Raw genomic sequence first — 72,089 nt, 5'->3', positions numbered from 1 at the left:
ATGGATCAAGGCAAATGATAAAGCTCGTTCTTATATCTTTACCAACATCTGATGTTTTGGCGAAGAAACATGAGGATATAGGCACTGCCAAAGAGATTATGGAATCTCTACGAGGGATGTTCGGGCAAGCATCCTTCTCCCTAAGGCATGATGCTATAAAGTACGTTTAAAATTGCCGCATGAAAGAGGGGGCCTCTGTTCGGGAACATGTCCTGGACATGATGGTCCACTTTAATGTGGCAGAAGTAAACAACGTTGTTGTTGATGAGAGAAAGTTGGTTTTATTCTAGAATCTCTTCCGAAGAGTTTTCTGCAGTTTTGCACGAATGCATTCATGAATAAAATTGAATACAACTTGACTGCTTTGCTGAATGAGCTACATGCTTTCCAGACTATGTTGAGAACTAAAGGTCTGGAATCAGAAGTAAACGTTACTACCGCTGAGAAGTGCGAAATGTCCTCTAAAAAAGCCTGATGTTGCTTCTTCTTCACAGAGTAAGAGTATTCCTGTTAAGAAGAACAAAGGGAAAAGGAAGAAGAAACCCGCTGGAAAGAAAGGCAAGAACAACGTTGCAGACAAAGGAAAGTGTTTCGCTACAATGAAGAAGGACACTGGAAGAGAAACCGACCTCAATATCTTACTGAGAAGAGAGCAGAGAAAGCAAAACAGGAACACTAGGTCCTAAGGACCGCTTGCTCAGCTTAATCAATGGGAGATGCTGTTGTCTGATGATAATCTTACTAGCTTTTGTTATCTTGTAAATAACAATATATATATATTTGTTGTAAATTAAATGTTCATTTTCGAAAATTATGTTTGTTCTATCTCATAGCAACTTCTATTAAGAATTAAACTAGTAAAAGCCATTTGTAAATATTCAGATATTTAAAACTATTAGAAATCAATTAGATCAAAGTATAGAAAGTTTAAAGATTTCTAAATCTATTTAATAAAGAGTTATTGAATTAACATTGTTAACAAGAGTTCTTAAGATAGATCAGATGCATTTTACTCAAAGAGTTGAGAGTACCTAAATATCGTGGGAGAAAAGTATGACTTCCTGGTCATCATTGAGAATAAGATGCATTCCCTATGCAATTTAATAAGAAGTATATTTTACATTAACATGTTTACCGTGATTCTCTTGGCTAAAGTGTTTGAGAATCACCTAGTAAGACTAGGAATACTAGGTAAATAACCTAGGGCAAGTGGGAGAAATATTGGGTATGGGATATCGAATGTAAACCATGGGTATGAGATGCCCTAGTTTATTGTATTTCTCTATAAAACTCAGAAACTCAGTCTTATATATTCATATATATAGGTTACCACTGGAGTTTTAGTCCAAGTGGGAGTTTGTTGGATTTTATGTCCTAAAACTCGTGGTTTGTAAACAAATAAAACTTATTCTGAAAATTCAATATGTTGTTATTGGATATATGCATTGCTTATTAGAAATCCAATAAACCTAAAAGACTTATGACTATTACATGAGTACTTAAACTTTATATGGAGACATAAAAGTGGATCAGGTTTGAGTAAATAGTCAAAATGATCTATAGTATATAGATTGAGTGCCTTATTCTGGTAACACTATTGGATGCAGTCCACTCTGTAGTTGTTACAAAGAGTTGTAAAGTGCTACAAACGAAGTGAACCTAATTCGTACATGTTATGACATGAGGAGTGGGGGCGTCTTGTGCAAATGGTTTTGTACAAGATCAGACCACGAAATCAGTCACTCTTACTTTATAACATTATTTACTGTTTAAGACTGATTATTTTAAAGCGATGACCTAGGTAACTTGACCTTAATTCTGAGCTAACTATGAATTCCTGATTATTCGGGATTATCCTTAGATTTTCATAGGTCAGGGTTGGCTAAAAATACGCCGACTTAATAAACCTCCATTTTAGGGGTAAGACCAAGTAGATAGCTGAAGACATAATATGCAAGAAGGAATTCACTCCTACCCGCTTTTAGGGATAGTAGAGAGGTTGTTCCCTTAAGTGCTGACTCTAGATCTTGAACAAGGGGCCCCACTCTCTCATTGGCTCGAGAGGAACTCGGTTTATTGATTGGATCACAAATCAATTATTCATTAGAGGATCAGTGAGACTTAAGGAATAAAAGGTAATCTCGAGGGTAAAACAAGCATTTGACCCAGCCGTTATTACGAACAACCTGTGAAGGGTTAACTTACTAATCATGGTTATATCGAGTGGACATAATATATCTATAGTGAGGGGAGTTCAACTGGGCTTTAGTGGAGTGACCCATTAGTTAACGAATGGGGGTTAGTTCGGTGTAATGAGTTTAGCCAATTAATCTCGGATCATTGGAGCCCGTGATCTGTAGGTCTGCGAGGTGCCCCTACTAGCTCGTAAATAGATTAGCTTTAGAGTAGCATGATAAGTTGATTTAAAACGAACAAAATAGAATTAAAGGAATTAGTAATTATATGAGATATAATTACATGTTTAATTTTAAAAATTAAATGGAATAGAAGAATTAATATTTAAATATGATTTAAATATATGAAGGTGAATTTGTATAAAATTAATTTAATATTTGATATTAAATTAATTAGAATTATTAAAATTGTTTAAATAATTATTTATTAATTTTATTAAGAAAATTAATTTTGTAAAATTAATAATATTTTCAATTATAGAAATCGAATTGATTTTTGAAATCAATTGAAAAATTGAAAAACACAAAAATGGAATAGTGGATTTTTCCATTATCACCTTCAAGTTGCTCACACAAAACCTACCTTTTTTGGCTTCAATAACTCCATGCATGAGCTGCATCTCATGCAACCATCTTCTTTGCATGATAGTCTGCAATATATTGAGAAGATTGAAGTGGAATTGAGGCATGCAATATATAGAATTTTTGCTGAAAAATTCGGGTTAAAGAAGGTGTTCTTCAAGTGGGTTGCTCCTGTGAGTTATTCTCCAAGTTCCCTTAATTCAAGCTTATTTTGAGTCCCACAACTCAATCTAAAGTTCCAAGAGAATAGCGGGGAAGCTCTTGAGATGGTCTACAATAAGATTTAGAGAAGTTTGCAGCTGTGAATCGAGATTTGAAGAAGTTCTACAAAGGTATGACTTGAAACCCACTTGTTACTGTGTAAGCATGCTTTATTTACTGCCAAAACTAATGAATTAGAGTGCTTATTGTTCCTTGTTGCTTCCGTTGCTTGCTGATATACTCCAACAATAACTGATACAAATAACGACATTTGGGATGCATCACTTGCCTCGCCTTTTCTAGCCTTTCCTTCTTGCTTACCTAGCTCTTGTCTTAGTGACTAATCCAAAAACAGAGGAGACATGGTAGGCGATTGGTAAGTCGATGTTCTGACTTCCTCAGGACCCAACACAATCAACGTTATTCCTCGATATTTTCTTTAAAAGATGCCTTATTATTTCCCGATGCTAAGCTAAACTTCAGAAGATTGGAGTAGAAAAAAGTTAAAGTTTTCATCATTGATTATGTCAATCGGGAAGTTGGGACCAATAAATTGTAACAACATTTGATGTGTATATCAAACATATCCGAATCGATATTCAGTCATTGGTGCATAATACTCAGTAATTCCTATTATATCATTTCTGATTTTCAGACCTTTCATATGACCTCCAACAAATTTCTTTCAAACTCATCCCAATCCCCACCAAATCGTACAAAGATGCGAAGTAGTGTCATTGATCTGCAATGGGATAAGCAAATCTTAAGTAATGTCCCATAAAAGTTTAAGAAATCGCTCAGTAATCGATAAGTGATCACCTAACTATTTGTAAGTGTTTGCTTAGTATTGTATATGCAATCGTATATAAATTTCTGTATATGCAATTGTATATAAATTTCTAAACGACCATTTATACAATACTACACGACCGTTTATAAATTACTACACGATCGTTTATAAAGTACTACATGATCTTTTATAACTTACTACATGATCGTTTATAACTTACTATGCGATCATTTAGTAATTTATGAATGATCGTCTATATTGTAATGAACGATTGTATATATATTACTATAGGATCGTTCATTTAATGTTAAACGACAATTATTATGAAAGCGATATGGGATAAGGAATATTGTAAAATATCACTTACATTCTCTCTGTTTTTGAACCTGACGATGAAAGTGATTGACGAGAATGTTGGACTGAAACCCTGAGAGAACAATGAGAGAATTTCGTGGGTAGTTCGACAAAAAGTGAATACTGAGAATGACCTTCCACTTTGTTCATACCAATGTTATTCAATATTTTTTTAAAAAATAGGTGATATTATTATACAACAACAAAAGGGATCCACAACCCGGGATCAAGGCATCAAAGCAACAAAGCACAAGCAAAGACAGGGCAACAAAACCAAAACAAAGCCAATAGGACAAGACCAGAACAGAACCAACACATAAACGCAAACTCGCAAACCATCAAGGTGAAAGACAGAGAAAAGAACCCAAAACCCCACAAACTAGGGGCTACAACAAAACAGAGAACAACGTGAAGTTCAAAAAGAAAAAATATCCGTACACACACTAGATAACACCAAGAAGGTCAACCTACCAGGAAGAAGGACAAGCACGAACCGTAGAGACCATAAGGTGAACTAGAGCAGACACCAACCTCCGTCGACCTCCATGCTGTCGCCAATTACGCTCCTGCCAGATGTAGTATATGGAAGCACACCAGAAAACACGGAACAACTAACTACGCACCCCTTACCCGACCCCACTCGGCACAACCAACTCAACTCTACATCCCAACCAGCCACTCGATGCGTCGAACCCAACTGACGCAACACACTAGACCACACCTCTCTCCCAAATCCACACTAAAAAAGTAAATGATCCCGCGACTCCACACCTCCCCCACACAGAAGACACCCCCCCTGACAATACACCCCAACTCTTCAACCAATCCCGCGTACCCAACCTGTCCCTCATTGCTAACCACGCACAAAAGAAATGACGCGGAATACCACCCCCCGCCCACAAAATACCAGCCCACGACACCCTAGGACGACGAGGACATATACTCTCTCAAGCACTAGCGATAGAAAACTGATCACTAATATCTGACACCTAAACCCAATAATCCTCTCCCCTCACCCTAGGCCCCATTGCCTAGATAAAAACTCCATATCTCAAGCAGCTCCCAAGACACTATAGGCCACCTTCAACCTCCCTCACCATCCATGAACTCCGACAACCGCGCTTCCAAACTACTCCTTGCATCATGAATCACTGTAGACCCATATGAGTCCAAAATCGCGCACCCCGACAGCCAAGGATCCCACCAAACAAAACAAGACCGTCCATCGCCAATCATCAAACGAACTAGAGGTTTGAATCTATCTCTACTTCGTAAGATAGCCCTCAAACACCAAGACCTCCCAACCTCACTCCGAACAGCCCACAACGACCGTCCACGCAAAACATATGCCTCCACCCACGCCACCAAAAGTGACCCCAATTTAATTAAGATAAGCCGGAACAGCTTCATAATAGCAGCCTGATTCCAAGAGGCCATATGCTTTACAGCCAATCTCCCCCCCCCCCCAACGGCAAGCACACCTCATCCCATGCCACCCATGCACCGCCTCGACTCACCACACTACCCTTCCATAAATAACTACGTAACAGATGATCAACCTCATGAGTTACACATGCAGGCAACACGAAGATGCTACACCAAAAAACCTGAAAGGACTGTAAAACAGACCTAATAAGTTGCAACCTTCCAACAAAGGAGAGGGCTTCGCTGCCCAGCTTCTAATACGAACTGTAATCCTCTGTATCAAAGGCGTACAATCCACTGCCCTCAACCGACCCACCAATAAAGGTAAACCCAAATACTTTACAGGCAATGAACCATGAGAGATACCCATATATGCAGCTAGTTCCTCCGCCTCCCCCGACTCCACACCCACAACAAACATGGAACTCTTCCCAATATTTGTAACTAACCCAGACAGCTCTGCAAACTCCGTTAATACCTGCCTCATAAACTCCAAAGAATCTCTCTCAGCTACACATAAAATCATCAAATCGTCTGCAAAAACCAAATGAGTGAGGCCCAAACGCTCACACCGATCATGGAACCTAAACCACATAAGAGGTTTATTCAACAACCTAGACAAGACCTCCATCACTATCACAAACAAAAATGAAGACAACAGATCCCCCTGCCTCAACCCCTTCCTACTAGGAAAAAACCTTTAAGGGAACCATTAATCATCACAAAGAACTTAGGTGAAGTAACACAATCCCTCACCCAATTAACAAATTGAAAAGGCGTACTTATAGCCAACAACACACCAAACAGAAAATCCCAATTCACCGAATCATAAGCCTTCTGAAGGTCTACCTTTAGCACACAACGCGACTTCCCTCTGTCTTCCTTGTAGTTCCCCACGAGCTCCTGGCACAATAATATGTTATCGAAAATCGACCTACCCTGAACAAATGCAGACAGATTACCACCGATGAAATCAGATAACCACAACCGCAATCTCTCAGCTAAAATCCTTGAGATACACTTATACATAACATTGCAACATGAAATAGGACGAAACTTCTCCATACGTTCAGCTCCCCGCCTCTTAGGGATGAGAGTAATAGCAGTAGAATTAACTCCACCAGGCAGGTAACATGTCTAAAAAAAAATTCAGCACAGCATCACAGAAATCATCTCCAACCACACTTCAAGCAGCTCTATAAAAATCCACCGAAAACCCATTAGGCCTAGGAGCCTTCCCAGACTTCATCGAGAATAAAGCCTTCTGAATCTCCTCCCGACTCACTGGCCGACCAAGGGCCTCCATCCCCTCCTCGGGCCAGCTAAACTGCACAATATCCCCAATTTGGGCAGTAAGATCCCTATACCCCGCATGCTGAGTGTAACGGTCATGCTTGTCCAGGGCCTGTTGCCCATGGCCGCATGCCCAATCCAACCCCCTTCTAGCATATTTTCATGTCCTGTATTGTATTAGTTTAGTTAGCTTGCTTTCTTTACATTTTCATTGTAAGTGACCACTCGCCCTTTTGCATATGCAAGGGCGCCAGTTGGCTTTTTGTTCAGAATGCACTATATGGGGATAAGACTAACCATCATTTCCTCATACCCGGAGTAGTACTCTATAAAGCCGTTGTTGTTGCTTATTGCTTTCTAGTCTACTACAATCTTTCTTTCTTTATTCACACTCACAAATCTTCTTACGAAAACCTTTTCTCCAAACCCGTTTTCTAAAACCGTTTTCCCTAAAACGGGGGTGGAGGTTGCAAGAGGCACTCGGTGTGCCATCGGCAGTCCGTAATCGAGTTGGCTGGCTTGTTCGTGAGCGGGAACAAGTGCCGCACAATCGCTAAGAGAAGCTTCCGAAAGAGCGATTGTGACAGTTGGTATCAGAGCCAAGTTGGCTTATAGAGGGAAGATCAGTGATCATGTCGGCGACGAAGAACTTGAACAAGTCCCATGTGGACAGATTGGTAGAGATAGAAGAACAAATGCTCTACCTGAGAGAGGTCCCAGATAATGTTCGTTTCCTTGAGACTCGGCTACAAGAAGTTGCCGAGAAAGCCGATGGAATTGATGCGGTGGTAGGCCGCCTAGACGGATTACCCGTCAGAGAATTGATGATGAGGGTAGAGACCCTCGAGACCAAAACAGTACGGTCCGGCAACTTTGAACGAGGCGATAGCTCCTCGGGTTCTGTTGCCCACATAGAGAAGCGTGTCGAATAGCTGGACAGCTCCCAAAAAGCAATACTTCAGATGGTAACCGACCTATCTGAAGACTTTCGATCGGCCCTGGATGTCGTCAGAGCCGAGATAGCGGATGTGAGTGCGAGGGTGAATCTCACCATCCGAGCGGTAGGGAACCAAGCCCCACCTGGGGGCGCAGTGGCAGTAAGCCGAATAAAAATCCCAGAACCAAAACCCTTCTGTGGGGTGCGAGAAGCGAAAGCCCTGGAAAATTTTATCTTCGACCTTGAGCAATACTTCAAGGCGACGAACACAGTGACTGAAGAGTCGAAAGTCACAATAGCAACGATGCATCTAATTGAAGATGCAAAACTGTGGTGGAGATCACGATTTACAGACATACAGGAAGGACGTTGCACTATTGATACTTGGAATAGATTGAAACAAGAACTTCGTTCGCAGTTCTTCCCTGAAAATGTTGAGATCTTGGCTCGACGAAAACTCAGAGAGCTAAAGCAAACAAGTAACATCAGGGACTACGTAAAACAGTTTGCAGGACTCATGTTGGACATACGAGATATGTCCGAAAAAGACAAGGTCTTTTGCTTTGTGGAGGGGCTGAAACCGTGGGCAAAAGCAAAACTATATGAACAGAGAGTACAGAATCTCCCCTCTGCCTATGCGGCAGCTGAACGACTATACGACCTTAGCACTGACTCACAAGATGTGAGGAAGCAATCAACTTCCTCAAATGAGGAAAACAGAAACAGCCGTTCCAGCCCTCCCAGGCCTGGGGGAGGAGACAAGAACACAGGGGGGGACCGTAAATCATCCCAACCGAGATCAGGAAACAACTGGCGGGGGCCGCCACAACAGCATAACAATTACAATCGCCCCCTGTCTTGTTTCATATGTAGAGGGCCACACAGGGCGCGTGAATGTCCAAATCAAACCGCGTTCAGTGCTTTTCAAGCCACATTAGCCTCTACCTCCGGAGACGAGGCCGAACTAGAGGAGACGGTAACCGAGCCAGCGGCAGAAATTGAGAATCCCAGGATGGGGGCATTGAAATTTCTGTCTGCACTCCAGAAGAATATGGGAAAGGCGACGGAGCCACTAGAGAAAGGTCTCATGTATGTGGACGCTTGGGTCAACCAAAGATCGGCCAAAACCACTATGGTTGACTCTGGGGCTACCCATAACTTCATGGCGGAAACGGAAGCTCGCCGCCTGAACTTGAATTGGGAAAGAGATGCAGGAAAGATGAAAGCTGTGAATTCCGCAGCCCTACCGATTTCGGGGATAGCGAAGAGAACTCCGGTAAAGTTAGGAGACTGGAAGGGCCTCGTCGACTTCGTGATTGTCAAGATGGATGATTTTGATGTGGTACTGGGGATGGAATTCCTACTTGAACATAAAGTCATACCAGTGCCCCTCGCCAAATGCTTAGTCATTACCGGATCTACACCGACCGTAGTCCAAGCAAGTATCAAGCGGCCAAATGGAGTGAGAATGATCTCAGCCCTCCAATTGAAGAGGGGCCCGGCCCACGACGAACCCACGTTCATGACCATCCCAGTAGAATCGGTTGAGTCCACTGAGGAGGAGATCCCCCAAGACGATCTATTTGTCTTGGAAGAGTATCGGGACGTCAGGCCGAGAAGCTTGCCCAAGTCCCTACCCCCACGAAGGGGGATTGACCATGAGGTCGAGTTGTTGCCAGGGGCAAAGCCGCCTGCCAGGAAGGCATATCAGATGGCCCCGCCCGAATTGGCTGGGCGTCGAAAACAGTCAGACGAGTTGTTAGGTATGGCTCAGCTTAGCTTCAATATCCAGCAGAGTTCCGCGATCGGAAAGGCGGCCCTCGAAGTGTGCGACAGACAGCCACTCAGGCCACACTTGGTGGACCACCCTTATGCAGGCAAAAGTCCTCAGACACATAACTTCACTAAAGAGTGGAGCAAAACCCCTGAGATAGCTCGCGCCTACCTAGAAAGAGCATCAAGGAGAATGAAGAAATGGGCTGGTAAGAAGCAGAGGGCCCTTGAGTTTCAAGCTGGGGACAAGGTCCTGATCAAGCTACGACCGGGACAGTTTCAGTTCCGAGGCCAGAGAGACCAACGGCTAGTAAGGAAATACGAAGGTCCAGTGGAGGTAATTGAGAAGGTCGGGAGAACCTCATATAGGGTTCAGTTACCCTCATGGATGAAGATTCATTCTGTCATCGGTGTGAACCTCCTGAAGCCCTATCATCCCGAACCCGAGGATGGACAGCGGAACATGCTAAGGCGCCCATCAGTCACGATGAAGAGTTTTGCTGAGAAAGAAGTTGCACAAATCTTGGGTAAACGTACGCGCCGTAGTGGAAGACCCAGACGAGAACTGACAGAGTTCTTGGTGAAATGGAAGGATCTCCCCGATGAAGAGATCAGTTGGGAGCGGGCCGAAGACTTGAAGAATGCGGCTCCGGCCATCGCAGGTTTTGAACAAGGTCGGTTGACGGGGACGTCAACCAATTAAGTGGGGGAGAATGTAACGGTCATGCTTGTCCAGGGCCTGTTGCCCATGGCCGCATGCCCAATCCAACCCCCTTCTAGCATATTTTCATGTCCTGTATTGTATTAGTTTAGTTAGCTTGCTTTCTTTACATTTTCATTGTAAGTGACCACTCGCCCTTTTGCATATGCAAGGGCGCCAGTTGGCTTTTTGTTCAGAATGCACTATATGGGGATAAGACTAACCATCATTTCCTCATACCCGGAGTAGTACTCTATAAAGCCGTTGTTGTTGCTTATTGCTTTCTAGTCTACTACAATCTTTCTTTCTTTATTCACACTCACAAATCTTCTTACGAAAACCTTTTCTCCAAACCCGTTTTCTAAAACCGTTTTCCCTAAAACGGGGGTGGAGGTTGCAAAAGGCACTCGGTGTGCCATCGGCAGTCCGTAATCGAGTTGGCTGGCTTGTTCGTGAGCGGGAACAAGTGCCGCACAATCGCTAAGAGAAGCTTCCGAAAGAGCGATTGTGACACTGAGCTCCTAAGCAACCCCGAAAGAAATCTATCGCCACCCCTGCCACCCTGTCATACACCATCTGACGAGTTCCCCCAGTATCCACGACCGTAAACATGCCACTGCAGCTGCGACGAGAACGGATACAGCAATGGAAAAAAGCTGTGTTCATATCACCTAACTCCAGCCACCTGACTCTAGCCTTCTGTCGGAGCGACTCCTCCTCCAATCTCGCCATTGACTAAAACACCTCAGTGGCCTGAGCCGCCTTCGCACACACCGACTCTGAATCAGGATTCCTTTCTACTGCAACCTGAGCAGCCTCCATAACCTGCCTAGCCGCTCGTACCTCATCAGTTAACACAGAGATACGCCTACCAAACGAAGCACGAAAAACCCGCTTCACTACCTTCAAATTTCGCACAAAACTAACCATAGAAGACACATCCTCAGACCTTCTCTACACGGACCTGATAGTATCAAGAAAACCCTCTGCCTCCGCCCAATGAGAAAATAACGAAACGTAGTGGGCGATCTGCTCCTCGTCTCCCTTGTAGAAACCAGAAGAGGGCTATGATAAAAAATCTCCCACTGACCAACTCTAACCTCTGAATACGGAAAAACTACCTTCCCCGCCTCATTGGACAAGCATCGATCCAAAAGGCGCAAAATATTATAAAATGTTATTCAATATTATTGGTAGAATATTAGTTGGAAATAAATGCTTTGGTGGAATATTGGTGTTATATTGAATACATATCGAATGAATGCTTGAGAAATGGTTGAAAGAAGAAGATATTTGAAGACTTTTTAAAATTAGAGATAATTTTAAAATTTTGCATGAACAAAAAGTCAATGGGAGAAAAGTTTTTGGTTTTGGTGTCATTTTATAAAATTTCCCGATTACCCTTGTCTAGCTGAAAAGCAACTCCGGTTTCAATTTTTGTTCATAGTTATAGCCAAAAAAAAAAAAAAAAGAAAAAAAAAAAAGAAAAAGAAAACTTGGGTTTTTCCTTAATCCGAGGCGATTTCGACAAATTTAAGATTTTACGGTCCAAACGGCACTCGACCCAATTCTCCGTTTATCTCCGTCATTCGCGGCGGTCGGAAAACAATGCTTCTTCACCCTACATTCACAATCATACTCTCCGCCTGCTGACTACTAACCATGGACGCCGTCGTCTCCTCCGCCGTCGAAGAAATTTGTTCACAGGGCCAAAACGGACTCGCTCTCCGCAATCTATGGTCCAGACTCGAACCGTCTCTCTCAGCTTCCGGCCTCGACCTCTCCAATGGCGTCAAGGCCGCCGTCTGGACCCAACTCCTTCGCGTCCCATCTCTGCAATTCGAAGCTAGCAAGGGGTTCCATGATGCCAAGGACCCATCTATTCAGTCCTTCGAAGACGCTGAAAGGCTGAATTTGAAGGTTGTGGCCAAAGAGCATCTGAGGGATAGCTTTGTAGGGCTTTACAATGTGCGATCAGCTGGTTCTAACATGTCCGCCCATCAGAGACGCGTCCTTGAGCGACTCGCAATTGCTAGGTACGCTACCATGTTGGCTTCATTCTGTCTTCTGCATTTGATGTGCATGGATATATATGCTTTTGTATGTTAGTGATTTATGTAATGAGATGCTTTTCTATTTACGTTTATGGAGCTTTTTTATGGATACCTATGTTTAAACGTTCATCATCATCCACATATGGTGCAATGCGTAGTTTTTGTCACCCATTAGAAATTTTAGCATGATAGGCCAAGTTGTGTAATTTTTCCAAGATATGTATTGGAATGATCTCTATATCAGTTATTTTGCCCAATGGGAGATGAGAACATTGTTGGGTATGAATATAATAGATTCCCAAAAGGAGAGTTTGCCATTGAGGGGCAGTCCAAGACATGAACTAGGCCAAGAGACCTTTATACAACCGCTAATAAAGGCAAAAACAATGCATTAAAGAGTTGCAATTTAGCGTAGATTGCCATGATTTGATGTTAAGACCCGAAGCTTGTTTAAAGACTTTGATGATGTAGAGCTGAAGTTTCTGAGCATGAAATCAAAGCGATCCTTTATCCTTATTGATGGAGGAGAAAACTATTGTGTTATCCACCAATTAAAGGTGGTTAAGGCTAATGGCTTCATTTCCAATGGAGAACCATTTAATTAAGTCCATCGATGCTCATTTGGAGAGAAGTCTGCTTAAGCATTTGGCAATAATGACAAAGAGGACGAAGGTGATCCCATGGAGAAAATAGATCACTTTGATGAATGCACGTCATAGCTCTGATGCCTCCAGTCCACACACATAAACCCAAATCCTTTAGCCTTGAGAATAACATGCTGTTCTTTTTCTTTTTATTCATCAATGAGCTTGAATGCTATTTGTCAATCATCTAAGATTTATCTATGGGCCATAAAGTCAAAGTCAAAGGGAGTCCTCATTTTTGTGGGCTTGGTTTTTGTATGCTTGTGTATTCTTTCATTTTTCTCAATGAAAGCCGTTCATTCTCATAAAAAAAGTCAAAGATGGTTTTGGGTAGAATTTTTTTTTTAATGAAAACCACTTTCATTGAGAAAAAAATGAAAGAACACACGGGCAAACAAAATAACAAGCCCACAAAAAAGGGAGCTCCCTTTACAAGAAGGGACTCCAACTATGCAAAATAATGCCTATAGAAACCTTTTGAGCCTTTCAAAGAAAACCTCAACAATAATTTTTTATGAACATGGGAGGAGACTAATTCTTTTGTAATCACTCACCTTTTGGACTTCTAATCTCCGTGTGGTTATGTCATCCTTGTAGGGATTTCTACCCATTTTGAACTAGAAATAAGACTTTTCATTAATAATCATAAATTTAAAATGAGTATAGAAGTACAAGACTATGGAAAATAGTCAAAGAAATAAGGAAACAAAAATGAAAAGGAAAACAAAAGAATAAGAATATAGAAAAGCGCTTTAATTAGAGCAATTATCATCGAGTGAATAGCCATGAAGAACTTAGAGATTGAAATACCAACAAGAAAATTTGATCTTTATGAGTACAAAACAATCTTCTCAATCAAGAAACTCATCTTTGAAGATTCTTTGGTTTCATTCAAAGCAAATTTCTGAAAGAATTACTTTGGAAGGATTAATACATAAAATATTTGCTTTTGTTGAAAGAGATGGACCACAAACGAGATGTCAAATATTATAGTAGGATCGGTAGATTATTACTCCTAGTAAATTGGGTTGAAAGTCTTGGTAGTCCTACACAGACATTGAGTCTGAGTGTCACATCAGATTACGAACCATTGTCTTGACCTTGGGTACTCAATAGTGGGGTTTGAGAACATGTGGCTTGAGCATCCTTCCTTGAAGGGAAACTTTTCTTCTTGGTGGGATGTCACGGTTCCAATTTTCAATCAGGCCTTTATAGCCAATGAGGCCATTGAGAGCCAATAAGAAGTAATGAGTGATTTTCAAATTTCATTTTTGAGAAGACTTATGATCATGTGGATTGGGACTTCCTGGATAAGGTTTTGGAGAAGAAAGGTTTGAGTATAATGGAGGTTGTGGATATGGAGTTGAGTTAGAAATATGATTTACTCTATTTTGCTTAATGAGAGTTTGAAGGGTAAAATTAAGGCTTCAAGGGTCTTAGACAGGGGGACGCTCTATTCTCCCTCCCCGTTTTTGCTTGTTGTAGATGTGTTAAGAAGGCTCGTCTGTAGGGGTGTTGAAGGTAATATTATTGAACCCTTTGTGGTTGGGAGGGGAGGAATGGCTTTGTCTCACCTTTAGTTTGCTGACAATACTATATAATACATATATATTTTTGTTTAGAAAGGGAGGATTCTTTCTTGACTCTTAACTATATGGTGGGGTTCTTTGAAGCTATGTTTGAGCAAAATTAACATATCTAAATGTTAGACTTTTGGGATCAAATGTGATCAGGAGAAGCTTAGGTATTGGGTGGATTTGATTGGTTGTGATATTGGTTCCTTTCCCTCTTCCTACCTTGGTCTTCCTCTTTTGGAGGTAACTTGGAATCTATCTCTTTTTTTGGTATACAACAGCTGAAAAGGTCAAGAAACTCTTGGAAAAAGAGCTTTTTCTCCAAAGTTGGTAGGCTTACTCGAGTGTGGTCAGCAAGATTGCTATTTATTATCTCTCCCATTTTTTGGGCTCCATGCTCAATTTACGTAAGCATCGAGAAGTTTATGCGGGATTTTCTCCAAGGGGTGGATGAAGCAAAATGTTTGCATTTGGTTAGATGGGAGGTCCCTCGAGAAGCCTATGAGCCAGGGGTGGGGTTGGAGACTGGAAATTTAAGGACTCGTAACAAATCCTTGTAGGCTAAATGGTTAAATGGCTAACACGTTGAATAAGCTTCTTTGGAAGTTGCCTTTGCTTGTTGGGCCTTTTGTTGTATTCTTTGTCAGAAGGCGTAGGAAGACTTGGGCTATATTCTTTGGCGTTGTGACTTTGCGAGTGGTGTATGGGATTCCTTTTTCCAGATGTTTGATATGATGGGTGTTCGTCATAGAGATGCCAGTGCTATGATCGAAGAGTTCCTCCTCAATCTGCCTTTTAGGGAAAAAGGGTGGTTTCTTTGGCTTGCTGGAGTATGTGTGGTTTGATGGGTTTTGTGGGGTGAGTGGAACAATAGGGTGTTTAGGGGACTGGAGAGGGATTCTAGGGAGCTATAGTCCCTTGTTTGTTTTCATGTTTCCCATTGGGCTTCGATTTCGAAGACATTTTGTAATTATTCTGTAGGTATGATTTCACATAGTTGGAGTCCCTTCTTGTAAAGGAAGTCCCCTATTTTTTGTGGGCTTGGTTTTTTGTATGCTCATGTATTTTTTCATTTTTTCTCGATGAAAATTGTTATTTTCATTAAAAAAAAATGGTTATGGTGTTTTCTCCTTGAGCTTGAATCCTTATGGCATTAGATTATTGTTAGCAAGTATCACCCTCATCCCTTTGAATGGTCGTTGGGTGGGATTAAAGGCACTTTTTGGAACTTTTTGAAGGTTATTTCTATTGAGCTCCTTTGCTTTTTCCATTTTTTGTTGTGTGTTGGGGGAAAGTAAGGGAACATATTTTTTAAAAGATCAATGGGTGGGAGATAGACCTCTTTGCTCTACGTTTCCTCATTTATATCATTATTCTCCCCTTAAAAATTGTTTGGTTTATGATTTTTTGGTTTTGTAGAGGAGCTTAGTTTCTACGCTCCTTTTTCGTTAGGTTTTCGTTGTTCATTGACCAATAGGGATACGATGGAGGTTGTCTCTCTTCTATCTCTGGTAGGAGTGTTTGATTTAGACTTGAAGCAATGTTCTTGTTTGGAGTCTTGATCTTTTAGAAGGATTCTGTTGTAAGTTATTTTTTCAACATTTGTTGGATCCCTTTATCGTTTGGGAGTTTGTATTTGATATTTTGTGGAGGATTAAGATTTCGAAGAAAGTGAAGTCTTACACCTGGCAAGTTTTACTTTGTTGTATGAGCACTATGGATAGACTTTTAAGAAAGATGGCCTTGTTAGTAGGTCCATTATGTTGTATTCTTTGTTGGAAGGTTGAAGAATACTTGGATCACTTGCTTTGAAGTTGTGAGTTCGCGAGGTTTGTGTGGAACCGCTTCTTCCAGGAGTTTAGATTTACGCTGGCTTACTAGAGGGATGTCAGTAGTTCGATCGAGGAGTTCTTCTTCCATTTGCCTTTAAGAGAGAGAAAGGCCTTTTCTTGTGGTTTGCTGAGGTGTGTACTCTGTTATGAGAGCGAAAATTTTTAGAGTTGTCAAGAGGCACTTCGATTTCAAAGACTTTTTGAGTTATTCCTTAGGTTGTGTTTTTCTTAGTTGGTCCCCTTTAGTAGGATTTTTGTGGGCTTGGTTTTTTGTATGCCCTTGTATTCTTTCATTTTATCTCAATGAAAGCCGTTGTTTCATTAAAAAAAGTAGATGTTGAATGTTTGAGCATGAATCTATACGAACGCTGGCAACGAGACCACTAGTTAGAGACAAAAAGCTAAAGTGAAATGTGCCAAAGATAGGGATTACAACATTGTGTTTATCCATAGAGTGGCAAATGGGTGCAAAAGTAAAAATTTCATTGGGGCTTTGGAAAAAAGGAGAAGGTGCTCAAGGGAGACATTGAGATTAAGGGGGAAATTATTTCCTTTTTCTCGAACCTCAGTGTTTTGGTTGTTGGGCCCAAGGCCTCTATGGAAGGCACTGATTGGATTTCGATATCTTAAAGGGAGAAAGACACCTTGGATTCCCCCTTCTGCTTAGAGGAGGTTAGGAAGGTGGTTTTGAGTCAATAGGAACAAGGCCTATAGTTCTAATGGGTTCTCTATGGCCTTCTTGCAAGATAATTGGGAACGAATAAAAGATGACCTAAGGGATGTCAGTATTTTGATCGGGGAGTTCCTCTTCCATTTGCCTTTGGGAGAGAGAGGCTTTTTCTTGTGGTTTGCTGAGGTGTGTGCTCTGTTATGAGACCGGAAATTTTTAGAGTTGTCAAGAGGGACCTCGATTCCGAAGACTTTTTGAGTTATTCTTTAGGTTGCATTTTTCTTAGTTGGTCCCCTTTAGTGGCATTTTTGTGGCTTTGGTTTTTTGTATGCTCTTGTATTCATTCATTTTATCTCAATGAAAGTTGTTGTTTCATTAACAAAAGGTAGATGTTGAACGTTTGAGCGTGAACATATACGAATGCAGGCAATGAGACCACCGGTTAGAGACAAAAAGCTAAAGTGAAATGTGCCAAAGAGGGGGGATTACAACATCATGTTTATCCATAGAGTGGCAAATGGGTGAAAAAGTAAAAATTTCATTGGGTCTTTGGAAAATAACAAGAGGAGGTCCTCAAAGGAGATATTGAGATTGAGGGGAAATTATTTCCTTTTTCTCAAACCTCTATGTTTTGGTTGTTGGGCCCAAGGCCTTTGTGGAAGGAACCGATTGGATTTTGATATCTTTAAAGGGAGAAAGACACCTTTGATTCCCTCTTCTGCTTAGAGGAGATTAGGAAAGTGGTTTCGAGTAAATAGGAACAAGGCCTATAGTTCTAATGGGTTCTCTATGGGCTTCTTTCAAGATAATTGGGAAGGAATAAAAGATGACCTTGAGCGGGACTTTATTGAGTTGTATGAAAGAGGGATCTTGAATAGCACCCTGAATGAGACCTATGTTCGCCTCATAGCCAAAAGGGAAAGGCTAAATAAGTTTTTGTTTTGTTTTGTTCAAGAAAACAAAAGTTTCCATTGATATAATAAAAAGAGTCCAATGCTCAAATTACAAAGATACTTAATAATTTAAACAAACTATAAGACGAGACAAGACAAGGGGATCGACAGGTGTACCCGGACATCTCAACTAGGTTGACACATCCTTAGCGCCCTCATCACATTCCAGGCGAATAAGGTTGAAGACTTCATGCCCACTAGTCTCATTACAAGTTTGTGCAAAGCATTTCTAAGGTCTTAAGTAATAGACTAAAAAAAAGTTCACCCCTTGACCATATCAAAGGCCGAGGGGCAATTTTTACGAGGAGTTGACCAAGTTCTCATTGTTAATGAGGCTATTGAGGATTAACGAGAAGGGTTTATCTTGAAGATTGATTTTTAGAAGGCCTATAACCATGTGGATTGGAACTTCCTTGACAATGTCCTTTGATTGAAAAGGCTTTGGATATAAGTTGAGGTCGTGGATATGGAATTGTACTAGATCAATAAAGTACTCTATTCTTCTTAATGGAAGACCAAAGAGAGGATCCATGCCATAAGAGGTCTCAGACAAGGGATCCTCTATCCCCCTTTCCCTTCCTGCTTGCAATAGATACCCTCAGTAGGATCATATGTAGAGGAGTTGACAGCAACATCATTGAGGACTTGAGGTGGGCAAGGACAAGATGCCTCTATCTGATCTCTAATTCATCGACGATAATATCTTCTTATGTTCAGGCAAGGAAGAGTCATTTCTCATCCTGAACCACATCTTAGCATTCTTTGCAACCATGTTGGAGATTAGGATCAAAGGAGGTAAATGCCAAATTTTGGGTCAGAATTGTGATCTAGGAAAATTGGAGAGCTGGATGGCTCCTGTGGGTTGTGAGGTTGATTCTTTAGTTTTTTGTGCAGATGACCCAATTCTGATGTGCTAATGCAGAATGATCTGGATCTTGAAAACAAGAAAGACTAATCTTATGCTTATGTCACATAACATTGAATAGCGTGGAACTACACCTTAGAGTCATGGGCACTCACCCATCACGAATTATTGGGATCACTAATGCAATTTCAAAGTCCACCACAAATTTGTATGTAATCTCCCTTGTGCCCATTCGCAATTGCAGGTGCTCAACCATCACAAAATCATAATGGAGTCCGATCACGATTAAGACGAATCATGATTTCTGAAAATCCTTACATAGAGCCCTCTGTTATAATTTTGCAATGAGAGAGAACTTGCGACTGTTGGTTTAAATTTTCATTGGGAGCTATGACTTAAATTTAATAGAAACCCGAATGCCTTTTTTTTTTTTTTTTGTATTTACGGCCATGGAGGATGCGTTCTTCTTCCTTTTCATTGTGGATTCTCCTGTCCTCTTCACCTAATATCTTCTGTCAAGTTCTCTCTGACAACCATGTTTATTTTGATTTCGCAATCGTTTTGATTCCCTTTTCCTATTATCCAATCATATTTTTTTACCTTCGTTAGTTGTGGTGAGATCCTTTGTTTCATGAATAATGTATGTTTTGAGTTCTTATTATGCATGTTTGAATGTTGTGCGAAATCATGTACAAAAATGGTTATGGCTAGGTTATTTATATGGAATACGGTAGGGTTGACTAGTCATGGTCATTTTTTTATGATGAACCTTAAGTGTTGCATTGGAGAAGACCCTATCCTCATGATTGTTTCGGATTGACCCCAATCACCTTAGTATATCAAACGTGGTAAAGCAAATCTTTCCAAATATACTTCATGCTTTTTGCTCTTACCACATAACGAACAATCTCATAACACACTTACCTGGAGATAACTGATGTATTCTACAAGGCAGCTAGAGCATAGTGGAAACCAAATTCATTATATAATAGGAAAACCTACAACTTTTTGAGGTGGTGCTGCCAGTGTCACACGTTAACTGATATGTATTTTAAATACTTAGTTTATTTTTAATTCTCTTCCACAACTTTTGATCATAACAAAGATTCTTTGGCAGACTACTTGGTGAAAATTCTCCTCAATCTTTTAGGCTACACCAGATACTAATGATTAATACTCTAATCTGATTGACATTTAATAGTTATTTAAATTAATAAGTAATAACTGTTATTTTGTACTTGCATTAGCTAGGCAAAATAATATTAATTAACAACTTGCAGAAAAAATGGAGTGACACAGAACCAACTTGCTAAAGAATTTGGAGTTGAAGGAAGAAACTTCTTTTATGTAGTGAAGAGCCTTGAGTCTCAAGGGTTAATTGCAAGGCAATCTGCAGTGGTCCGAACTAAAGAAGCTTTAAGTACTGGGGAGTTGAGAAATAGTCCAATTGTGAGTACCAATTTGATGTACTTACATCGATATGCAAAGCATTTGGGCTGTCAACAGAAATTGGAGATTACGGTGGAAGAAAATAATATCGAGCAACTTGGAGATCCAGAGGAAAGTGCTGCTGTAGAAGAGGGCTTGCCAGGAAAATACATCAAAGAAGACGTGCTTGTGAAGGATTATTTACCAAAAATGAAAGATATCTGTGATAAACTTGAAGCAGCCAATGGAAAGGTGCATTTTCTTAATCTTTTGCAGATATCTCAATGACTTTGGTACAGTGAACGCATTTTATGATAGATATCCTAGTTACTCATAAGTCATATGACTCATATCTGATTATCCTAATTGCATCATCACTTTTTTGAAGGTTCTTGTTGTTTCTGATATTAAGAAGGATCTTGGTTACACTGGATCTTCTTCAGGGCATCGAGCTTGGAGAGAGGTTGAATTTAGTTGCACTTTTCTGCCTTAATGCTTTGATCTACCAGTTTTGCCGAGGTTCCAACTTCTTTGTTTTTTGTATGCACAAAATATGCTGCCAGGTCTGTAACAGATTGGAAAGGGCTCGCATTATTAAGGTGTTTGAGGCTAAAGTGAACAATAAGGTAACTTTGGTTTTCTTCAACACATCTTTCTAACATTACAACATCTTCCATTTTATTCTTTGAACATAATTTTTATTTATTTTTTTTACATTTTTTCTTCAACTATCTATGAAATAACGTGTCACTTTTCCAAGGATTTTATTCATGTTTATCTAATTCCCCCAGTCAACTTTTAAACATTATAGACTTTCTTCTTTGATTTCTAATTGGAGATTTCTTTTGTAATTCACCAAGTTCTCCTTTGTAATTCATGTTTTGGTTTAGGGAGCCCATCAAGCTCATGTTATATCATTCATCAATCAAATTTATTTCTCTTCTAAACAAGATCCTCCCAGTCAACTTTTGTACCTTTTCACATGTGTGTGTACATATAATTAAAAAGTTGCATAGAAAATTACAATTAAACCTCCATTAGAAGTATACCCAATTATGGAGAAAGAATAAAGCATGAAGTAACCAAACAAAACCAACAAAAATTCTTTCCTAGAAAGGTACCCAGTGAGGGGAAATTGCTCCTCCCCTATTTTCGAAGACCATTTGAGTTGATCAAGATCCAGAAAGGGTTAAGTTATTTCTTTGGGGGCTTTCCCTTGGATGAGCAACACCCAAGATATGCAGCGTTGGATGCCTTATTTGTCTACTTCATTTCTTTGCATGCAAGGCGGAGTCTCAGTTCTCCTAAAGCTAGTTGTCGATTGTACTGGTCTCATTCTTTGCATTAATGAAATCCTTCCCCTGGTTCACCCTTGGTCGTGGGATATTTCGAAGCAATTATTTAAAAAAAAAAAATCCAACAACAGCGTTTGGATGTTGTTTTATTTCGAGAGTTGAAGGAGGAAGTTGCCTTGTGTTCTTTCATTTTTTCCTCAATGAAAGTGATTAATTTCATTAAAAAAAGGAGGAAGTGGCTGTTGTCTTATTAATTCTTTATGATTTCCTAAAATTTTGGCTAAGCCTTTGATTTTTTTTTTTTTGAAAAAGAAACAAACCTCTTCTTCATTAAGATAATGGAAGATGTTACAATATAGATGAGAGGAAACAAAAACAAAAGAGACGGATCAACAAGTGCACTCGGACATCTCAACTAGGTTGACACCTCCTTAGCACTCTCATCATATCCGGAATAAAAAGTAAAGAAGTAAAGATAACATCTGAACAAAATACCTAATTAAAACCGTGCCTAGTACAAAGGCCTTACACAAGTGTAAAAATCTGAAAAATACAATCAACAAAAGAGCTAGAAACAATCAAGGGTTTTAGGTAAGGGGAAAAATGAAGGCGTTCCAATTGAGGCTGATGTCTTGAATGGAGAAATCTTCAAATTCTTTGGAAAGAGAGTACCAAGAAGAGGCATTGTTGATCCACTGGAAAATCAGGAGGTAGGTTATCCTAGTGAGTTGTGAGTAAGATGTCAGTCTTGGATGTTCTCAGTGGGGGATTCTTCCTGGAGATTCAAATATTTTAGCAAATGAAGAATTGTGGTTCGTTTTTCCTTGAGGCCTGGTTGGTGGTTGAAAAGTTTGCTTTTTATGGGCTTTGGCCGTTTTTGGTGTTTTTGCTTGAATCTTGAAGATTTCTTTGTCTTGAATGCTTCATCCGCAGTCGAAGCTATTTTTGAAAATGGATATGAGCATCTTTATTATAAATATATAAAAAGAGACTAATGCTCAAAGTACAAGAGAGTTATACAAAGAGCATGAAGAGGAACCAAAGGGGAACAACATGTGCCTACTAAATAAGAAAAAGATCAGGAAGCGCACCCGGGCATCTCAACTAGGTTGTCACCCCCTTAGCGCCTTCATCATGTCCTTACAAAAGTACAACTTCAATTAAAAAGCGGGAGAAGGAAATAACAAAAAGCCGGAGAAGAAGACTAAAAATCTTAACAAGCAGGAAAAATAAAAGCCTGCCAATTCAAAAATATGTCTTGTATTGAAAAGCCTTCAAAATCACTGTTCAAGGAGCACCAAGCTGAAGCATTCCTTTTAGCTGAATCAAAACGAGCCTCCCAACACGTTTCGACCTCATGGAAAATTCTTTGATTCCTTTCAAATCAAAGATCTGTTAGAATGGCCTTAACCATATTGATCCAAAGTAACCGTGGCTTCTTCGAGAAGGAGGGACCCAAAAGAAGATGAATTATATTGCCTCTGAAGCAATCTCCAAAAACCCCAACGAAGTTGAACGAGTGAAAAAAGGACCACCAGCACTTTTCTGCATAGGGACACTTGAAGAAAAGGTGCTGTAAGTCTTCACCTACCTTTTTACATAGAGGGAAAGCGGAAGGTAATAAGGTAGCCGAGTGTAGCTCTTTTTGCAATACCGTGGAGCAGTTTAGAAGACCAAAGAGCATAATCCAAATCTGAATGTTAACTCTCCTTGGGCTCTTAGATTTCCAAAGAGCTTTAAAAAGGAAGATGTCCATTGGGTGCTTCGAGGATAGGTGAGCTGTGAAGGACTTAACAGTGAAGGAGCCTGAAGCTTCCAAAGACCAAAAGCGGCTGTCCGGGTTTGTTGAAACTGATTTTTCTGAGATGGCAAGCATCAAGGCTTGAAAGTGTGTGCTCTCCTCATTTTTTAGCATACGACAAAAATAATGACCATGAGCTTAAGGAGTGGTCCCAGTGATTAGCTATGGAGCCCCTTGGCAGTAAGGTAATCCTAAACAACAAAGGAAAGAGTGTGGACAGCGGAGAAGAAAATAACCAAGGGTCTATCCAAAAACTGACTCGAGCTCCGTCTCCAACTATAAAAGGGGCTAAACCTTCCACTTTGGACCAGCTTTTAGAGATATTTATCCATGGACTTCGCAAACTATTCCTATATTTTCCGGATGAGTGCCAATCAAAAGGACCTTTGCCGTGTATGCTGGCAATAACCTGCCGCCAGAAAGAATTCTCCTCCTTCATGTAGCGCCAGCCCCATTTAGCAAGCAAGGCCGAATTTTTAACTTTGAGCCCTCCCAAACTGAGGCCTCCATTTAAAGGAGACCGAGAAGCAATGTTCCATTTAACCAGGTGGTTGATTTTGCTTCCTTTATGACCTTCCCAAAAGAAATTGCGGATTAGTCTTTCTAAGGCTGAAACCACTGAGTCCGGCATTGAAAAAATAGACATGTAGTACGTTGGGAGGTTGGAAAGAACTGAGGAACAGAGTGTTGCCCTGCCACCTCTTGAGAGGTTGAACCGTTTCCATTTGTCTAGTTTCCGGTGAACCTTTTCTAACACAGGCTGCCTGAAGGAGGATTGCTTTGGATAGCCTCCAAGTGGCAAACCAAGGTAGGTGAGAGGAAGAGATCCAATCTTACAGTTGAGAAGGCCAGCCATATGAGACAAATCCCTTTCTTCTATGTTAACACCACTGAGAGCTGATTTTTCCCAATTTACCTTCTGACCCGAGCACCATTCAAAGAGACTGATTGCTTCTTTTAGTTTTAAAAGCATTTTGTTATCATATTTGCAGAAAATGAGGGTGTCATCAGCAAATTGAAGCAGTGGAACATGAATCTTCTCCTTTCCAACCACAAAGCCCTCATAGAGACCATTAACATACAGCTTATCGATGATGGATCCTAACACTTCACTTATTAAGATGAAAAGGAAAGGGGACAAGGGATCGCCTTGTCTAATGCCTCTGGAAGCAAGAATGCGGCCTCGGGGCCTTCCATTGATGATGATAGAATATTTTGGGTCTTGAATGCAGCCCAAGATCCAAGAAATCCATCGGGAGTCAAAATTTTTTGCAATTAAGATCTTTTCTAAGAAGGACCAATCCACCCGGTCGAATGCTTTTTCCAAATCGAGTTTAAGGATCCAACCCTTTAGCTTTTTTGCTCGATACTCCACTTCGTTAGCAATCAAGAAAGCATCAAGAATTTGTCTTCCTTCGATAAAAGCATTATGGGATGGACCAATGATGTAATTCATCACTTTCTTTATTCTTTCAGCAAGTACTTTTGCCACTACTTTGTAAGTTAGAGTGGTAAGGCTGATTGGCCTAAAATCCTTGATGGAAACTGCATCTTCTTTCTTTTGGATGAAGCAGATGAAATTTTCTCTCACACAAGCATTCAATCTGCTACTAATATGAAAGTCTTCAAATAACTTGATGAACATATCCTTAACCAATGTCACCTCAAAAGAAACTCCGTTGTAAAACCATATAGCCCAGGAGCTTTATTTTTCCCCAGAGATTTAAGAGCCATTACAATTTCAGCTTCCGTAAACTTTGCAATGAGTGAAGCATTCTGATGGTGTGTAACTCGGGGCCAATTTAGGGAGGTTGGTAAGTACCTGATTCTTGAGGATTTTGTGTAGAAGGTGTCATAGAAACTTAGAATAATACCTTCCACTTCTTTAGAGGAGTTTGTAGGCACCCCTTGATCATTGAGAAGCTCATTAATCTGGTTCTTCCTTTTCCTTGCTGCCAAGAACCGATGAAAAAAGCTAGAGTTTTCTTCTTCCAATTTAATCCAATTCAACTTGCATTTCTGAATTAGATCCCTTTCTTTCAGCCTATAAATGCATATCAATTATGTTTTTAGAGTGGAAATGCGGCCTGCCACCTCAGAATCCCAACCTAATGATTCAATCTGGACTTCTTTTTCGGCTATTTCTTTCAACAAAGCCAATTCCTTTTGGGTTTGAGATTTTTGGTAGTCTCCTGACCAGACTTTTAGTGCTTCTTTGACCAGTCTTAAGTTTGCATTGATGACATAACCTGGCCACCCTTTATGTTGCTGTTCTTCCAAGAATTTTCAATGGAGATGACACACTCTTTGTTGGACAGCTAGCTGTTACAAAATCTGAAAGGAGAGGGGCTCCAACTAATTGTGCTTGCACTTAGGAACAATGGAAAACGGTCAGAAAGTAGACGTACCTAGCGGCTCACCCTTGAATTGGTGAAAATTTCGTCCCATTCTTTATTGATAAAAAATCTGTCCAGCAGAGATCTAGAAGTAGAGTTTTTTCCCCTGGACCATGTAAACTTTCCATTTGATAAGGGGATTTCTAGTAGGCTGGTTGAATCAATAAACTTGTTAAAAAGCTTCATTCCTTTGGTGTGTCTTCTAATAGGTGATCGTTCATGACTCCATCGAGTTATATTAAAGTCCCCTCCTAAGCACCACGCTTCAGGGCAATAGCCTGAAAGGGTAGTAAGTTCAGGCCAAATATATCTTCTCTCCTTGTAATCGACTGGTCCATAAACATTTGTGACCCAATAGATTTTCTTGCAAAGAGTACAGCATTTGACCGACAGGGAGTAGCCCCCTTTAAGAGATTCTATTGCTTCTAGTTTGCTTCTATCCCACATTGTTAAAAGGCCACTTGCCAAAAGATTCCACCGACTCCTAACCAATTTCCTTAGAACTCCAAATAGATTTGATGAAGGCAACATCGAAATCCTCCTTCTTTGATTCCTGTATTAGTACTAAGTCCGGATTCAGACTTTTGAGTAGTCTTTTGAGTACAATTCTTTTATTTATGTCTTTGAGGCCCTTTGTATTCCAAGAGAGTATCTTCATTGATGGATAGTTGGGAGAAGGCTGTCAGGAGAGGGGAAATTCAGGCCAAAATGAAACCACAATCTTTAACAATGGATGTTAAGTGGTCTGGGATTTCCGGTGTCTGCAGTGGCAGAAGGCAAGAAGGATAATGCTCCAATGGAGTTTCCTTATCTTCGAAGGAGAAGAGAGCCTACAGGTCCAGACCGAGGGCAGAGTCATGTTTACTTTGAACCTGAACAGAGGCTGGACTTAGGACTTCCAATTCTACACTGCTTGCACTGAAGGGTGATTCCAACTCCAATATTTCTAACTTTTTTGAATTATGTGGGGAGCAAGGTAATCCCCTTGTAAAGGTGTTACTCGAATCCGGGATGGTGAAGTTGGTGTACTTGAACTGCTTGGGTGGTGGAAGGGGGAAAGCTTTGCTTGAAGGAGGAGAGGGAAGTTGGATTTTCGTGCAATTAACATCTAGCAAGTCCGGATTGTTGTCAGTCAATGTTGAAAGGGCAAAGCCCGGAACCGCCAGGGGCTGCTCAACTGGAGTGGGGGTACTTACTTCCTTTGTGGTATTATCATTAAATCCTATCCATTTGTTGTTGAAGGAGGTTCTTTTTCTGATAAAGAATTTAGGAAAATGATCTCGAGCAATTAATTGATTTTGGCGAGAAGATGAGCAAGCAGGGGGCTTCCTTGAGTGACAGCTTGGATTTTCTTTTGCTAAATTAAAACAGAGGGCTTCCTGTGGGACCTTTTGATGACAGCTGTCCTGCCCTATCTCCTGAGACTCTTCGGTTTCTCCTGAGTTATTGGAGAGCAGCAAATCAATACCACCCCGCTCATTACCCTATGCCTCTTCGAGTGCTCCTTGTGTAATAACTTCTTTTTGGTAAGTCGAAAGGGCGGCTAAAGGGCTGATACATAACCGTGACCTTTCCCCTTCTTCTTTTTTTTTTCGAGAATATTGGAGGAGCCTTTAATAATTTCTAGATCGGCTGAGGACTTCTCTTTCTTCAATATATGCGACTCCTCGCTTTCCTCTGGGCCGTTTCTGCTCACTTTGCATAAGACTTTTGATGCCATTTCCCCTTCTTCTACTTTGTTTGACCGGAGGGTCTTCTCCGGTTGGTCTGCCGGTTGAAAAACATTTTCTAATGGGACTTTTAGATCCCTCGAGTAAATTGGAATTGACTGAGGGGAAGTAAAAAAGGACCATTTTGGATGTATAGCAAATGTATCGACACCTTCATCCTTCAAAACTTGATTTAAACGAAATAAATCTAAAGAATTTGAAAAATCTTCAATGGATAGTTCTCTAAAATTGGTATCAGGAAGCTCTAAACATTGAATATCACCAAAATTCAAAAAAACACTGCCAAGACTTTCGTGCTTAACTTTAATAGTCGCCTGTACGTAACCACACAAATTCCTTTCAACTTTGATTTTGGCTTCCTGACAGTTAGTGAGATTGAGAGTCTCTGCTGCTATACTTTCCAAACCGCCAAAGTAAGCTCTGATGGCTGCAAAAGTATTTTTTTTTTGTTTTTTTGAACAAGAAACAAACCACTTCATTAAGATAATGAAAGCTGATACAAGTGAAAGAAAGGAAACAAATGCTAAAGCAAAACACTAAAACATAACATAATAAGGATCAACAAGTGCACCAGGACATCTCAACTAGGTTGACACCTCCATAGCACTCTCATCATCTCCTAACTCTTAAAGCAACGAGGCTTAAACTTACAACTAAGCTGAAAGAAATCATGCCTGATACAAAGGCTTACCTCAGATGCGGAACTGAAAGATAAACTTAAAGCCAAAAACTAAGCTATTACAAAATCATGAAAGCGGGAAAGTGAAGGCATTCCAATTGAGATTGATGTCTTGAATGGAGAAATCTTTAAATTCTTTTGCAAGGGAGCACCAAGAAGAGGCGTTGAGATGAGCGATATCAAATTTGAGGGGGCTAAGAGATACTTTATCATGAAACACTCTTTGATTCCTTTCAAACCATAATTCTGATAACAAAGCTTTTATTGTGTTGACCTAAAGTAATCTTGGCTTCTTCTTCAGTTTTGGACTGATCTGGAGTTGAAGCACATTATCCTTAAAATTAAGTGTTTCTGCTCCAAAAGTCGAGGGGGAGATTTTTGATGGATATCCACCCCCCGAATCCTTTCATGACTGCTGGTCTACCATGCTTTTTCGAGTTCCATTTCTCAAATAATAAGTGAAAAGAATCAAATTGTTGCCACTTACCATGAAAATCGATCAAATTTGCTAAGTCCCCTTGTTCAACTCTGATTAGTACTGTGTCTGCATAAAGGGGATTTAAAGAGACGTTAGAATTGAAAGACCCTCTCAAGACTTATGCTATTTCCTTCCATTCATTGTGAACGAATAACCTTGACACTAGCCATAAGTTATGGAAGTCTTCTTGGAGGACATCGTAATCCTTTTGTACCCAGAACTCTGTTTCTCTTGCTTGGAGCAGAGGGCTGAGGTTGTGATCTCAAAGATTTTTGTACCGAAGGCTCTGGTAATGAAACGTTGGAGAACTTTTTGCCCTTCACCACTTCTGAGAAATTTCTTGCTATGGGTCCTTGCTTATTGATTGAAAGCTTACCGGTTGTTAGGGGATCTAAAATAGATGAACTCACCATTTCCTTGAAATCCTGCCAGCCTGTCTCACCATCACCATATGGTATATGAATGTTTTTCCTTCCTCCTGATGAGGGCTAGAAGGAACATTCAACGTACCACTGATCCTTGCTTCGAAACTTTGCTAACCGGATGAAGCCTTGGTCTACTCTTTCCTTTAGTAGAAAGAATTCGAAGGTTGGATCACTCAAAAGTCGACAGAGACTGTCGTGCAACCAGTGCGCTGAGGCCGAAGAGAGGAATGTTTTCTGACCTCGCTTCATGTCTTCCACCAAGAATCCATTCTTCACCTGCCACATACAAAAGAAATGGTCTGAAATGCGACAACTTTTTAGTTCCATCGTGATGGAGGCAAGGCTAGCGAGCTAAGGAGGCAGGAGAAAGGCTACAAGGGAAAGAAGAGGGGAAGAGGGATGGAGGGGAGTCGGCCGGGAAAGGGAGGACGGGGGCTATGTGTAGCTGGTCGGAGAGGGAAGGGGGGTGCCGGAGGGCTTGGTCAGGGAGGAAAGGGAGGAGAGAGGAGAGCATTTTTTCTTCTTAACCTAAGCGAATCTCTCTTAATTTTTTGATTATGATATGAACAACAATTAACTCTCCGCAGTCGAAGCTATTAAACAGTTGAGTTACAAGTTTTGCCCTTTGATGATGTCTTTTCGGTTGAAGGAATCTTTTGCCTCATGAGATTTTGAATCAATTAGTTTCGAAGGCTTGGGCTCTCTTTTTTACATTGTACTTGTTGCTCTCATTTTTTCCTATGTATTTTTTCTGCTCCTTATTTTTGTTTCATTGTATTTCGAGCATCAGTCTCTTTTCATTTTTCAATGAAAAGTATCGTATCATTGCAAAAAGAAAAAAAAAGCTGAGTCTTAGTCACATTCTTCGACATGCTCTTTTACCACGTGGTTCTGGATTGATATCCTCTCTAATTTTAACTGGACAGTGGCTCTACCTTTAAATGCCTGCTCTCTCTCTTTCTCTCTCTCTAGGATCACCCTTTTAAGAAGGAGAAGATTCTCCTTTCGATGCACATCATTAGAGCTTTTGTTTGGTTTATATGGATAGACAGAATCTGTTGGCCTTAGCCTCAATTTTATTTATCAACAATGGAGGGAAGGATTCAAGAGCTTCCCTATCTCTCCCAATTCTCCTAAGAGACCCAAATACAAGTTAACACCCCCCCCCAACTAACAATAATCCCGGGCCTGCATCTATAATGAGCTCTCATGTAATCACTCCTTTCTTGTGCTTACTTGTATATACCTTCACCGGGGAGCTATCAGAACCAGAGGCCTTTTGCTAAAAAAAGAACAATATTCTGAGAGGCTTTTCGAAAATCTTATCTTCCTAGCAACTCTTAGTGTAAATTGTCACCACCTTTTCATTCTTTTAGGCATGCTACTCTTTTGTCTAATTGAAGAAGTTTATTTTAGCATATTTGGCTTGGGGCTTCTCTCGGGAGGGGTTTCTTTCTTTTTTTTTCTTTTTTCTTTTTTTTTTTTTTTTTTAAAAAAAATTAAATTGTTCTGAATTTCGTGCATAAAAAAATAGTCTGAAAAGGTGAACATCTTGACTTGGGAATTTTTTATGGAAAGGTTAGATACTTTATACATTTCCTTAGAGGAATTGCCCAAATTGGGCCTTGGATTGAAATGCTCGTCTTTCATGCCTGAAAGATAGTGAAGGCATTGATCGTGTATTTTTTTAATGGTTCATACTGTGAGCACCACATTTGGAGGGTTCTCTTTTAGATCACTGATCACTGATCATATATTTTTTCCCTTTCCCACTCCTTTTGGAGTTTGTTTCTCGAACATTTTGTCATTTCATTAATTGATAAAAATTTTGTTTCTTATAAAAAAAAGATAACATATTTGTTTTTCTTTCCTGCCATTTGTTTTTTTTAACAAGAAACAACTCACTTCATTAAGATAATGAAAGATGTTACAAGTGTATGAAAGGAAACAAACCATAAACAACAAAACTAGTCAAAACTAAACAAAAAGGATTAGCAAATGTACCAGGATATCTCAACTAGGTTGACACCTCCATAGCATTCTCATCATCTCCTAGAAAGAAGAACAGAAATTCAATTGTTGAGTACAATACTGAGTAGACCTTGCCTATTTAAAGGCATACAACAAAAAGATAATCTGAAAATTAAAAGATGCCACAACTAAGCAGTTACAAGATCAAGAAAGCGGGAAGATGAAGGCGTTCCAATTGAGACTGATGTCTTGAATGGAGAAATCTTTAAAAGCTTTGGAGAGAGAGCACCAAGAGGAGGCATTGATAAGAGCGATATCGAATTTAAAGGAGCTAATAGATGCTTTGTCTTGAAACACTCTTTGATTCCTTTCGAACCATAGTTCTTAACGAAGCTTTAACTGCATTGACCCAAAGTAATCTTGGTTGCTTCTTCAAATTTGGACCGATCAAGAGTTGAAGCACATTTGTCTTAAAATCATTGTCAAGCTGACATTGAAACACTTAAATAAACGTATCCAACAATTTTCTGCAAAAACGCACTGGAAGAACAAGTGTAAGAGAGATTCTGAGTTTAACCAACAAAGAGAGCAAACCTGTGGGGAAATATAATGAGTAGACAACTTTCTTTGAAGAATATCTGCACTATTAAGTAAGCCATTCAACATGATCCATGTCAGTATATTCACCCTTCTAGGACTCTTGGATTTCCATAAGGTTGATTCTAGTAGCGGTCCAATTGGGGAGGAGTAGGATAGATGCTTTACAAGAGACTTGACTGAAAAAATCCCACTTAGTTTTAAAGACCACCTTCTTTTATTGAGAAGCGAATTAAGTTTAGAGTGGGAAAGCTTTTCAGTTAGGAGCTGGAAGTTTTCTGCCTCTTCATCCTTTAGCAGTCTTCTAAAATGGAAAGACCAAGAAGTTGACGTCTCATCCCAATAGTCTTGTAATGAGCCTTCGGGCTTGGTGGAGATGGAGAAAAGACTTTTAAAGGAACAATTTCCAACCAAGGGTCACACCAAAAATCTACCCTTTCACCATTACCAACTTTGAAGGCTGCCAAGGATTCAACTTTTAGCCAAGATCTTGAGATGTTGATCCAAGGGCTTCTGAGGCTGCTGGAAGTTTTACCATTGGTGTGCCAACCAAACTTACTTCTTCCATGGATGCTTATAATTATTTTCCTCCAAAGTGAATTTTCCTCAATGATGAACCTCCACCCCCATTTTGCTAGGAGGCTTTGGTTTCTGAGTTTCAAGCCACCAATACCAAGACCACCATCTTCTTGAGAACGGGAAACTAGGTCCCATTTTACTAAATGATTTATTTTGCTTCCGAAATGCCCTTCCCAAAAAAAATTTCTCAAAAATCTTTTTAAAATTCGAACCACCTTTTCTGGCATTAGGAAAAGTGACATATAGTAAGTTGGGATATGAGAAAGAACCGACTTACAAAGGGTAGAGCGACCTCTTCTTGAAAGATTTTATCTCTTCTATTTGTCCAATTTTCTTTGAATTTTATCGATCATTGTTGCCAAAAAGCTAATTGTTTAGGGTAGCCCCCTAATGGAAGACCAAAGTAGATGAATGGAAGAGAGACAGCCTTGCAGTTTAGAATGGCAGCTTCTGATTGTAGCTTAAAATGGTCAATATTGATGCCGCTTATAGCGGATTTTTCCTAATTAATTTTCAACCCAGAACACCACTCAAAGAGTTCAAGTATTTTCTTTAGATTTCTAAGCTTTTCCTTGTCATCTTGGCAGAAAATTAGAGTATCATATGCGAATTGCAAGAGAGGAACATGAATTCTATCTTTGCCAACTATAAAGCCTTCGAACTTGCTTTTCTCATGAAGCTGGGACAGCAATGTTTTTAGGACTTCATTGACTAATAGAAAAAGGAAAGGAGAAAGAGGGTCACCTTGCCTTATTCCTCTTGAAACTTGAATTCTACCGCGAGGTCTTCCATTTATGAAAATTGAGAATTTTGTGTTAGAAATACAGCCCATCATCCACATTATCCATCTTGAGTCGAAATTATTTTCAACAAGAATTTTTTCAAGAAACTCCCAATCAACACGATCAAAGGCTTTTTCTAGATCAAGTTTTAAAATCCACCATTTTTTTTTCTCTTGGATCGATAATCTTCAATCACTTTATTTGCTATGAGGATTGGGTCTAATATTTGCCTTCCTTCAATGAAAGCACTTTGTGAAGCCTCTATTATACTTGGCATTACCTTTTTCAGCCTCTCCGCTAGTACTTTAGCTATTATTTTGTAAGTCAAAGTAGTTAGACTTATTGGTCTGAAATCACATACCCAAACAACATCCTTTTTCTTTTGAATTAGGCTGATGAAGTTTTCCTTTATACATGAATTCAACTTCCCATTGTTATAAAAGTCTTCAAAGAATTCTAGGAATTTGTCCTTGAAAAAATCCCAGAATTTGAGGAGGAATTCAGCTGTAAAACCATCCGGTCCAGGGGCCTTATTTTTGCCCAACAAGTTTAAGGCAGATTTGATTTCAACTAAACAAAACCTTGCTATCAGCTTTGCGTTTTTGGCAGAAGAGACTTTGGACCATTTCAAGTTGAGAGGAACTGTTCTTTGGCTTGGAAACTTGGTGTACAACTTGGAGTAGAAGTCTAAAATTAGGTCTTCAATCTCCTTGAAAGAATTGGTTGCTACTCCATGGTCATTTATGAGCTCGGAGATAAGATTCCTTTTTTTTTTCTGCATCTAGAAATCTATGGAAAAATTTTATATTTTCATCCCTTAAGCTTAGCCAATTAAGCTTGCTTTTTTGCCTTAGATTTCTTTCATCAATTCTATAGAGGGAAAATAATTCAGTTATCAAAGAATTTCTCATACTTCTTTCTGATTCCGTTAACCCATGAGCTTCTACTTGTTGATCAATCTCCTCTAATTTTCTTAATAACACTTCCTCTCTTGATTTTTTTGTTGTCTCAAAATCTGAATGCCAAGCTTTAAGAGCTGTTTTGACTTTTCTTAGCTTAATAGAGATGACAAAGCCGGCCCAACCTTGCTGAACGCCCATTGATAAAGTGTCTTTGATAATTTTACAACTTTCTACTATGGATAACCAACTGTTACAAAATCTGAAAGGAGATGACCCCCATTCGAACGATCCGGCTTCAAGAAGAATTGGGAAATGATCTGAACATAACCGTGCCAATCTTACCAAGTAATTTGCAAAGGTATCATCCCAAATATTCGAGACCAAAAATCTGTCAAGAAGTGAAGAAGAATCTGGAAGACCTTCTCTTGACCAAGTAAATTGGCTATTACCAAGGGGAATTTCCATTAATTTTGCTGAATCAATGAATTTGTTAAACTTTTTCATCCCTTTTGTTGTTCTCCGTGTTGGAATCCTTTCTTGAATCCTTCTTGTGATGTTGAAATCTCCTCCAATATACCAAGACTCGCCACAATATCCTGAAAGTGAATATAATTCCGGTCAAATATGATTTCTTTCTTTGTAATCCGTGGGACCCTATACATTTGTGACCTAACTTGTTTTCTTGCATAATGTAATGCACTTAACTGATAATGAATGACCACCCTTAAGAACTTCTATCACTGAGATTTTGCTTTCATCCCACATGGTTAATAAGCCCCCTAATCTGCCTTGCGCTTCCACATACTCCCACCCTATGTCTTTGGAACTCCAAAGTTCTTTTATAATTCTGATATCAAAAGAATCCTTCTTGGTTTCTTGGATCATGACCAAATCCGGGTTGACTTTTCTGATGCATCTTCTTACTGCCAGTCTTTTGGTAGCATCACCCATGCCTTTTGTATTCCATGATATGATTTTCATGATGTATTCTTGGAATTATCCCAAGATCAAACCACAGTCTTCTACCAACGAGATCAAATTACTGGGAATATCTTTTTTGTCAATAGGCTTAATGGAAGATCTGATGATACTAACCGTTTTAAGTTTTTCTTCAAGTTGAAACAGGCAGTGCAAATCTTGATGTTGCTCATAATCAAGGTAATCCTCTTCTTGGAGGAATTCAGGGACTGTACTGCCACCCTCATCACTGCTAATGCTGAGCAGAGAGTCTTCATTGGAATCATAGGCTTTGATATCTATTGGTGGAGGGTCAGATAAGCCTCACATAAAAGCTACATGTGAGTCTCGGACTTTGAAGTTTTGGAATGAGAAAGTCTTGGAATGAGAAAGAGCAAGGATGAGGATGAGAGGGAGAAGGGACTGACCTGAAAATAGGGCCGGAGGGTAATTGCACCTTGATACAACAGTTCTCCAATATGTCTACATTTAACAAGGAAGTCCAACCATTTTGGAAAGAGGTTTTCTTTCTTATGAAATGCTTTCGAAAAGGTTTTAAAATGGAGGCCTTGCTTGTATTTTTTGGAATAATACTGGGTAAAGATGAGGGTGATATTTTGTCACCTAACGAGTCTTTTGGAAGTAATAGTTCGAGGATGTGGAGGGGGGGCTGAAGGTGACGCTCGGACTTCTTTATTAGCAGGAGAAGCATCTGACGCCTTGGGGGCCAAAAATTCATCACACGAAGGGGCTGCTATAGTCGGTTGAACTTCCTGACTATCCATTGTTAATAAATCTCCACTATTGAATGTTTTGGACTGTTGGACTTCCTCGGAATAAAAAGATTTTTTGGGCTGTAGGAGTTCCTCTAAATAATTGTTGTCAACTGGGTTTTCAAAAGAAGAAATTAAAGGAGCGGTTGGTGGGATAACCGAGGGCGAAACCGTTGGACTTCCTCTAGGGTGAGTTTGATTTTCTATAGGTTCTCTCCTCATTAAAGATACCTCCTTCTCTCTTCTTAATGACACCTCTACTTTCTCTTTCTTTTTGTTCCACCAAACCGGTTAGGGGCTTGAACGGTTTCTGATTGGTCTTCACAAGACTTTACTTCTGGCGGGCTGACTCCTATTCCATCCATCTGAAAAACCACCGGAGCCGCCTCTTCTGATGGAGAAGTCTCCCTGAATCTCCATTTCCAGTGGACTGGTAGTTTTATCCGCCGTTTGGGACAATGAAACCCTTGAAAACAGGGGATTTCTAGAGAAATTCAACATTAACTGCTGTCTTAAGAAAGGACCATTCTTCAAACTCATTTGAATTTATTAATCTTTCATCAATCAAAACTTGATTAAATCTAGCCTTGTCTACCGGATTTGAGAGGTTCTTTTCATTAAAAAACTATCGTGAATAGAGAAATTAGAACAATTGAGATTCTGAAAGTTTGAGTTGAGAGGGTAGAAGATAGGTGAAACGTGAGGAAGAAAATTACAAATGGGGCAGTGACACCTGAATGAGCACATGGATTGGATCACTATCCTGGAGATCAAAATCATGGCTCTAGCCTCTCACTAGAAAACCCCAAAAACATCAATCCCCTTGGTCTTTTGGTACATCTCTCGACAACATCCTTGTTCATTCCCGTTCATACTAACATTCCAAGGGCATTCCAAGGGCATTGAGAACCTCTGGGAAAAGAGAGGGGATAAGTGGTCTCCTGGCCTGAACTTACCATTAGCCAAAACACATGTACCAAGCGAAGACAATACCACACCCAAAATCTCCACGTAAACATGAAGCTCTCCCTCCACGAGACTTCATCCAAATAGCCCTATAGATTGGTGTTTTAGTCATGCGATTGTTGGTTGCAACTCTTTGGTCTTTTCTACTTGGAAGGGTTTATAATTAAAGAAAGTTAATAAGAAGGGTTGAAAATCAAAGAAAGTTAACATTTTTATTTGGATGCTGTTGGGATTGGGAGGCATTAATACTTAGAACAAAAATCCTAAGGAAGAACCAATCCCTCTACATTTCTTCTCAACGTCCGTTTTGTGTCAAGCAAATGAATAAAAGTTATGTTAAGCTCCTTTGGCTCAATTTCATCCTTATTGAAGTAGACCCAAATCTTGATTATATTCTAGCCTCACAAACAGCCTCGTACTTCTTCTTGATATATTTATTTTTTGTGGATATGTCATTTTTTGTGACTGTTACTTCTAACCCCCTGTTGGAAACCCCTGGATTTTCACGGATTTGAAGTTAGAAGGAATTCGAAATCATTTTTGGTGTTTGGATGTATAAAAAAGATAGAATTTACAATCCAGAATTATTTGAAATCTTGTTTTGATAAAAGAAAAAAAATCCATCTAAAATAGGTCAGATGGGCTAAACTTCAAATTAAAATTGTCTTAACTCGAAATTTGCCTTTTATTGAAACAAATACCCAAAAGAAAGAAGAAACCAAGATAAGAAAGAACTTTGATCTGGACAAACTTCAAGATGGGCCTTGGTTTCCTCTCCTTGAATGAAATTGTTTCCTCTAGGAAAAAGTTATTGCCATATGTTTTTCCAAACATTATAACTATGTATAGTGGAATCTCATGTTTCATTAATTCTTTCTCGTATATATTCTCTTTTCCTTCGTTGACGTCAGACCTTTACGCTCATTTCATTTTAATACTAATATTCCTCCATTTCACAGTTTGATTGTTGTCTACATCTACTAAAGAAGTTTTCTCCAAAGTGTTTTGATACGAGCACCACTCTTGGGAGAGATGATATTTCTGGTTATAAACATCATATGAAATTTGGGAGGAAATGTCAAGTAACTGATCAACTCACTGAGCTTGCTATAGAGCATCAAATCTATGATATGATTGATGCTGCTGGATTTGAAGGCATACAAGTGATGGAGGTGTGTAATTTACTTCTTTAATATTTTAAGGACTAGAACATGAATTATGCACCGTTTTTATTTAGATTTGTAAAACTCTTAGGTTTGAGAAAGAATCAGAATACTTTATTCATTCACCAAAAATATGAATATATACAAGTGTACAAAGCATAGAAAAGGAAAATATCACAAAATATTTATAAGAATGGAAAATCCTAATTATAGAATTATAACAAGATTCATTACCTTTTTTTTAATCAGGAGATTGAAACTTGAAAGTGATCTGAGATCTCATATGACAATGTGCATTTTCTTCCCCAGCAAGAAAATAGGGGGCAGGGGACCCCTCCTTTATAAGTTGTATTTGATTGTATCTGCTTTACTTTTCTGGATTAGTCCAGTTTTGGGCATTTGCTTATTCTGTTTCATTGTACACCTAGCTTTCTCCATCTTTTGTGAGCTGTAAGTTGGGCATCATTGGGATACTACATGGCTTAGCCCTTAGCTTTCTTGTTTCAGTCAACAAGTCAAGTACATATTTTCTTTGTGATAATAGAATTCCTTTCTTGCTTCTTATTACCTCAATTCCTAAGAAGTATTTCAACATGCCCAAATCTTTTATATGGAATTGACTATGAAGAAAGGTTTTTAGAGACTGGATACCTGAAGCATCATCACCGGTAATCACAATATCATCCACATATACAACTAACAAGATGACACCACCCTCAGATCTCTTAAAAAAAACTGAATGATCTAACCTACTCTTTCGCATTCCAAACACCTGGCTAAATTTACCAAACCAAGCTCGTGGGCTCTGCTTTAATCCATACAAGGATTTACGAAGGCGACACACCGTTCCATTCTCCCCCTGAGCAACAAACCCTGGTGGTTGCTCCATATACACCAGGAGGAGTAGAGGTAACCACAGGTAGAGATGAATCAGGAAGAGGATCAGAGGGAGAAGTAACTGTGTAGACAAGGAAATCATCCTCTACTTCCTTATGCTCCCCCTGACTCTTATTCGGAGAGAATGATGATGATGAAAAAAATGGGGTATGTTCAAAAAACGTGATATCAGGAGAGACGAAATATTTATTTAGACTAGGACAATAACACCGATACCCCTTTTGGACATGGGAATAATCAAGGAAAACGCATTTTAAGGACTTTGGATCCAGCTTGGTATGCTGAGGCCTAACATCTCGAACAAAGCAGGTACAACCAAATATTTTGGGTAGAATGGGAAACAAATTTTGCTTGGGGCATAAAGTACGAAAAGGTATCTCACCCTTAAGAATGGAAGAAGGCATGCGATTTATTAAGAAACAAGCTGTGGAAACAGCATCAGCCCGAAAGGATTTTGGAACATGCATCTGAAACATCAAAGCTCTGGCTGTCTCAAGGAGATGACGATTCTTTCGTTTTGCAACTCCATTTTGGGATGGAGTATCGACACAAGAAGATTGATGAAGAATGCCATGGGCATCTAAATAAGACTCGAGTGTATGAGAGATATTCCTTAGCATTATCACTCTGTAGGATTTTAAGAGCACCACTAAACTGAGTTTGGATTTCAGCATGGAAGTTACGAAAATGAGAAAGTAACTTAGAATGACTTTTCATTAAATATAACCACGTAACACGAGAATAGTCATCGACAAATGTAACACAATACCGAAACCCTCCTTTGGACTCAACAGGACAAGGACCCCAAACATCAGAATGGACTAATTCAAAAGGAGCACTAGCTCGTTTATTGACTCGAGGATATAAACTCAAACGATGAAATTTAGCAAACTGACATAACTCACAATCTAAAGAAGACAGATGTTGAAGTTGTGGACGAAGACTCTTCAACACAGAGATAGAAGGATGACCCAAACGACAATGCTCTTCAAAGGAGACGACACACTTAAGCATGTGATGGCCGTAGGTGTTTGTGGTTCAAAGATGTAAAGACCTCCAAATTCACGCCCTTTACCAATAGTCTGTTTCGTCATAAGATCCTGAAATAAGCAATAACCAGGAGAAAAAGGAGACCCAACAATGAAGATCACGAGTGAGTTTACTGACCGAAATCAAATTAAACGAGAAATGTGGTAAATTTAAAACTGATGACAAAGAAATTGATTCAGTAAGATGGACGGTTCCTGATCCTAAAACAGGAGTGGAGGTTCCATTAGCTATAGTGACATTAGGTGAACAGGTAGATGTACAAAGGTTAGAGAATAAATTGGGGTTACCTGTCATATGGTCTGTAGCGCCAGAGTCAATGACCCATTTTGATGTGGAGGAAAGAAGGCATTTAGAAATGTTACCTATCTTTGCGATGGCCGTAATGGGAGTAGAAGTTGATGCCCTCAATGACTCTTGATACTGCTGAAATTTAGCAAACTCCTCTGCAGAAATCGTAATTGACTTGTCAAGATTATCAAGAGTAGAGGCGACATGTGCAGAGGGTGATGGCATCCTCTGACCCTTATTCAACAATTTTCTGCATTCACGCTTCGTATGGCCAGGTTTATGACAATAATAGCAAACAATACCTCCTGGATAATTGACTTGTCAAGATTATCAGGAGTAGAGGCGACATGTGCAGAGGGTGATGGCATCCTCTGACCCTTATTCAACAATTTTCTGCATTCACACTTCGTATGACCAGGTTTATGACAATAATAGCAAACAATATCTCCTGGATTTGATCTTTGGTTATTTGGATGACCTTTGAAGCTATTTGATTCAACCCCCTTATTACCTTTGTAATCATTTGTGCGCCCAATCAAAGCACTGCTAGAATCAGATGATGTAACTGCTTGTGTCTTTTCAGTACGAAGTATTCGAGTGTAAACTTCTTCCAACGAGGAGATATTTGAGCTTGACAACACTTGATCTTTGGCCATCTCATATTTAGGTGCAAGTCCTACTAAAAAACTCATGATATGTAACTTTTCACGTTGAGCCATTAGAACTTTTGGATCCGTGCTGATTGGCATCAAGGCATTGAATTCTGCGCATGTATTTTTAACCTCCATAAAGTAGCTTGTAAGAGATTTTTCTCCTTGATCAGGTTGATATAGAGTCTTACAAACATCAAACACTCTATTAATATTCTCTTTCCCTGAATAAAGGTAATCCAGACATTCCAATAGTTCCTTGACTGATTTGCAGTGATTTACTAGTTCAACAATTTCACAGTCAATAGAATTCTTGATTTGTAGAAGCATCCTTGAATCATCCCGCCACCAAATCTTCTTATTAGCATCAATCAGTGGCTCTTCTGTGATGTGATCATCCATCTCCATGCTCCTAATAAAGTGGCGGACATTTGATCTCCATGAAAAGTAGTTGGATCCATTCAACTTGTGTTTAGTTACTTTTGACACCATAGGAACAATCTCAGACATGACTACTGGTTTCTGATCAGCCATTACCTCAAAAACAATAAACACCGGACAACAGATAGTCAAACCCTAATTTACCGAAGAGATGTCTTTACAAGCAGTGAGAATATCTATATATCCCAAACAGACACCACCAAGAAGAGTCAACCACACTGAAGAAACCCACAGAAAACGAACAAAAAAGGACGGCGCACGCGCCGGCGCGTGGACGGACAGCAGAGAAGAACGATTGGCGCGTGAGCCTCACGCGTTGGTTAGATGGCAACCGGACTTTGAGGTTTTGTTGATCGGCGGCTGGGCTTCTCTTTGGACTGGGCGGTGTCGAAAAAAACAGCTTCCTTTTTTTTTTTCTTGCGGCGGTGGCGGCTAACGACGGCGAACGAACCAAAGACGGCGACTGTGAGCAAAAGTGTACACTCACCTCTCCACAAAACCCTAAACGTATCACAAATGGGTTCTAAATTCTCAAACCCTAAGGTTCACAAAAACCCTAGGTTTATTTAGAGAGCTCTGATACCAAGTAAAACTCTTAGGTTTGAGAAAGAATCAGAATACTTTATTCATTCACCAAAGATATGAATATATACAAGTGTGCAAAGCATAGAAAAGGAAAATATCACAAAATATTTACAAGAATGGAAAATCCTAATTATAGAATTATAACAAGATTCATTACCTTTTTTTTAATCAGGATATTGAAACTTGAAAGTGACCTGAGATCTCATATGACAATGTGCATTTTCTTCCCCAACAAAAAAAAGGGGGCAAGGGACCCCTTCCTTTATAGGTTGTATTTGATTGTATCTGCTTTACTTTTCTGGATTTGTCCAGTTTTGGGCATTTGCTTATTCTGTTTTATTGTACTTTATGCAATAGACCCTTTTCATTTCATCAATGAAAAACCTTGTTTTCTTTTCATAAAAAGAGAGAACCCCCTCCCTAAGAACTAAAAAAGAGCTTTTCAGTTTTTTTGAATCATGGACAAACTATGGCTATACAATTCTTTTGTTTGACACGTCACCGTGATGCAAGCGGGACATTGCTAAAAGGACTCAAAGAGGTTGCTTTGTCTTCAAATAAGTCTTTGGTCTTTCTAGCCAAGGACCCCAAATGGTAGGCCTCATGGCCATTGACCACAACACCGTCTTTGGCATTGTGACTTTGTGAGTGGTGCATGGGATTCTTTTTTCCAAACCTTTGGTATGATTAGCATTCGTCCCAGAGATGCCAGTGCTATGATCAAGGAGTTCCTCCTCAATTAGTTTTTTGGGGAGAAAGGCCAGTTTCTCTGGCTTGCTGGAGTGTGTGCAGTTCTTTGGGTTTTGTGGGGTGAGTGGAATAGCAGGGTGTTTAGGGGAATGGGGAAATATAGTCCTTTTTTGTTATCATGTTTCCTTTTGGGCTTCAATTTCGAAAGTATTTTTGTAATTATTCTATATGTGTTATCTTGCATAGTTGGAGCTCCTTCTTGTAAAGGGAGTGTCCTATTTTTGTGGGCTTGGTTTTTTATATGCTAATGTATTCTTTCATTTTTTTCTCAATGAAAGTTGTGATTTTCAAGGGGGAAAAAAAGGAAACCACCCACCTTGCAACATTTCAATTAGCGAAACCTCAACTCTTTGCAGAAGACAAAGGAACAAATCGAATTCTTTTTGCACCCAACTCCACTCTTTTGAATGAACTGACAACGAATGAACAGGTGGTCAAGAAATTCAACTTCTCTATGACACAAAAGGGCATATTGGTGGGAAGGGACTAGCTGGAACATTTTCTTTGGAGTGTATCATGCATGTGTTAGGCCTCTTATTATATTTCAATACCAACGTAGGCCTCTTATTATATTTCAATACCAACGTAAGGTAGAAAGGGAAAAGGAAATGTAACCAATGGGGATAGTGGGGACCACAGTTAGAGGAGAGAGACGAATGTTATAATGAGAGGAGGAGGGAAGGGGAAGTTCGTTTGGAGTCTGGTATCTTTCTCGAGTGTGAGAGAGCAGGGAGGAGAATCAATCTTTGCAAAGGTTGAGGACTTGTATTTGGCGCTTGCCCTAGGCTAGTTTATCTTGATTTCAATAAGAATTCAACTATTGATATCTTACAAATTGGTATCAGAGCGTCAACTTGGGAAGGCTAGGCAAGATGGCGTAGAAGAGATTTGAGGAGAAGTTGGACGCTACTGATCAAAGTGATTGTTGGAATCACTGTAGATATTCAAAAACTATAGGTAATTGAAGTAACCTTAGCTACTTTGTTGAGAGTGTAGAATGGCTTGAGCATTCAAGCAGAAAAACAACATAAGATGTCTGATGAAACAAGGAAAGTTTTGGCGACATTGGCGTCGGAAATTGCCATTAATCCCAATCGTTCTACGGTTTCCATGGTTTATGAGGAATCAAGTGGACTTGCAAAGTCTGTTGATGAATTTGGCAAAACTCCGACTTTGTTGAGTGAAATTTTGCCAATGAGAATTAGAGTTGGAGGAGGAGAACGAAGTAAATTTAAAAAGGTTGCAATGCCGGTTTCTAATGGAAACGATCTAGATTCTTAGATGTTTCGCACTGAACGTTATTTTCAAATCCAACAAGTTGACGGAGGTTGAGAAATTGACTGTTGTTGTGATTAGTTTTGAAGCTATCATGTTCGGCTGGTATCGCGCGAAGGAGGAACGTGAGCTGTTTGGAGATTGGAAAATGTTGAAGATGTGCCTTTTGCAATGCTTTCGTTCTTCAAAACAAGGTACCATTTACGGTCAATTTTTAGCCATTAAGCTAGAAGCTACTGTAGAAGAATATATTAACTTGTTTAATAAGTTGTTAGCACCATTACCACAACTTACTGATGATGTTCTTTAGAATACTTTTATGAATGGCTGTTACCTTGGGTTGAAGCAGGAACCTTGCTAATATGATGAAAGTAGCCTAACGAGTGGAATATCATGAGTTAGTTCGGGCTGAATCGGACTTGGAGAATACTACTATGAGTGAAGCCCAATTTTTGACAATTCTGAATACTAAGAACATGGTGTCGATGGGGGAAAAAGATGCTACCAAGGTGAATGAAACTGTTCCAACAAGGACGACCACATTCAGAGGGGTAGCGGCAACGAGAGTGAAAAGGGAATAATCGATGAAGAGGCTTTCTGATGTTGAATTTCAGGCGCGCAAAGAGAAAGGCCTTTGTTTCCGTAGTGATGAAAGGTATTTAGCAGGACATCGTTGTAAAGTCCGAGTTTGAAGCATTCGAAAAGGGTGAGGAGGTATTGGAGCACGTTGAATTACAACAGGAGGGTTGAGAAAGTGGTATAATTATCGTTGAATTTAGTGGTTGGTCTCATGAATCTGGGAACGATCAAGATTTGTGGATTAATTCTAGGGGAAAATGTCGTGGTGTTGGTTGATTATGGCACAACACAATTTTATTGCTCAATTATTAGTGGAGACATTGTAATTGCCTATAACAGAGACAACTAACTATAGAGTAATCATGAGTACTGGAGCTGCTGTCAAAGGTAAGGGAGTTTGTGCTTTGGTAGATGTGAAGATGGGAGGTTTTCTTCCATTGGAGTTAGTAGGAGTTGCTGTAGTGTTGGGAATTCAATTGCTACATACATTGGGAGTGACTTAGGTTGATTGGCATTTGTTGACAATGAAAATTACACAGGGTACCCAAACTATTTTGTTGAAAGGCAATCCCAGTTTGACTAAAGTAAGAGTGAGTCTAAGGAAGATGATGAAGATGTGGGAGAGTGATGACCATGGGTATTTGGTGGAGTGTTGGACTCTAGAAGGACCGAAACATTGGAGTCTTTTTATGGGATAGATGACACTGTGAATCCTACTGATGCTATAATCGAGGTGTTGGAAAAGTTTGGTGATGTTTTTCAATGGCCTAAGGAGTTACCTTTGTGTAGGGGAATAGACCACCATGTTCATCTTAAAGGAGCAGGACTGGTTAATGTGAGGCCATATCACTATGCTTACAATCAGAAGAGTGAAATGGAGAAATTGGTGAATGGGATGCTAGCTTCGGGGGTTATTCAACCAACTCTAGTCCACACTCAAGCCTTGTTCTCTTAGTTAATACGAAGGCTGGAGGGTAGTGATTTTGTGTCGATTATAGAGCTCTCAATAATGTTACTATCCCTAACAAGTTTCCTATACCCATGATTGAGGAGTTATTCGATGAACTCTATGATGTGACTCTGTTTTGAAGATTGATTTGAAATCAGGTTATTATCATATCATACTGGGTCTAAGGGATGTAGATAAAACTACATTTTGCACGCATGAAGGACATTACGAGTTCCTTGTCATGCCATTTAGGTTGACCAATGCCCCATCTACGTTCCAAGCTTTGATGACTAAGGTATTTAAGCCTTATCTCTGTAAATTTGTACTTGTGTTCTTCGATGATATATTGGTGTATAGCACAAATTTTGAAGAGCATTTACAACATTTGTCAATAGTTCAATTGGTGTTACGTGAAAATGGGTTGTATGCGAATAGAAAAAAATGTCAATTTTCTCAAGAAAGAGTGGAATACTTAGGACATTCGATCTTGTGTAAAGGTGTGGAAGTTGATCTTGAGAAGATTCGGGGCTATGATTGAATGGCTAATCCCTACTTCAATTTGAGAAGTGCATGGGTTTCTTGGATTGACTGGGTATTATCGGAGCTCTGTCTAGAACTATGGCAGTTTGGTAGTGCCATTGAGTCAATTGCTCAAACGGGGAGCTTGTGAATGGTTAAGGGAGGCTCAATAAGCGTTTGAAAAGCTTAAGAATGCTATGGTGATCTTGCCAATGCTTACTCTACTAGACCATTTGAAATCGAGACAGATGCTTGGGTTTTGGTTCGGCAACAGTGTTGTCTCAACAAAAGTGGCCTATTGCCTATTTTAGTCACACCTTGTCTGCTCGGAACCATGTGAAGCCAGTTTATTAGAGGGAACTAATGGCAGGTGTTGGCAGTACAACGAGATCCTATTTGTTGGGATATAAATTTAACGTAATCACAGATCAACAAGCTTTGAAATATTTGCTTGAACAAAGAGTAATACAACCTCAACATCAGAAGTGGTTATCCAAGCTGTTGGGTATGATTTTGACGTATGCTATTGGTATGGCCCTTAAAACAAGGCAGCGGGTGCTTTATCATGCATGCCATATGTGGTTCACTTGGCGCACATCTCAACTCCAACTTTCTTGGATGTTCAGATGATTCGAGATGAAGTTGAGAATGATCCAAAGCTTGTTGAGATTATCAAACAGTTGAAGGAGGATGATAGTAGTGTGTCTCGATTTTCTTTGCAGCAAGGTATACTCAAGTATAAGGGAAGGTTAGTGATTTCCAAGATTTCTTTGTTGCCTACAATCATGCATACTTACCACGATTCTGTATTTGGAGGCCATTCAGGCTTTTGCATACGTACAAGTGTTTGGTGGGTGAATTGTATTGAGAAGGGATGAAGAGTGATACAAAGAAGTATGTTGAGGAGTGTACCGTTTGCCAGAAGAATAAGTCTTTGCTGTGTCTCCAACTTGTTTTTTGTTGCCTTTGAGAATTTCTAATGCAATTTGGGAATATGTCTATGGATTTTGTTGAAGGTTTGGCTAAAGCCAGTGGTTTTGATGTGACTTTTGTGGTGGTGGACATATTGAACAAATATGATTACTTCATCGGAGTAAAACATCCATTTACTGCGAAGATAGTGGCAAAGGCTTTTATCAAGGAGATTGTACGATTACATAGGTACCCTAAATCAATTGTTTCTTGTGGGATAAGTCATTTCGGGCATGAGTTGTTCCAAGCAGCTGGGACACAAGTGCATGGAAGCTCGGTGTCACGGTCATGCTTGTCCAAGGCCTGTTGTCCATGGCCGCATGCCCGATCGAACCCCTTTTATCATGTTTTCATGTCATGTATTGTATTAGTTTAGTTAGCTTGCTTTCCTTGTATTTTTTGTTGTAAGTGACCATTCGCCCTTTTGTATATGCAAGGGTGTCAGTTGGCTTTTTGTTCAAAATGCATTATATGGGGATAAGACTAATCATCACTTTCCCATACCCAGAGGAGTACTCTATAAAGCCGTTGTTGTTACTCATTGCTTTCTAGTCTACTACAATCTTTCTTTCTCTACTCATATACTCAAAAATGCTTGTGAAAACCTTTTTGTCCAAACCCGTTTTCTAAAACTGTTTTCCCTAAAACGGAGTGGAGGTTGCGAGAGGCACTCGGTGTGCCATCGACCGTCTGTATTCGGGTTGGCTGACTTGTTCGTGAGCGGGGACAAGTGCCGCACAATCGCTAAGAAAAGCTTCCGAAAGAGCGATTGTGACACTCGGCATATCATCCACAAACGGATGGGTAGACTGAGGTTGTGAATAAACGTGTTGAGACTTACCTAAGGTGCTTCTGTAGTGAACGGCCAAATCAGTGTATTCGTGGTTACATTGGGCAGAGTATTGGTACAATACTACGTACCACATTCTTGGTTACAGTGGGGATGTTTAGATCTATAGTGCGATCCATGGTCCAGAGAAAGACTTAAATTTTCTTAGGATAGTTCTCCTTCCAAAATTCTCCAAATCGCACCAAAAAGGGGAATCTTGAGGGAGGGGACTGCCTCAATTAGCTTGAGAACAATAGCCTTTGAAGAAAAAACTCTTGAATTACTGATGGACCACTCCACTTTATCCACCCTAGCCCCCAATTGGATATCATTCTCACCTATTTGGTCCAGTTGGCAATCTCCCAATCGAAGAGCCCTCTTCTAAAGCCCAAGTCCCAATCTCTCTCATTTCCCTTCCAGCATGTAATAATAATTATATTTGGCTTCATAGTGACTGAATAAATCAGGAGAATCAAAAGCTAAAACTGAATTTCCAAGCCACCTGTTTTGTTTCAAAAAAGGATCCTATATCCACAATTTGTTTTGAAAACCCAAAACTGGAGGCAGAGGCAGATTTTGTATAGGCCCAAGGGGGCCTGAGCCCACCCTCGACTTCAAAATATTAGCAATAAAAATGTTAGGTTGGAAGATGATATTGAAAGATGCTTTACAATGTTTCTGTGGACGGAGCAGAAATAGCACCACTTCACACCTCCTTCGTTGGAACATCCTCAAGTATCCTGTGGATATCAAGATTCTCTTTTGGCTAAGTGGATATGGAGTTTCAAGCACGTGAGAGGCAACTTTTTTCGATCTTTCCACCAACAGTCACAAAGTCCCCAAATGGTCTAGACATTCTTGGGAAGTCAGTAGGCTTATGGGACGAAACACCCTATTGTGTTGGTGCTCAATTCTTTGGAACCAAGCTAATATACATCTCATTGGTTTGATTACTGATGATCCCATTTTTTGGAAAAATATTGGAACACTTATACATGGTCGGATTTCAAGATGTTGTCTTGATGTCTTAAAAAATTTGTTTGTCAAACCATTAGTTCGGGGTATTTTAGATTATCCAGTCTATGGATCATGTTATGAATTTCTTCCTCCTCAAAAGGGATTTCCAAACCTCTGCTCCAAGCATCTTGCAGTGGGGACCAATTTGAAATCTCCACCTCCAGCCTATCGGGATCTACATAAACCTTTAGAAGAGAAATTAAGGATCTCTTCAATTTCATTTTCCATGGAAATGAGTCAGCCACTTTCGTTCTCAAGGACTGTAATCATGTGTCCACATTTTATTTTTGTTGTTGTAGCCCATATAAGGAAGAAGAAGAACTTTGAATCTCATCTCCCCTGTTTAGCCATTTAATTTTATATTTTTAGGCTCACATACGATGCTCCTTTAGGACCCTAAAGATCAACCTCTAACAACTCTCTGTCTATTGACTTAGCCGAAAGTTTTTGAACCAAAAGGGTAAAGGGCCTCATTTTGGGTTATCCAAATTCCAACGAAAGCGGCAATAGGAAATGGTTTGACGTAGGCCTCAACAAATTTGAAGAGAACCCTATTTAAAAGCCTCAACCCAACTCTGATCAAGCAGAAACCTATTGTGGGAAATCCTAGACCAAGTGAAGATCCCATTTTTGAGATGAATATCCACTAAATTTGAATAGATTATGAAAGCATTATAAACTCTCAAATTCTAGTGATTTTGCCTCATTTTTCCCTGTTAAAGTCCCTGCAAGACACCTTTGTGATCCATCCTTGGAAGCAGCTGTTGTAAGAGGATGAAAATTGAGAACATGCCTAAGATTGAATCCTCCACTGACATCACATAACCTTTCCACATAATGATAGAACCTCCTGCCGACCCATTGCATCTAAAGCCACCCGACCAATACACTTAGCACTCCTAATGGACTTAACCCGTCTTTCCTCCATGCTACTCAGCTTGGTTTCCTGCAACAAAACCAAATCTGGATTAATTTTCTTTAGAAAGCTTTTGATAAGAGTGCTTTTTGGGGGGTCTCCTAGCCCCTTGATGTTCCAACTTCCACGGGAGCATCCTCATAGAGAAACTACTTGGTCCTTTTCTCCTCTACAAAGATCTGCTTCTAACTCCCATCCTCACCCACTAATGCACTGAGCGATTTCCCTCGATTGTTTTCCAACAGCTGCGCAATGCAGACATAGGCCTGATGCACGTATTCTATTTATCCAAAGACTTCACCATCTTTCTTTTGAAAGGTGGCTTCTCTGCTTACTCTTCTCTCCTCCCTCTTTTTTGTTCTGCCATTATTATTTTGTCTTCTGGCTGAGATGGGAAAGGGATTATGGTTGTTTCTTCCTTTACTCTCCACTTCAGGACTTCATTTTTTCATAAATGAGCATCAAATTCTTCTACATAAGGTTGAGGCTTTAGAGATACATCATCTCATATATAGGCATGATCTTTGTAGGCAGAAACTTAGGATCTTTGCAATTTATCAAAACCAAGCCACAACTCCAAATTGCGATTATTATTTTGCTTTCTATCATTGGATTCACCTGTTAAATAATTTGTTCAAAGTCTTCCCTTGGGTTCCACTCCCGGGTGGTAGTTTTCTGATTCAGTCCTTGTGAAATAAACAACTTTGTTGCCTCTCAGCCATTAATCCCATTATTTTCTGTGGCTTGCAGGTTTGTAAGAGGCTTGGAATTGATCACAAAAGAAACTATGGCCGGCTTGTCAATATGCTAACTAGATTTGGAATGCATCTTCAATCTGAAACTCACAATAAATGCAATCTTTATCGAGTTTGGACACGTGGGAATTTCAAGCCGGAATATAATAATCAATATTTTCATAAACCAACAGATGTGAATAATGAAATTGAAAATTGTAATAACCATGTTGTCAATGTAGATGATTCTAAGTGTTCCCCTCAGATGGTGATTCAAGACCACAATGCATCTGATTTCAAGAGGTTAGTTCAAACAACTTTTCCATATGGCTGCACGAAGTCTGAAAATACACTTTTGAACGTTGACAGTGCTAGTCACAGAAAAACAGAGGATGGAAAAATGAATACAGAAGTTAGTCATAAGTTGCATGGCAATGGTGAGGGTGACCTCACAGGTAACCGTTTGGCACGAGAGTCAGTTTTTCAGCCAACATGCTCCATTCCTGAGGTAGAACTCAGTTCTGTGAACACAGTCAATGAAACGATCTCTGGATCTACAACATCTCCATCTGCTATGTTAAGGCCATCCATTTCTGCACCATATCAGAAGTATCCATGTTTACCTCTTACTGTGGGTAGTGCTTGGAGGGAGCAAAAAATACTTGAACGGCTACAGGTTTTCTCAACAATTTACTTGTTAAATTTGCATTGCTCACTGTTCTAACAATGTAAACAGAGAAATTAATTAATTTGCAATCTTACTTCTTTCCCAAGTTCAACTCTTTCTAAGACAACTTTTCCATGTCTTATACCAAACGGGCTTACTGTGCTTAAGCTCTCTGTCTAAAATAATATTCCTATATTTTTCCCCTGTAGGATGAGAAGTTTATTTTGAAGGGCGAGCTTCATAGGTGGATTATTGATCAAGAGACAGACAAAAGCACAACAACAGATAGAAGAACTATTTTCCGAAGTATAAACAAATTGCAAAGTGAAGGGCACTGTAAATGCATAGACATCAATGTCCCTGTTGTCACAAATTGTGGCCGTACTCGTATCACCCAGGTGATTCTGCATCCTTCTATTGAGACTTTATCCCCTCAACTTCTAGGTGAAATTCATGATAAAATGAGGTTGTTTGAAGCCCAAAGTCGTGGTTATAACTCAAAAAAGGTGAAAAAGAGAGGATTGGTTCCTGTATTAGAAGGCATCCAAAGGATTCAGCACTATATGGATTCTGACATTGCATCCATACGATCAGAAGCCATGCGTGCAAATGGATTTGTATTGGCAAAAATGATCCGTGCGAAGCTGCTGCATAGCTATTTGTGGGATTATCTGAACTGTTCAGATGGTTCTGATGGCACTTCCTCATCTGATATGTTTGTCCAGGATCAGAATAATCCTCACTCTAGCTACCAACCGTTTTTATTGGAAGATGCAATTAGGTCAATCCCAATTGAGCTTTTCCTACAAGTTGTTGGTTCGACTAAAAAATTTGATGATATGTTGGAAAAATGTAAGAGGGGTTTGTCCCTTGCTGACCTTGCTCTTGAGGAGTACAAGCAGCTGATGGATGCTAACGCTACTGGAAGGCTCTCACTGATTATCGATATTTTACGACGATTGAAGGTAAATTTCATGCTGACTTCCTAATATTTGAGTTCACGAGTTCAACAAGTTATTCATGAATTTGTGCATGTATTAAAAGTTCAAGTCTATTGTAATTGACTTTTTTTTAAAACAGAAACATATCCATTCATTGATGTAATGAAAAGAGATTAATGCTCAAAATACAAGAAGAAAATGAGCAAAAGATACATCGAGACATAGAATCTAATGATAAGCAGATGCACCTAGATATCTAAACTAGGTTGACACATCCTTAGCATCCTCAACACATCTCAATATAAAAGAGATTGACTTGATATAATTAGTGAATACATGATTACATAGGAAAAACGAAAGTACTCCAATTAAGTCAAATATCTTGAATAGAGTAATCAGCAAGATATTTTGATTGGGAGCTCCACAAAGAATCTAGTAGACGGGTATAGCCAAGATAGATCTGTCCAATCCTAATTTTCTAACACAAAATTGTTTATTGTAATTGACTAACACAAAATTAGGAAATACTAATTTTCTAGCACAAAATCAGACTTCCTATACTTGCTCAATAGGAACCATAAGAATTAAAAAATAGAAAATATTCTGTTACAAAATTTATTGGATTGATAGCTCAAACCTGTGTAGGATATGCTGAGGGTGCCAAGGGGGTGTCAACCAAGTTGAGATGTCCGGGTGCACCTTCTGATCCAAAGGCTATTTAATTTCTATGTATGTGTCTCTTGTATTTCAAGCATTAGTCTCGTTTCATTATTTCAATGAAGAGACTCGTTTACTTTTCAACAAAAAAAAAAAAAAAAAAGAAGAAAGAAAAAGAAAAAGGAAGCTCAAACCAGTGTATTAGGCCAACCTATCATAGAATGATAGAAAACCAGTCTACATGGTCCATCTAGAAATTCAGCTTGCCAGTAACCTTACTTACCTTATCCAGAAATGGATGGCGCAAATAGCATATATGATTCTGATCTCCGCTGTGCTGGTTGAATGAAAACTATAGTCCAAAATAAAAATTTGATTGATCTTCAATTCTTCAAAGCTTTTAGCTCCTGAAAATAATACATGCAGGATGTCCTTTGCGTTTTGGGTTTGTTTATTTATTTTTCCTGTAGTTTGTCTATAAAGTTAATTAATAAATAATTTGACCATATCTCTTGAATTGTTTACTATTTCTTCCCTTGTAGTCTGTCCCTAAAATTAATAATTGATTTTCAATCTTCCATAGCATCTTAATTAGTAGAATATTACTCTGGTTGACGACCTTACTTGAACTGGATCAGTGTCCTTGAATTCTAAGAATATTACTCTGGTTGGTTTTAGATAATGAGACTTGTGCTGACAATACAAGATTTAATTTGTATTGACATATCAAGCATGATAATCAGTACTCTTAGAAGTTTATTCTTTATTTCAGTTAGTTAGGTTTGTAGCGGCAAGTCCAGGCAATGTAAATGATCATGGGCATGCCACCTTAAAACATGCACTGGAGCTCAAACCTTACATCGAAGAACCGGTTTCAAATGATTCGACTAGATCTTTGATAACTAGGGGTCTAGATCTTCGCCCAAGAATTAGACATGACTTTATCCTGTCAAGTAAGCAAGCTGTCAATGAATATTGGCAAACTTTGGAGTACTGTTATGCCACTGCTGATCCCAGATCTGCTCTGCTTGCATTTCCTGGGTCTGCTGTTCGTGAGGTATTTGTTTAAACTTTTAGCAGCATGCGTACCAATAGTTATCTATAGTATGCAAATAAAGTAATTTTAGGCTCTGATGAATTACCTTTATTTCAACATTTCCCAACAGACATTTCTTTTCCGTTCATGGGCTTCGACTCGAGTTATGACAGCTGAACAACGTGCTGCACTTCTGGAGCTTGTGGCAAAGAGGGACCTAAAAGAAAAGCTTTCATACAGAGAGTGTGAGAAAATAGCAAAGGATCTGAATCTGACATTAGAGCAGGTAATAAGTGATTCTTATATTATACAGAATGTACATATGCATGTGGTGCGTATTGCACTTGAAATTTTCATTTTCTTCATTGTAGCTAGAGAAATTTTTTTTCCTTTAGTCTTTTTTTGGGTGGGGGCTATAAGAGTCAAATTTATTATATATATTTTTTTGAAATGGAAACGAGCCTCTTCATTAGTAAAATGAAATGACACTAATGTTCAAAGTACAAGAGAATTATACAAAGAGCAAGAGATCCTAAGGATCAGGAGGTGCACCCGGACATGATAAATTTATTATTATTAATAGAAGTAGTTACAGAAAGACCTAGGCTGGGACAAAGCACACCAATCTGTCAATATCAAGAAGTCGACCCTAGACTTTTTAATAATTGTTTTTATTTGTATTCTATTTCGGCTGAAGAATGTCGTTTTCAACTTTGATGGGGACATTCCCAGATTCAAACGGATTCCCTATGACATTTTATCTAGGACATTGGGATGCCATCAAAGTAGATCTTTTTTGAGGTTCAGTGAATTTTCTGAGAGATGCATCATTCCTATTTCGTACTGCCCTGAAAGAAGCGTTTATGTGCATCTAATGCAAAGTGATTGGCGTGCAGAAACTAAAGAAATCTAAACCTCAGTTGTTTTGATCGATAGTCTTTACACCATCTTTCTTAAGATTTGGTTAGAGTGGAGAAGAAAGGTTATATAGTACCCTTTCTTCCATCCAGGGGGCTTTCTTAGTAGGCCAACAATCCTGGACACATCAGGATTGCCATGGAAGCCTAGTGGACTACCATGCTAGAAAGAAAGTTTTTAAATATTCTAGATTGTTGGCCAGGATTTAGAATCCATTCCTTGAACTTCACATCTTTTACTTATCACTAGGCCACCCATTTTTTCTGAAAAGGAAAATGTAGTGTATCTTCCTTACGTCTATTGATAGTATGAAAAGGATTTTTACACAAGGCAATACAGACTCCTCAGCCTATTCGTGAGGGCTGAATTCTCTCTCTAAGACTCAGCTTCCTAAATTACTCGAAACATGGAAAATGGTAAAACAAACCTCTATCTCCCTGTAACTTCATCAAACCCCTCCATCCAACCCCAAGACCATACAATGGTCCCTTCCGCAGCATTATTCTTTCATTCAGTAACATCCCACGTAGTCTCCACTACATTTACCTTTTTACCTCTCCTCTGGTATTGATATAAGACTGGTGGCCTAACAGAAACCAAGTTAATTAGTTTATTAATCTCACAATAGTTGTGTGCACAAGCAGAGAAGTCTTATTCCTTTATATATAGGCTAGACTTTTGGGAATATGATTATTTTGCAAGGGTTATAGCCAATTAATATAGAGGAAAGTCATTACTAACATGAGCTTAAAAACTAAATAAACAAGTAGCAAAACAATAAGAATTAAAATAGTTGCAATCTGTAGTAATTCCCTATCTAGAGCTGTAAGAATTACAAATGAGTTCTCCAGCCCCCCTCCCCCATGGAAAGGGACATCTTTATTACTAGCCATTGTGTGTGCTGTTTTGTGGGGCCTTTAGGATGAGAGGAACAATAAAGTTTTCAGGGAGATCGAGTGTTTTGTGAGTGATCTTTGATTCCTTATTAGATTAGTGCTTCGTTGTGGGCATTGGTAGCGAAGCTTTTTGCAGTTGCATTAGAAGGTCAGTGTTAGAAAATTCTTGATTGTAGCAAGATTGTCTCTAGTTGAAAGGGCAACAGATAGCTTTAAGGCCTGTTTTGGCTGTTTTGGTGCTGTGTTCTTAATTTTATTTTTATTTCCTTGTATTATTTGGTTCTTTATTTCTTTTGATGTCGTCTTTTTTCGCTCTTTTTTCAGAGCTCATATCCTTGGAACATTTTTCATCTTTTCATCTGTCAATTAAAAATTTGTTTCTTGTGTATCAAAAATCGGCTATTTAAGTCCACAAAAAGTGGGGCACACTAAAGATGCTCAAAGGTGAATTGCTTACCCTTTGGAATATCACATGGTATTGTAAAAAACCACCGGAATTCTTCTTTGATCTTATTTTCAGTCGTAGGGAAGAGCGGTCCTTACCTCTTCAAAATATAAGAAAATACCTTTTCATTCCTAACGAGAGTATGACCAATGGTCTTACCGACAATAGCACCTTCTAAGTTTCTTAGTGCTTGTATATCCCACCTTAATAGTATTGCCAATATTAATGATACCAGTAGGCAAAGAGACAAAGTTTTCCAAAATTGATGACTCTCTATCACCAGGCTTGAGTGTGTATGGTTTGTTTTTTTTTTCAAACCAGTAAACCAGGAAAGAAGTAGATGCACCATGGAAGATGAAGGATTTGATGAGAACTCTAATATCAGTGTTAATAGTATTGATGAGGAGTTTAATTCGTTGAATAAAAAATTGGTAGTGTGAGGGTTTGCCAAAAAGTCATTTGAAAAAGGAATTAGTGCACTTTCGAAAATGATTCATCACAATTCACAAGTCATAAATTGGCATTTGTGGAATTTCTTTGGTTCCAACCATCTACAAGATTGAAAAGCTTTTGGTTGCATCAACAAAGGATTTATTTATTTTTTATCACGGTAATGAGTATTGTGCTTGCAGTCCATTTGTTTGATTCACTAATAAGGCTTCTGGATGTTATTTCTTCTGCGCAGTTGCTTGGTGCAGCTTGGTAGGAGTAGTTTTGGTTACTTTGACACGTTGGCTTGTTGAAATCTTCATAGGCATTTTGTTTTCAATAGCTATTATAATATTTGGAAATATTTGCTTTCTTTTGTGGGTTGGCTTTCTTTTTGTTAAAGTTTTTATATACTTAAATTTACGGTAACCTACTAGCTTAAGCTCGTGTCAACGGTGATTTAAAATGGTTCCAGAGCAGGAGGTCCTATGTTCAAATTTCTATAATGTCATTTCCTCTCCAGTTAATATTGGTTACCACTTATTGGATTTTCTAGAATTTTTCAAGCTTACAAGTGAGGGGGAGTATTATAGTGTTGTTGTAATTAAATTTATCATAATCCATTAGTTTAAACTTTTGGGTCAATCAGAAATCTTACATTTTTCACTCCTGGAGTTTGTATATTGAACATTTTTCTATCTTCTCATCTATCTATGAAAAATTGTTTGTTGTTTCAAAAAAGCCATCTTTTATTCAGCCCAGAAGTGTTTCTGAGTTGGGCATTATTTTGATCCTTGTTATATTTCCTAGTTCTTAAAGGAGTATCCTTTCTTTTACTTTAAGTATGTATTAGTTTCTTAAATCATAATGCGCAAGTAATGCAGTGTGCATTCCTCTTTTAATTAGTGTAGCAGTTTTTACAAAATCATAATGCCTAAGTAATGCGGTGTGCATTTCTATCCCAAAATGTCACTTGCAGGTTTTACGTATGTATTATGATAGATGCCAGCAACGTCTCAGAAGCATTGATGAAGGGACAGGTAATGAATCTAGACAGAAAAATAAAAGGCATTCACCTCGAAGGAAAAAAATACCAAAAGAGAGGTCAGGGAAGCGTGCACGGCATGATGTAGTCAGCAAGCTGTTGGATGGTACGAGGGTTGCCACATTTCCTGAAACTTCTATTTCACCTATTGATGAAGATAAGCAATTGGCTGGGAATTCAGGGGAGCAAAACATCCCATTGCAAGAAATTTTTGAAGATGACGATCATCTAGAAACAGTGGAGGAATTTGGGTCTAATGAGGAAGGCGAGGCGAGCTGCTCTGTTGCCTCATCAATGATGAAGCCAACTCGTCAAAGAAGGTTTAAATGGACTGATGAAACAGATAGGTAATACGATGACAATGGCTACCAATACATGTTAATCAACCATAAATTATGAGCTTACATGTTTCTAACTGCAGGCCTTAGATCTTAAGGTTGTATTAAAATTGTTGAAATATGGTGCATTAGCCCTAAGAGCACATTTGTCTTTTCTTTTATGCCTACTAAAATTAGGGCTTCCCTCATTCTATTTAATTTGAGTTTGTGGTCTCTTGTATGTATGAAATTAAAAATAATAAAAACTTCTCTATCGTGGTTTTTTCTCCTTGAATCAGGGTTTTCTATATAAACCTTGTGTTATCTCTTTTCTCCTTTACTTTCAATAAAAATGATCTTCGTGAATGAAAGTTTATTAAATAAGAAGTTTTGTTTCCTTTAAAAAAAAACATTTATCTAGTCTGCCAATGTATGCTTTTGGTTCGTTTTTGGGATATGAAAAAATGTTAACGATTCCTGCAAGCTGTAAATTTATATGTCGATAAGAAATCCAAGCTCTAGTGAAGATAGCAGGATTAACTATGATTATGTTTCCTTAAAAGTATATGATGAGTTTTTGGAGTTTTATTTTTTATTTATTTATTATTATTATTATTTTTTCTAAAAAAGGAAACAAAGTAGTGAAAAGATCTTAATGCTCAAAATACAATGAAAATAAAAATTAAAACAAAGCAAACACTACTAGAACAATACAACAAAATTAAGCAGAAAAAATAAAAGTATTCCAACTACAAAAATTAAAACAAATGCATGTTATATGATGATTTTCAAAGTTTCGTGTGAAGATACTCTTGAATTCTTAATGAGAATGTGAAAAATGTTAAATTACTTTTTTCTATACCTTCCTTTCTTGCATATATCTTTGCTTTAATGAGACTTTTGTTCTCCTTTCAGACAATTGATCATCCAATATGTCAGATACCGTGCAGCTCGAGGTACAAGATTTTCTCGAACAAATTGGTGTTCTATTTCTAACTTACCAGCACCTCCAGGTACTTGTAGAAAACGAATAGCATGGCTGAATGGTAGCGTAAGATTTAGAAAGCTTGTAATGCGGCTTTGTAACATTCTTGGCAAGCGCTATGTGAAGTATCTGGAAAAATCTAAGAATGCATCAGTTCATCAAGATGACCCCAAACTGATTTTAACTAGCTTAAAAGGGAAAGGTCTTAATATTTGTGGCAGTAAACATCACAGTGAGGATGCTCAGGAACAGTGGGATGATTTTGATGATAAAGATGTAAAGATGGCTCTTGATGAGGTTCTTCATTTTAAGAAGATGACGATGTTAGGGGACTTCAGAAGAGTTGGATCTGCCTATGGTGATTTCGTGGATGCAAATGTTAGTGCTCAAGAGCATTTATGTTAAATTGCTTTTCCTTTTTCCATTTTAGAATGATTTTAGACATAATTGTTTGTTTTTCCCTTGGATTTCCATTTCCTGGAATCTGAATTTACCATGTCTGTCACCCAGAGTGCAGAGCTGGAAGGAGTGCAACATAAATTCTCGAGGGGAAGATCAAAGGCAAGATGCTTTCATCGGAGGCTGATGAAGATTTTGAATGGCAGGCATGTCAGCAAAGAAGTATTTGAATCATTGGCTGTCTCCAACGCGGTGGAGCTATTTAAGCTTGTTTTCTTGAGCACCTCAACAACACGAGAAGTACCTAATCTCCTAGCTGAGAATTTAAGGCGTTACTCAGAACATGATCTTTTTTCAGCTTTTAGCCACCTTAGAGAGAAGAAAATCATGGTAAGTTTTGTCCTCAAAATAATAATAAATAGTAATATTAATATTATTACGGGAAATTATTTTCAATGACAAAACTGCTAAAAATATTTGCAACTAAAAGCCAAACAGCCGAATTTTACTATTTATTTCTGTCTATCGCGGTCTATCACAGATAGGCTATGATATTTTGCTATTAGTTGTAAATATTTTGGTTCATTTTCCTATATCCGAAAACAACCCATTTGAGGGGAAGTTTTGTTTCTAGTAAAAAAGCACCAGGTATTCTTTTTGACTCTATTTTCATCATCTCCATAGAATATTTTGGGAGGAAGTCTTCAAATTATTCTCTCTTTCACTTTCTTTAGTGATTTTTTATTTTAATTTAGTCATGTTCTAGTTTTCTTCTAGGAAAACAATGTTGCCTAGCTTATAAACTCTTTTATATTCGTTTCTTTTTTAATGTTTGGTAGCTATTCATTTTTATTATTATAATACCTGTGATTTCCCAGTTACCAGTAGCATGATTTGGATCAAATTTGAGATCAGAGAGAAAATTGAATTAGCAGTTTCAATATTTAGCATAGACCCATAAGAAATATACAAATTCATGTGCAGCCTTCGTAGATTTCATGTGTTTAATATTTGCCGACTGGTTCTAAGTTTTTCTAGCATAAAGTTTCTTGCCTTTTTATTTATTTCTTTCTTTCTTTTTTTCTTTCTTTTTTTTTTATTTATAATTATTATTATTATAAAGAAACAAAACTTTTCATTGATATAATGAAAAGAGATTAACGCTCAAAGTTACAAGGAAACGGAAATAAAAGAAGAAAAGAAAAAAACAACAAAAGCACTATAAGCATCCACAGCCCAATGCAAATCAAAGATCAACCATGAAAGAAAAAGTTTCAAATACAAGCAAAAGTCTTGAAAAGAAAAATACAAGAAAGGCTTATAAAGATAACACTAAGCATCCTTTCAAACCAAAAATTCGGCAGGTAATACTTTGACAGCCAAAATCCACAACTGATGATACATTGCCTTCAAAGATGCTCCTAAAAAAAACTTCAAAGATGCTTGATCAACCGAAAAAGAAGCTGCTGGAAAACAAGTTTCTTGCCTATTGAGTTGTTTTGCTGCTGTTTGAGAAAGATTAATGATTAAATCAGGAGAGATCTCTGGCAACGCATGGAATAAATTTTCTTAATTAGAGTAAAGGAACTGTGGGATTAGTGAGTTGAGTTCAGTCCTATGCTTTTCTTTATTTGATTTAAAATATTTTCCTTGCTTTCTTTTATTCATTTCCGGTCTTCAGTATTTGTAGTTCCGAGAGGAGTTCTTATTTCTTTGATGTTCCAAGTAGATTAAGTTGCTTTCCTTTTTGGAAAGAAATTCCTCTTCTTCAAGCTTTGAGGACAGCATTTTGGGTTAGACATTTTAGATGTGTGTGTGTGTGTGTGTGTTTACCAATTTCCTACTTTTCAGTCTTGTGAGAGAAGTTATATCTTGGTGTTCTCTTTCCAAACTTTTTGCTAATTTTTCTGTTCAAGATTTATGTTTGAATTGGAGTGCCTTCATTTCCTTTGTTTAGTTTTTGGTCTTTTGTTTGGATTGTCTAGAATTTGTTTTTGTTAAGTTTATTGTGTTTACTTTTCGTTTTATTGTATTTTGAATCTGACACTTCAATTGAAGACATTTGCTTAAGATAATTGATTAGTAATTATTCCCCCCCCGACTCCATTTACCTTGATGTTTGTGTGAGTATGTGTCTTGTTAACTGTTAATTGTTTTCATATCTGCCAGATTGGAGGCACCAATGGCGACCCTTTTGTTCTCTCTCAAACTTTTCTGCATAGGATTTCAAAGTCGCCATTTCCAGCCAACACTGGAGAGAGAGCTTCCAGATTTTCCAAGTTTCTGCATGAAAGAGATAAAGATCTAGTGGAGAATGGGATTAATCTTCCTGCTGATTTACTATGTGGAGACATTTTCCATTTGTTTGCTCTAGTTTCTTCGGGAGAGTTGTCCATTTCTTCTTGTTTGCCTGAAGATGGTGTTGGAGAACCTGAGGATGCGAGAAGTTTAAAACGAAAAGTTGATAGCGAACACTGGGGTGACGCTTGGGCTAAAAAGCTGAAATTTGCACCAACAGATGGTGAAATTATTTCTCGTCGAGAAAAAGGTTTTCCTGGGATCATGGTTTCTGTCTGTCGTACTACAATTTTAAGAACAGATGCTATGGAGCTGTCGAACAGTTGGAATTGTGTTGATGACCAATATATTAGTGGGAGCGACAGCTTCTGCATTCCACCTACTGACAATAGTATTTCATTTGATCATATGGAATCACAATATGATACTGATGGAGTTGTATCTCTACTTGGGAATCGTTACGAGTCAACTTGGCAAGCTATGACAGCTTTTGCAGATCATTTAATGTCAGTAGAATGTGATCAACCAGTGAGCGTCATCTCCCCAGAGGTCTTTAGGTTGGTTTATTCTGCAATTCAGTTGGCTGGTGATCAAGGTTTAAGCATGGAGGAAGTGTCCCAGGTGGCTAATTTACAAGGTATAGATTCCAACTTTTGCATGTTCTTTAGCCATTTTCTTATCATATGATTTTAGAACATAAGGATGAGTAAATTTATGATCAGTGTTGTGTTGTATATTATAACTGAAAAGCCATATCTTACGACTGAATTAGGAGAAAAGCTGCCACAAATTATCGTTGATGTCCTCCAAACATACCAACGAGTACTGAAGGTTAGTGTGACTTCCATAGTAATTTGACAGCATAAAGTTTTGTTTTTTAGTTTTTTATTTTTTATCATGTAATCATATCCGTATGTTCACGTTTGCTAATGTACTGGGGCTGACGATATCTATTACATGTTCTTTTTCCTAGAAAAATATTATGAGTCCTAAGTTTTGAGTATAGTTTCCATTTGATTCCTACATGTTAAAAAGTTACATTTTTTCCCCCAAGTTTTGTGTTTAGTTTCTATTTGGTTCTTAGGTTTCAAATGTTATATTACCTTTGAGTTTTGTGTTATTTTCCATTTAGATCCTATATTTCTAGACTTAACACTTTTACCCATGAGTAACTTACTTCCTTTTCATTGTATCAATGAAAAACTTTGTTTCCATTAAAAAAAAAACATGAATAACTAAATGCTCACTTTTAGTTCCTAGTTAAGTTTCATTTATTTAATTTAAAATAACTATCCTGTGATTTTTTAATTAATTTTAATAGTGATCGAAGTGAAAATTATATTAATAATACTTAATTTTATTATTTTAAATTAATTAATAGAAAATTAACATAATTTACTGAAAGTGAATATTATTGAAAACTCAAGGGCAAAGATGTAAAAAAATCTTGATACCTATGGATCAAATGGAAACTGAACTCAAAACTCAAGAGTAAAAGTGTTAACATTTTGGAACCCAAAAAACAAATGGAAACAAAAATCAAAACTTAGGGATAAAAGTGTAATATTTTGAAACCTAAGAACCAAATAGAAATCATACTCAAGTTGAGATCCAAAAAGTATTTTTCCCTTTTTTCCTCGATAAGAAAGAGGTAAAGAGAGGTATCCTTCTGGATGGATAGAAATAGACAATCATTAAACCAAAAACTGGGCTAGACTCTCAAGTATATGCTTTGTTTTAAAAATTGACTTCAAGTTGGAAAAAGAAAAGCATGAAAGGAAACAGTCACTGATGTGGCTCAGTATGAATTTTCCTATTATTATGCATAGTACATCATTGGACAACCACCAAGCAAATCAATCTCCTTGAGCTTAAAACTTTTTGCTAGCGTTTGTATTTGTGGTGAGACGTTAGCGGTTAGGCTCGATGTTGAATTATTCTGGTTTTGCATTCTGTACAGGTTAATTCCTTTGACAGTATTCGTGTTGTTGATGCTTTATATCGTTCCAAGTACTTCTTGACTTCGATAGCTGGTTTCAATCGAAATCGTGTTACTCCATCAGTGGATATGCTTGGGAGAAGTGATAGCCAGATGGTTTCGCATCCAGTAAATTACAATGTTGGAGGAAAAAATCCAGAAAATCACATTTCTGATGGTGCAAATACTCAGAAGGAGAAGAACATGATTGTTGGTGAGGTTCACAAAGTAACGGTTCTCAATCTTCCTCCAGAAGTTGATGACAACACAAAAGAAAGTGAAACTATCAGTATTCACCAACGCACTCCCAAGGATAAAGCCATGTTAACTACAGTAGGGAATGAGGATGGATTGTTTTGGGCCTCTTCTGGTGGTTCAAATATGCCAATACTCCCGTGGATAAATGGAGATGGGACAACTAACAAAATTGTCTACAAGGGGCTTAGAAGGCGGATGTTTGGAATTGTAATGCAAAACCCAGGAATACTGGAGGTATGTTTTTCTGATCTTCTGATATCTTTCGGGACTGTTTGTTGGCTTTTGGATTGTGCCATTGGATCTGTTTTCCATTATTCTCTTTAATTGGTTCTTGTTGTGTGATTGGACTCCAAAACAGTTTTCCTACACGTATGTGTATATATGTTGCTATAGATTTCTTAGTTATTGAAGTTTGTTAGTTTTTTATTTTTTATTTTATTTTTATTGTAATTACATTCTATTAGAGTAGGACCCCAATGTATGTATATATATTTGATGTATTGAATGGGACAGAAAATGGGGTATTCTCTCATAACATTCTATTAGTTCACATAGAAAAAATACGTTGAGGATCACTTAGGGTTGTTGGAGTCTTCTCTTTCAAGTGATGCAAGGGTTTGAAATTTATTTTCTTTAGATAAGAAACATTTCATTGAATAAATAAAATAAATGGGATACGCCAAAGTACCTAAAGGTGATTACAGAAGAGATTTTCTATTGGAAACTAAATAAGAAAGCTAAAATGCTTAAATGGGTGCCTAGTTTTGCACCAATACAAAACTGTAGATAGAACCAAATCCATAAAATTATCAAAAACAGAAAAAGAGTATCTAAACAGACGCTTTTGTTCTCCCCCAAAATCTAGGAGAAAGCTTGCAAAATCGTCAACTAAACCGTCTTCTTAGAACCATGAAAAGGATGCCCCACCAAGAGAGAAGCAAGAACACCAAACATATTATTTGAGCAAACCAACGGCCAACCAAAAACTTCCAGAACAATATGATAGAAACAAAAAGGACAATGCAAAAAAAGATGAGCACCAGATTTCGAATGGTCTCGACACATGAGACACCAAGATGGAGAGATAGACATGTAGGGCATATGACGTTGTAGACGATCAGCTGTATTAACAAAACCAAAGGCATAGCTTCCGTAAGAAAAAATTGATTTTCTTAGGGAACTCATCCAACCAAATTGCAAAATATAGATCTTTGACAAGAGGCTCAACGATACCCATGAAATCATCCATAAGAGATTTAATACAAAATGACGAAGAAGGATTAATAGTCCAAATCCAAGAGTCAAGTGTAAGGCGACAACCGACAAAAAACTACAATTGAGACAAAGAAGCCCATTCAAGAGTCTCTAAATCATTAAGATTACAACCAAGGCGTAAATCCCAAGCCTTAGATTACCCAATCCATGAATCAGCCACTTTAATGTCAGAAAAATGTGCAAGCTGAAACAAACGGGAGAAAATGTTAAAGAGAGCACAACAGCTAAGCCAAGGATCCTTCCAAAAAGAAATGGAGTACTAGTACCAAGGCTAATCTGAGTACAACTAGCCACCAGATCAATAGTCTGACAAATAAAACGCCAAAGAGACTTGGAAGAACCATGAATAACAGTCGGCCAAGTGCATGAGGGAGAATAATACTTTGCCACAATTAACCTTCGCCATAAGGCATCTTGCTCATGCAGAAAACACTAAATCCATTTAGTCAAAAGAGCTTTTTTTCTTTTATTTATTTATTTATTTTTTTTTTTGAAATGGAAACGAGATTTAATAAAATGAAATGGAATTAATGCTCAAAGTACCAAGAGAATTATACAAAGAGCAAAAAAGGCCAAAGGATCAAAACCAAGACTAAAACTCAGCCCATACAACAAAGTAACAAGAACAAACGGCTCCAACATAAACCAAGACTAGACAAAACAGAACGAACAAATACAGAAAATACTCAAAAGTAAATTAACTAGAGAAAATCTGATCCAAGAAGCAATCCGCTAGCAATCTTGGAAAGTGAAAGCCCGCCAATTTAAGCATAGGTCCTGAATGGAGTAGTCTTCGAAATGCTTACTTAATGTGCACCAAGACGAAGCAAAGGTGAAACAGATTCAAAAGTGTTTGTCAGCGAGTACAGTCATTCGAAAATTAATCCACATTCTTCAACTATAGACTTCAGATGTGATGGAATTTCAGAATGATGTAAAGGAAAAAGACATGAAGTATCTGCTACTTCTAAATTCAAATTCACTTCCTCGTGAAACAGAGTGTTCAAATCATTCCAAAGTTATTGAATTTTGCTGGTGTTTCTTGATCAAATTTATCCTCATAGCAAACTATATCCTCACTGCTTATACTAAATGGAAATTCACTGGCATAATCAGAACTCATTTTCTGGCTCGAAGTTAAGGGGGAGCAAGGGGTATCTCTCATAAATTGAACCTCTGAATTAGGATTAAAAACAGAGTAATTAAATTTATGGGTTGAAGCTAAGGTAGAAACTGACTTCTTGGCGGGTGTTGGCAGTTGAGCATGCACACAACAGGCTTCTAAATGGTCCGGTTAGTCTCTGAAACAGTTGATTTAAGGTTGACTACAAGGAAATTACCAACACCAAGACCTCCCATCAATTTGGGACGTTGAGTGATCTCCCAATTCACATTATGCATGCCAACATCTCCACTAGAGCCCTCCCAGAAAAAATCACAAATCAATTTATCCAATCATTTGATAATTTCACAAGGAGCATGATATAAAGATAAATAATGTGCGGGCAAAGTAGGCATAGTAGCCCGAATAAGAGTATGTCACCCACCTTTTGAGATAAAAGCATACTTCCAGTTGTGAAATTTAAGTCATCACTTAGAGGTGGCTTTTTGTCAACAACTTCTCTGAAGGGAGTGCCATCTGTCATAGAGGAGAGAACTTCTACTCTTCAAATGAAGCCATGCATGGGTCTCACGTGCTGCCAGATTGTCTTACTCCAAGACTTAGGAATTAGCATGTGCAAGACTATCTGCCGTTGGTTGTTCTCAGCTCACTTTTTCTATTACATTTTGTCTGTGCTTTGTTGGGGAACAATCTATTTAGGAGTGATACTCTTTCGATAGAGGTGGATTTTTTTCTTGGGTTCAAGCTGTGTTGTTATTAAAATTGAATCCTCTGGATTGGTGTAATTTAGCTAAAGGAGCTAAATGGTCCATAGGATTTGTTCGACTGCAAGTGTACCTTATTTGCCAATGGTTATGCTTAGATTTATGGAACTCTCTTCCCATAGATAGCTTATTTCAAAAGCTGTCATTAGTCATCATTCGAATGTAATTTAGGTCCAACTGGAGCGCTTCTCTTTTATGCAGTTTATGAAATGATAGGAATTTCAGTCACACAATGCATGATCCTGAGAATAGTGTTCTGTTAGTTATTTATTAGACTGTTAATCTAACGCCTTGCAGTATTTTGAAAATAATGTGGTGTTTCTTGTTTACTTGTCATCCTTCCATGCTTATGTATTTTAGTAGAATGGCGATCGTTTCCTTAATAGGTTCAATATGTCGTAATGTTTTTCCATCTTTTCTCTTTGTTTTTTTTGTTAGGTTGACATTATACAACGGATGAATGTCTTGAACCCCCAGGTAACCTAAATTTCGAATATATACCTACAAAAGTTCCATATTGTCTGTGCTAGGTTAAGGTCTCATAATAAGTTTCCGCAACTTAAATTTGCTTGAATATGTGATTTATTTATTTATTTTTTGAACGAGAGAGAACTTTTCACTTAAAAGATGAAAAGTGAAACTAATGGGAATAAGTAAGCTGAAAATTTTGTTTTTGCTGATTCTATGCTAAAGAGATCTAATGGGGGGTGCTTGAAATGGGAGAAAGCCAAATACAACAATCGGAACTTATGATTGTGATAAAAACACATCCGAATTCTCTTACCAAACAAAACAACCTAAGGGTCATTTTTGTAATTATATGATAGACACCATCAATTTAAATTGAAAGATCATTTTGTAATATTTCTTTTGGGAGAGGGAATGCCATATTCCCTTGTTCCTCGGGTTGTTTTGGTTGGGCTCCTTGCAGAGATGTCCACAGGCGGGGATGACTTCCCCATCTCCATCCCTGCTCTCCATTTCATTCCCTATCCCCACGAAATTCCTCATGGGAATTGGGGCGGGGATTCCCATGGGAAATTTGCGAGGATTGCGTCTCTGTTGGAAATCTTTTCCTATTTGGTCTTTTTTCTTTTTTTAAAAAAATCAAGTATCTTAAATCACTATTATGATTTTTTTTTTAATTAAATAGTTAAATTTCTCACTTATTTTTTTTTACATGGTCAATTCCACATGGACAATTTGAATTTAAAAAGAAATTACTCAAATTTTTTAGAAGGAAATAATTACCTATCAAATTATTCATATATATAATCTAAATTTAAATATTCAATTTACACATATTCATTATCTTGACCATTAAACAATAAAACTTGAAATTTAAATGTAATATTTATTATTATAATAATAACATAACATTATATTATTATAATAAATTAAAAAAGGGCTATAACGGGGTAGGGGTAGGGGTGGAGAATGGATTCCTTGTCCCCATCCCTTTTAAGCTTACGGGAAATTTTTTCACCCTCCCTCTCCCATTCACCGCCTAAATGGAGAATCTCGTCGTGGGAAAAATGGATATCTCTTGATATTCTCTTGTTTCTCATATATATATATATACATGCCTGCCTGTATAAGTTAGATCATTTTTCGAAATATAAAAGTGTGGGAAGTATTTACTGACACCATCTGTCCTCAGAGTTGTAAGAAGCTGCTAGAGTTGATGATTTTAGATGCTTACATCATAGTGAGGAAGATGTATCAAAGTAAGTTCAACGGGTCCCCTGGTATTCTAGGGACTCTTCTCAGCAGGAGCTACAGAGAGTCGAAGTTTGTTTACCGTGATCACTACTTTGCAAATCCCAGGAGTACATCATTGCTGTAGGTCGCCACTCCCATGTTCTGCTTGCATGCTTATTGCTCAGGTACTTATACCAATTGCCTTTTCTTTCTCTCCACCTGTATTTTTTCCTTGTTTTCTTGAGACAAACTCCACCTGCAATATCTTTGGCTTATTTTTTGAAATTGAAAGCAATTTTCTTAAAAAACTTTTCCCATAAAATGTATTAGAAACTATGCAGTTGAATTCCTGGTTGACATAAATTTTCATTGGTAGACATGATATTGTAAACTTGTAGTTTCCTTTGATTATATCAGTACTTTTTTCTTTTTGGTGTTAATTTCCTTGAACACCTTGCAGTCGCTTCACTAGTCAGTTTTTGTTACTATTCTTCTTCTGCTATGCATCAATTGGAGCGTTTTTGTTACTCTAACCATGTGAGATTCTCTATATCTTTGTCTCATTTCTCAAATGATCTAGTGTAATTGTTTGTTTTTAAAAAATAATTAAATGATATGACTACTGGAAAGGGGTTTTCTTCCCACAATACTGCTCTTAGGGTCTGTTTATTTCACCGTTATTGCCATGAGATTTCAGACCTATATTTAATATCTGTGTTTGTTTCACAACATTTTACTTTTTAAAACCCAGGATATTATTATCCAAGAAATTTTAAAACCCATTTGACATGGATTTTTTAATACCTTCCATACTTTTGGGATTCTTATATTTAGAGGATGGATAGAGCCTGATTAATTAATAATTAATATCAATTGATTATTATTATGAATTTTAATTAATTATTAAATATAAATATATTATTTAGACTTGATAAATTTCAACTAATACATTTCCATGATATTTTATGTTATCTTAACTATTTAATATGAATTTTTATTATTAATTATTAATATTTTAATTAATTTATATTTACTTAATTATTTTTATTAATCAAATAAAATAATGTTTTTGTGAATTGCTAATGAAAGGATAAATAATTAAAATGAAAGAGGCCTGGGGTTCTGCTTCTGGTGGCAACATGCTATGGGGTGGCGGTCCCGCTTATGGGGTCAAATCCTATACGGAAGGAGACTCTATTTGGTCAAAGTCACTTTCCAGAAGAGATCAAGTCGTTTACTTCTTATTTGTGACTCAATCTTAAAATATTCATTTAAAGATATTTTAATTGATTATAATTTATAAATATAACAATATATTAAATAGTTAAATTTAATTATGACTACATTACTTGTTCTGTTACATTTGATTAAATAATTAATTATTTTTTATTTCCATATACAAAATTGGTAAATCAAACACATTCATTTAACTTTCAAATGTCAATTATCTTGTATATCTAAATACAGACATTAATTATCTCAGACATTTAAAACCCTGACATTTAATATTCATATTTATGAAATAATATCTATGATCCAAACAATCCAAATAGATTTTTTCAAGTGTCAGGTCCGATGGTTTACTCAAAATTCTATGTTGATTCTGGCTTAAGTTTCACCTCTTGGATTCAGGCTTCCTAAATTTGTTAAATTGGATGAACACATCCAGATGTTGATTCTGATGTCATATGTTTGACAGAAAATTGTGGTGAAGTTATTTATTTTCTAAGCCAGCAAATGTTCAAGTTTGTGGAACCTAGTCATCAAGCTGGCTCAATCTAAATTCATTTGAAGTTCAGCTAAAATATGGTTCATGGAATCTCATGAAGGTATGAGACGCCATTATGATGACACTGAGACGAAGGATGATGAGGTTTGTGCCAAGGATTTTGTTACGATATATTTTATCGGGGTACAGTTATGAGCCAAGTGTTTAGGTTTTGGTTAGGGAAGGGGGTAAAACCAAGTATATTCTCAAGAGTCTTAAGATTGATAGTCTGTTGTGTACTCTCCCTTAGTTTAACAGAACCTGCAGAGTTTGCAATAGAGAAGATGTAACAACCTGTATATATTTAGTAATCTTCTTTATTCTCTTTATTTCTCTTTCTTGATTTGCTCAAATTATTTTTGTTTACTATATGTATGCAAAGGAATGCTGAGATCTCGATAGGCCTGCCCTTCAAAATTTCAACAGAATTCATTAAAAAAAAACTGTATTGATCTGAAAAATAAACCCCCATCATCTGCCCAGTTTACTTGAACTTTATGATTCTGACTCTTTGGTATGTCGATCTGTTGGATTCTTTGATTTATGTTTTGAAATCGACAATAAAAAAAGCAAAGCAAGTGTAAACAGTAAAGAAACTGACATAAAGTTTTACTTAGTTCACTAATAATGGGTTAGCTGGATCTACGGAAGAAGAAAATAACAATTTATTATTAGAGAGGAATATCATGGTTTATATTTGGCACTTCTCTAAACTCTAGGTTTAAAAACATATTCAAGGTTGATTACAGATTCAAGGCATTCCAACAGTTTGTGCCAATTAATAGCACATTCTAACCAAATCCAATCCAGTCAAGTTGGTCATCATCTATGACCTTGTGGGTTTGTGGATTTATGGTAAGTTTATCACTTCATTTCCTTGGTGCATCATAGCTCAGATAGAAAGATAAACTTCGTATCACTGTTTTGTTTCCCTTTGCTTTCAGGTGATGATGCTGGTAACCCACACACTGAAGGAAACCTTTCAATCACTTGGTGTTGGAAGGAATCAAAGCAGCATTAGGACACCTATCCCCTACACTGCAAGAGGCTGTTGCCATAATCATATTTTGAATATTTTGTTATATACTTGGTAAGTTATTTGAATTAACACTTTGGAAGAGGAAGTTTAAGAATTTAGTCAAGAGGCAACAACAAATCTTCAAAAAAAAAAAAAAAAAAATGAAAGAAAAAAGAGGTAAATGAAAATTTTAAACTAGTTTTCTATTTCTAGTTGATACATAACATAAACCTCCAATTATAACCCACTAGAACAGAATATAACAAAATCTCTTGAGGAAGTGAATGGATATTTATATTTCTAGTTGATACATAACATAAACCTCCAATCATATCCATTCTTCTATTTAGCTATGAAGGTTTCTAGTTTCTATTTAGTCTCTAGGTTATTAAATATTACACATTTGGTTTTTTAAGTTTTGGGTTTTGTTTCAATTTAGTTCATACGTTTCAAAATGTTATAATTTTACTATCGAGATTTGAGTTTTGTTTCAATTTGGTCCATTGGTTTCAAGATTTTACATTTTTAACCTTATTTTTTTTTATTAAATACTCACTTTCAATTATTGATGTCAATTTTTATTAATTAATTAAAAATAATTATGAAATGAAATTTCAAATTTAATAATAAAAGCGATAAAAATGGTAAAACATAACTGATTATAATTCTTTTAATGATTTTAAATTATTAACATAAATTAATACTAAAGATGGAAAATGAGTATTTAGTGAACAATTTAGGTTAAAAATGTAAATCTTGAAACATATGGACCAAATTCAAGCAAAACTCAAATATCAAAGGATAAAATTGTAACATTTTGAAACTTAGGGACTAAATTGAAACCAAACTCAAAAAACTTAAATAACTAAATGTGTAATATTTTGAAACCTAGAGACTAAATAGCAACTAGATCAAAAACCTAGAGAACAAAAAGATATTTTTTTAAAAATTTTTTC

At 38.0% G+C, this 72,089-nt stretch overlaps 1 protein-coding gene across 7 annotated transcripts; it reads left to right on the top strand.

Annotated features, from left to right (window-relative positions):
- The first annotated feature begins 11,584 nt into the window (after window positions 1-11,584).
- On the top strand, window positions 11,585-71,339 carry LOC120090216 (B-block binding subunit of TFIIIC). 7 transcript variants are annotated; one of them, XR_005485455.2, is made up of 20 exons: window positions 11,585-12,286; window positions 20,123-20,522; window positions 20,659-20,733; window positions 20,834-20,896; window positions 37,561-37,773; window positions 50,232-50,891; window positions 51,092-51,847; window positions 53,253-53,537; window positions 53,647-53,802; window positions 57,184-57,596; window positions 58,482-58,929; window positions 59,062-59,340; window positions 61,120-61,885; window positions 62,021-62,079; window positions 63,209-63,718; window positions 67,085-67,123; window positions 68,307-68,532; window positions 70,047-70,220; window positions 70,865-70,970; window positions 71,060-71,339. XR_005485455.2 is itself a non-coding variant. In XM_039047804.2 (18 exons), exons 1-17 carry the CDS (start codon window positions 11,913-11,915, stop codon window positions 68,490-68,492), a joined length of 5,682 nt encoding a protein of 1,893 aa, XP_038903732.1. In that variant the 5' UTR covers window positions 11,585-11,912; the 3' UTR covers window positions 68,493-68,532; window positions 71,060-71,339. The 7 variants fall into 7 exon arrangements, 3 of the variants coding, with proteins under 3 accessions (XP_038903732.1, XP_090163510.1, XP_090163522.1); XR_005485472.2 differs by lacking the exon at window positions 70,047-70,220; XR_005485474.2 differs by lacking the exon at window positions 70,047-70,220 and having other exon boundaries at window positions 70,854-70,970.
- Window positions 71,340-72,089: the final 750 nt, after the last annotated feature.

This window comes from Benincasa hispida, chromosome 1 (genome assembly GCF_027475165.1).
Source record: "Benincasa hispida cultivar pf3 chromosome 1, pf3_genome.v1.1, whole genome shotgun sequence".
NCBI classification, from domain to species: domain Eukaryota; kingdom Viridiplantae; phylum Streptophyta; class Magnoliopsida; order Cucurbitales; family Cucurbitaceae; genus Benincasa; species Benincasa hispida.
Note: the sequence above shows the minus strand (reverse complement) of the source record. Positions and strands in the feature narration are given on the sequence as shown.

Bases quoted from the DNA above. Each gene is read 5' to 3' on its own strand.
- LOC120090216 (XM_039047804.2), top strand. From the start codon at position 11,913: ATGGACGCCGTCGTCTCCTCCGCCGTCGAAGAAATTTGTTCACAGGGC. The intron at 20,897-37,560 runs GTAACTTTGGTT...TCCATTTCACAG, and splicing joins AGGCTAAAGTGAACAATAAG to TTTGATTGTTGTCTACATCT. The intron at 62,080-63,208 runs GTTAGTGTGACT...CATTCTGTACAG, and splicing joins CATACCAACGAGTACTGAAG to GTTAATTCCTTTGACAGTAT.